Below are 71,107 nucleotides of genomic sequence, written 5' to 3'. Positions count from 1 at the left end.
CATTCTGGTTCACGGTTTCTCTCTGTTTTAGGCGCCGAGCTCTCCTTGAACATGCGACTGACCAGTCAGCAAGTCACAGAACAGCCAGTCACCCTTGGGTCTACGCTGACTCCCTCTCCCTCCCCCTCTCCCTCTCCCCCTCCAGCCCCATCCCTGTCCCCCACTGGACCCCTCTCCCAGGGCGTATTCCAATGCCTTGTCTGCTCCTGCTTTTCGTCTGACAGCTTAGAGTCTGTGGAGCAGCACCTGAATGCTCCTCGCTCCTTGCCCCAGTCTGAGTGGTGCTCCTTAGTCGCTGGTGGTTGCCACTGCAGACTGTGCGGCTACACCACCCCGCTGAGGGCTAACTTCTCCCTGCACTGCCAGACTGATAGACACCGCACCCGGTACCAGCTTGCTGCTCACCTCCAGGAGGGCGGAGACAGGGGTCAAGAGGGGGCTGCCCTCATTGCTAAGGGCAACCCGGTTCAGCTGAGGTGCAACCTGTGTGATTACGTGACCAGCAGTTTGGAGAAGCTACGCGGGCATTCCCTCAGTTCACACCATGAGGCGAGCGTCCGAGTTTACAGAGTAAGTAAATAAAAGCCCATTTTCTCACACTCTACACCAAAAGTCTTGTGTTTTACGACTTGCAAGAAGCACCAAAATGTACTTGTTTCTTTGTAAGCAGACTATTTGCATAAACTGGTGTAATATTTTCCTTCTACGTCACTATTTTCAGTTCCTGCAGCAGTATGATGGTGAGGTTGATGGAGGTTCGTGGCTGTTCCACTGTCTTCTATGCAACCACTCCTCCTCTTCTAAACTTCAAGTACTGAAACACAGTCAAACCCCAACCCATCAGCAGAGGGAAGGGCTACTACAGCTGCAGCCAATGGGTGGAGAGGAGCTGGCAGCCATTTTTACCATCAGGAAAAGCCCTGATGGTGTCACAGGTGAGAATATGAACTGCGTGGGTGTATTTGATTTCATGTTGCATTGGCTTGCTGACATCAGAGAGCAGACAGGGGATTAAGATGAAAAGAGGGAGAAAATGAGTAATGGCTGTTGCTGGGATATTGATCAAGCAAAGCGATTAGTCGATACACATTCTTGTTATATCCCCAATCACCCCTGACAGCAGCTAACTAGCACCTGCTAATCAATGGACCAATACAAATCCCTTGGATGAGGACTGTGGGAGGCGGAGGCTTGTCACAATTCTACAGTCTGTGCACGACACTATAAAACGCTAAACTTATGTTGTCTGTAGTATGCGGACTGCTAAACATCTAAAATGAACCATTTAGCAGTTAATTTCTAAATTAAATCTATCCTGTGATTTGGCTCAGTGCAGATTAAGACTTATTGAGGTGAACTGATGTGTTGTAAGTTCATATTACCTCTACTCCACCTCTGAGGAGAATCTAATGTGGAATCAATACTTGATCAATAGTGTGTGGAGGCAAGCAAGAAGAATGAAGTGTGGTCCAAAGACATTGGTCTTTTTGAAGGATAGTTTGTGAGAACATATTGTATGAAGCACTGTGTTTGCATAACATAATTACTTGTCTTGCCATCTCCCAGGAGAGCTCAGTGAGGATATGGAAACTTCCAGTGAGACCAGCACTGGTCCTTTGGACACAACCAAAGACACATGTAACTTGGGGGTAAAGAAGATTTCAGAGGAGACAGGTACGGCAGCTTGTGAAAATTTTTACAACAAATTAATAGTTTACTGAAATTATGGTTTGATGCTACATTACATAGTAAATATAAATCAATGTATGTGCTCATATGTATTTGTACTTTAAGAAGAAACAAGAGGAGAGGAAATAGAAAAGAGGGATTTGATGCCCTCAGTCAAACGTCCATCCTCTGGATGTGGGGAAATGGAAAACTCCATCTCAACCAAGCGCCCCAGAACACACCAGCAAAATGAGAACCAGCAGGTAAGCGGTTGACACGCATTTTAATAATTTAAGCATGTCCATTTGAATATAAAATGTTCCAGAGGACGCAGTTAATGCAGGTTTAGATTAGAAGATGTGTAATTTCCGTGCGTAATCTCACAAACCCCTGCACACCTACGCTGCCTCGCTGCCGACAAATTCAATACTTTAATAACAATTTCTCTCATTTCTCTCTCTTCCCTCTTTTAGACTGTCCAGTGCCCTCTGTGCCAGGTTAAACTCCCATACGTACACCTTCGACAGCATCTCACTCATGTGCACAGTGTGGCACAGGACTGTGTAGACAAGCTCATCAGCACAGTAAGTGTTTGCAACTGCGTATTTGTTGTGTTTGCGTTCGTCAGGAAGCAAAAGAAAATGAGAAGGCGAAGCGATGGGGGATGGGGGAGAGTGAAATGTAGGGAGACAATTCCATTAAGAAGGCACCAGAGAGAAAGGCAGCGCTTTTTTTAATGCATGTTTAAGTAGCTCCCCGCTATCATCTTTGATGCAGCCGTGCATTCTGTGTGCATGTGCATGCGCATCTTTTAGAGTGGAAGGGAGAGGGTTTGACTGAGTGAGTGAGGGAAAAGCCAGTCTTTCTATAATGCATGTTTAAGTAGCCCTCTATTACCAGAAGTGCAGTCAAGCTAAAAAGGGGCCCCCATGCTTTTTACTGTGTCTCTCCAACTAACAATGACCGGTCATCTATCCACATCACCATCCTCCATCTCCCTGGCCTGTATGCTAAGTGGCCTTTGTCTCTTGCTCTCTTCCCTCCACTTCACTGACTGCTTTTCACCCTTTCTCCCCTCTGCCGTCCCTCCCTCCCCCCCTCTAGCTACTCCTATCATTCCTATTCTGCAATTTCTGTCCCTGCCCCTCCCATTCTGTCTCTCCCAAGCTCTCTCTCAATTTCTTATGCGTTACCCCTCCCTTACTCACTGTCTTTCTCCAAAGCAGTTTTTTTTGTTCATTGCCCCATACTTCCTCCCTCCCTCTCCCTGCTCTCTCTCTCTTTTTCATATTCTACACCCCTTAGCCCCCATCCTCCCTTCTTCCCCTCCTACCCCTCCCTCACTCTCTCTGATAGTAATTGAGGTTCATTAATTCAGACTGAGGTGATGATGGCCATTATGTACCTTGCTTTCCAATTACGCTCTCTAGATTAAGCCTGACCTTCAGTTTTCTCTGCAGTGTGTGTGTGTGTGTGTGTGTGTGTGTGTGTGTGCGCGTGTCTATGTATGTGTGTGGTTGTTCTTCTCTTTCGCTCTTATGAAGCTGTTACGCAGAGAAAACTCTTGTCATGTAAATCTCATCTTTGGCTGTCTGTCCTTTCCTTAGGGTGGCTAGCTGTTCACATAGATATAGTATTTGCTCTCATTGCTTCAAGCTGTGGGGTTGGAGGATTTCTATATGAAGAATGATTTTAAATAAATTCATTATTCAGCTCAGTAAAGTTTTATTAAACCCTTGGGGCATGTTGGAGGGTGTCGCAGGAACTGAAGGGCAGACGCACATATCTCAACCATGTATACTTATTAACAAATTGATGTGCCTTGCTGCTTATACTGCTGTGTAGGCAGGTGCAAGATGTAACGATACACTTTAATGTTTTATGATATCAGTACGGGGCGTGCAGGCACTCTGTGTTTATACATATTGATATATTTGCTTGCTATGATACTGTACAATTAAATATGTTTTATTCATAATGTTGGATTAAAAAAACATGGCTATATCCCATATTTATTTTATTTTGAATTGGTAAAACAACACGGAGTGGCAACCAAAACTGACAGAACATACATTTTCTTTCTTCCAGGTCAAACCACCCATGGAACAACCGCAGTCTCAGCTGGAGACAGAACTACAGACAGACTCGCACACAGATGATATTCCGAAAAATAAAACAACCAAGAACAACAATGCAAACTGTTCCCATACTGCAGATCCCACTGCCTCAACCGATTTGCAGAAAAACAAAGGTTGGTGTAAAGTGCACAATAAAACAATTTAGACACTAACCGAAGGAGCAGTGATACCAAACCGTGTTCATTTGGACAAAAGACTGTCCTGTTTTTCTGACTTGGGTTATTGTAAAATGATTTAAAAAAAAAATCACACTCACTATTTTTGGGCATTTTACAGGCATTTCAGTGGAAAACACTGAGGGAGATGTAGCCGCACCCAAAGATGTCACAGCTCTTCTCACCCCACCCCTAGAAGACAACACCACTCACCCTTCCAATGGCAGACTGGCTCCTCAGTCCCCGACTCAGATCCCCCCCTCATCTCCGCCCACCTCCCCCCCCAGCGACCCCCCTCCCCTTACTGATCGCCATGGTTACCGGTTCCGTTGCAGCAGGTGCAGCTTGGCGTTCCCCACTCAGGAGAAGCTCCAGCTACACTGGCAGTACCATGCCATGAGGGCGGCGACAGAGTGCCCCCTCTGTTCTAGACAATGCCGCAGTCAGGAGGCCCTGCAGAGACACATGCAGAACACACACTCACAGCTGGACAACACACAGGGACAGAATACGCTCCTGACGCCTCATACTGTGCAATACATGGAGCATAATAAGAATTCAGTTCAACAAGATTTTAGTTTGTCACCTCAAGTAGGTCAAGAAGCAGGAGAGGGTGAAGATGAAGAGATAGATGAAGAACCACTAGGCATGGAGGAAAAGGAAGAACCAAAAGACGAGCTTAAAATAAAAGAGAAGGATGTGGTTTCTGAAGTTGATGGATGTGAGGAGGATTTTGCTGAGCCAGAGAAAGGGCCACAAGAGGAGATCGCATCTGAACCTAGTTCCAGCTCTCTTGTCAAGAAGAGCTCTAACCCCACAATGGACCGTTATCTGGATCCATCTAGGCCCTATAAATGCACCATATGTTCTGAATCTTTTACTCAGAAAACAATTCTTCTGGTCCACTATAACTCTGTGTCCCATCTCCACCGGGCTAGGCGAGCCCTGCAGGACTCTGGCACAAGTGTTGCTGCCCCAGAAGCTCCTCGTGGCCCAGATCCAAGACCATACCGCTGCCGATTGTGTGGAGTGGGCTATAGCCAAAGCTCCACGCTGGACATACATCTTCGCTCTGTCCTTCATCAGACTAGAGCTCGTGCTGCCCAGAACCCTGCTCCACAGACCTCAGCATCTACTGTTCCGGTCACCACTACTGCTGCTCAGGCCTCTTCCACCAGAGAAGAAACATCCAAGAGTTTGCCTTTCACCAAGAGGCCAGACGGAGGAAGCTCTTCAACCTCTTCACTAGTTGGCTCAAGCTTAGCAGCTGAGGCCCAGCCAACCCTCTCTAACCCAACAGATAGTCAGCAGACTAAAAAGAGAGTGGCAGAGCTTCTAGCATCAAGAAACCAGCTGATGCTAATACAACAGCAGCAGATAGCTCAGGCCCAGGTCCAAGCTCAATTACAACAGCACACAGCTCTGCTTCAGTCCCAAGTAATGCAGCACCTTCCCTTAGGGCCGGAGAATCTCCTTAAACAACACTTCTCCCTGGCGTCAGACAACTTGCTTGCTCTACAACAGCAACTTCTCCTGCCATTTTACCTGTCTGGAGACATGACACTCAATCCAGAGTTTACTGTTAAGAGCCCAGAAATTAGTCATTCAGTATCTGCCAGTCCCCTCCCAAAGGAAATGGTAAAGACAGAGGCTAAAAAGGAGTCTGAAACTGATGAGAAACAAGCCCAGAAACAATGTTCAAACTCAGCTAACCAAACGAGCCATCCAAAGCATCAATTGCAGTGTGAGGCCAAGGTTGATGCATTCTGCAGTGGACCCTCCATGAGCCAGATAGAAAAAGAACACAGCAAATTTAGTCTTGAGGAGGAAAAAGAAGAAGTGCATGTTCCTACTGTTAAAAATGGGAGTAAGAAGGAGGAAGGAGTTTCTCCCTCATTTAATCTTCTTGGATTACAGTGTCCTCCACCCAGAGTGCCCTATGCTGCTGTAAATGGGGAGCCTCTTCGAGCCCTGCTGCAGGGTTATGGCTATGAGTTGGCACTGCAGTATATACAAAGTAGACACAGGCACCAGCAGCAGATAGCAATTCAAATGATACCAGATAAGCAAGAGTGCTCTGATATGAACAAGGTGGAAGTGGGCTCAGAGGAGAAAAGAGATGAGCTTAGTAAACTGCAGAATGGAAAGATGGAAGGCTGCAACAAGGACAACGAAGGAGGAGAACACAATGGAGAGACCGAAAGCTTGCCACAAGAGAGAAAACAGATTAAAGACGAGGATTTGGCAAAAAATGAGAAAAAATGCTGTGAAAAAGGCGAAAAATGTAGAGACTGTGGCAAGTTTTTTTCCGATGCCTTGATTTTAAAAAGCCACCAGGAGTACATTCACAGGGTGCTGTTCCCCACTGCTGCACTAGAGAGGTTTTCCAGAGAATACAGGCTGCAGTATGATCAGATGTACCCACTCACACAGTCTAAATCTGGGGAGAATTCAACTCAAGCTGCAGCTCCAGCCACATCCTCATGCTCAGAATCAGAACCAGTACCGGAACCAGTTAAGCCTCAAGTTAAAACCTTTGAACCCTCACCTGTTTCGTCAGTTTCAGATCCCACAACCAAAACAGGTGGCACAGCTACAGACACAACACTAACTGCCCCTGCACCTTCTTCTCCACCTTCTCCTTCTCAACCTCAAGACTTTCCACAACAGGAGGCATCCATCCCAAGCACATCCTCTACAGTTACTTCTCAGACCACATCCCCCATTCCTCTTTCCTTACCTAAAATACCTATGCTCCCTCTATCCTTACCCCAGCTTTCTATACCCCCACTACCTTTACCAAAGCTTCCACTACCACCAATTCCCTTTCCCATGGAGCTACCGCTCCTCCCTCCAGTTGTGATGCAGTCTGTGGCTCTTCAGACCCAGCCTTGGTTAGAGGCAAGTGTGAACCCTGAGTTAGCAAAACTCTATCAGTCTCAACTTAACCCAGCACTGCTAGGGCAACAGCCACAGCTTAGTCCAGCATTGTTAGCTCAGCAACCACAGCTCAGCCCAGCTTTGTTAGGTCAGCCTCCACAGCTTAATCCTGCACTGTTGAGTCAACCATCTCAGCCTAGCCCTGTCCCAACAGGACAGCCAAGTCAAGTTAGCCCAACAATACTTGAACAACAGCAGGGTAAGAGAACTCGAACACGAATCTCTGAAGAACAACTAACTGTTCTGAGGAAACACTTTGATATTAATAGCCTTCCCAGTGATGAAGAAATCAACAAGATGTCTGCTTTATCTGGTCTGCCTCACAAAGTCATTAAACACTGGTTCCGCAACACCCTATTTAAAGAGCGCCAGCGAGATAAGGATTCCCCGTACAATTTCAATAACCCCCCAACCACAGCCCTGGAGGACTCCAGAGAGGATATAGCACAACACCCGCCTCTGACACTTTCCCCATGCTCACTGTCCCCAGGCCTCCCAGCCAACACGTCCCCACAACCTCAGACAACGGACCTGCATAGAGGAGAGCTCCATAGGGGTAGGCGCTCGTCCCGAACCCGCTTCACAGAGCAACAACTGGAGACCCTGCAGGGGGTGTTTGAGGCCACTCCCTACCCCAGAGAGGAAGAATATGACAGATTGTCAGCTTTGTTGTCTCTCCCTAACAGAGTGATTGTTGTATGGTTCCAAAATGCTAGACAGAGAGCCCGCAAAAGCCAAGATCGGGGGACAGATGATGGATTAGATGATAGGAACCAACTTGACAACATATACAGACAGAGAAATGGTTGCTACAAGAATGATGATGATCTTCAAGATAACAGTTGTGAGGATGAAGGACAAGGTGACTCCCAGAATGAAAACTCCATGGATCTGACTTATGAGTATTACACCCATCCTGACTCACCTGGCCTTGATAATTCCACTCCATACAGAGACAGTGACCATCTAAAAGCCAAAGGTGAACAAACACCACCTACAATGAAACAGGAAGATAAAGTAATCTCTCCTCACGCTACCACAAGCCCAGCTCCTGTTCATACTCAAAATGGAACTTTAGATGCAGACATCCAGCACAAGGAAATGGCTCAGGACATAAAAACAGGATCTTATCCACAACCGGAGCCCAAGCTGCTGTCAGAAAGTACTCCTGAAAGACCCAAGCCTCTGGCTGCCTTCTCTACACAAAAAACAGCACCAACCAACTCATCTATGTCTCATTCAGACCAGGGCCATACACGCTGTCCTCCTTCTGATCAAGTTCCTGAAAAGGCTGCTGATACCTCATCCAGCCTCCCTTCTGCTCCAGAGTCTGAAAGAAGCCACAGTCAGCTGCCTGATGCCACAGCTTGCCTGTCAACTGAAACCCAGCCACAAACCCAGCTCCAACCCCAGCCTCAGTTCCAGTGCAGTGTCTGCCCAGTGTCCTTGCCATCTTTCCAGTTGTGGCAGGAACATCAAACCAGGCACCTCCTGGCAGCTCAGTCACAAGTACAACTTCTTCACTCTGGCTTCACAGACCGAACCATGCCTTACATGATGCTTCACCCCAACCACACCTTAATGGCCAGCCAAATGCTTTCAGGTGCTATGTCGCAGCTACACCCTAATCCCACGCATTCCATGATTTCGCACTTAAACAGCATACAAATTAAAAACACACTCTCTGATCATTCAAGTGGCACCCTAACCAGTTCCCTGACACCCATAAAGCAGACTACAAAGCATATATCAGAGACCAGTTTTGAGGGCCAAAGGGGCAGTAGAGAGGCTGAGGAGGAGCACAGAAGAGATAAACGTCAGAGAACCACCATCACCCCAGAACAGCTTGAAGTGTTGTATCAGCGCTACAGTTTGGACTCTAACCCCACCAGAGGAGTCCTCGAAAGCATTGCACGAGATGTGGGCCTCACAAGACGTGTTGTTCAGGTAATGTGTAGATGAGAAAATAGAGAAAACAATTTAACGCTCTTTGTTATATCGAATTTTAAAACAAACATCTTTCGTTCACAGGTTTGGTTCCAGAATACACGAGCAAGAGAGAGAAAAGGACAGTTTCGGTCAATGGGGCCAGGTTCCAGTTTCCAGCTGGGTTTGAACCACCTGCGTTGCCCATTCTGCAGGGCTCTCTTCAAGGTAAAGAGCGCTCTGGATGCCCATATGAGGTCACGTCACTGGGCAGAGGCAGAAAGAGCCGGCTTCAACTTATCATTAAGTAATGGATCCAATGGGCAGACTGGGATGGCTATGTCATCTGTCATGGACAGACCAGGTCCATCTATCTCGTCCAACACTACACCAAACCCTGGCTATGTCATCAGCAACAAAGAGTTAACTTTGAAGCCACCTGTGACTTCTTTTTCTACAACCACGCATCTAAGCAACCCAGAGGAGGATGACGACTATGAGGAAGATGATGAGGAGTACCAATGTGAAGAGGGTTCCAGTATGGCTGACCAAGGGTCTCCTAGTCCTGAAGGACCTGGGGGTCCCAGCTCAGACTGGGGTGAGACACAAACTCTGCAGCAGCACCACCATCAGCAGCAGCGCCAAAGGACACAGATGAGCCACTTCCAGGTACTCCAGCTCAAAGATTTCTACAGGAGCCACCGCACACCCAACCGACATGAGTGTGAGACGCTGGGCCAGGAGTTGGGACTACCTCACCGTGTGGTGCAGGTAACTGTTTTAAATGTATTAAATTCTTCATTATAGATTAAAAATGATCAAACCAGAAGAACTGAGTCATTCACGCCAAATAAATAATACTTATCCATGTACACATTTTTTTTTTCTTCTCAGGTGTGGTTCCAGAATGCCAGAGCGAAGGAGAAGAGGGCCAGGAGCCTGAGCTCTGACTCTGCAGAGAGGGACCAGGCTGAGCTGTCAGCAGGGGCAGGGGAGAGAGACAGAGCTTAGAGAGGCAGACTGCTTCCTTCAACTATGTTCTCACCAAAATCCCTCTTGCTGTTGACCTCTAAACATACACCCTGTCCACTTGCTGCCAACCCTGTAACCTGAACACCCCAAAGATGCAGAGCCGCAGTGGCCCAAAGAGAAACTCTCTTCACTGAAAGTAGGAGAGAGCCCAAACCAAGTCCTCTTTACCACAGCTTTCCTCTTTTCATATTGTTCTTAAACTCTTTCCTGGTCTGTCCTTTCTTGTTGAAAAGAGCTCCTCTCCCTATTCTGTCAGACACCTTACTACAACCAAACACCACCTTGATAAAAAACCCAACCAGATGCCACAGAGGCCAAAGAGCATTCTCCAAGTATGTGACCTCACTGCCCAGCTAGACCTGCAGTCTACCTCTCAGTCTGCATGACAGACTCATAGTGGGCCCTCCACCAGACAGTGCTAGATGACTAGCTGTGTAGCATGTAGTGCCAGTCTGTATGAGGCTGGAAAAGAAATTGTCAAAGAGATTTTAGTGTAAATAGAGAGCTCCAAAAAATAAACTTGAAGAAAAACAAAGCAGTTAACAGTGGAAGAAGAAGAAGAAGAAGAAGAAGAAAAAAAACAAAAAAACAACGAATAATATCCTTGAAACACACAGGGGTGTTTGCATAGAGCTTTTGTAAAGACTGACTCAGATTCCAAAGCTCATAACCAAAATTTTACATGTCTGTGGATTTAGTTTGAACATGTTTGTTTTCAATAACAAACTGCAGAGCTGACGTCTGTACGGTGAAGGGGTGAGATCTGCAGCTGGCATAGGTAAGCAGAGTACCAATAGACTGATATGGTGCTAGAATGCAGCTTCACCCTCCAAAAGCCAATGATGAGTCTTCTGTTGTACATGTACTCCTTCTATGTTCCTTTAGTGGATAACAGCCCAAATAGCACAGAACGTAAAGGCCAGTTTGTCCTGAAAGGGGCAAACTATTTTTTATAGCACTCAACCATTAAACTGTATATGAAAACTTTAACCAAACTCAAATTTACATTGTGTGTGTTTAGTAATAGTTTCTTAATATAAATCTTATGGATTGAGATAAACTGTCTTGCTTCGATATAATAGTGTCATGATTATGAAAAGATTATGACAGCTTTGATATGTTCAGGCAAGGTGACTTACTGCCTTTCCGTTCTATTTGAATATACCAATGGCTTACCAATGTTATGTGATTAATGTAAAGCTTTCTATGCTCAGGTCAACAGCTCAACATGGCTCTGCTTCAAATGTGATCTTAATACTGTACTTTACTGTTTTTAAAACAGAAGAGGTCTGGTTTAACCTTGGACTAAGTATTACAAGATATCTACAAAAACATCTCTGTATTTCAAAGATCTGAGCTTTTCACCTCTGAGTAATAGATTGTTACAAAAAAAACCTTATTGAAACTAAAGTGTTTAATAGTGTGAGGGGTAAATGTACAGTATTTAGCTTTTGTATGGTTGACTCGAGACTTCATTGGATGTTTGAGACATAGCTCTCTTTTCCACTTACAGATAGGGAGCTACTGCGCAAAGTTGAGAAAAACTTCGGATGTTATTGATGTTATTTTTGTACACTTAATTTATTTTCCCTCCTTCTCCCTCCCTGCCTACTTTCCACTTTTTCTCTCTACCTTTCTTCCTGTGTTCATTTGCAACCAGTCCTTATTCTATCTGTAATAATGATAATATAACAATAATAGCTAAACAATAATTAATGCTTTAAGACAAAAATCCAAAGATGTGATAATACTTTAACCATATGACCTACAAAAATAAGCGCTACTGTTTACTTGACGATGTATTGCTGTTTTTAAAGAAGGAAGGAGTCCCTGTATCTAAGCTACTGTTTTCTGCCTCTCATAAGCACACTGGAGACTGTAACCAAAACCCCAAACTAGAGCCATGGCAGTCTGTAATATAGCGGTTGAAGAGTTTTACTTCTCTTGAGAAATGTTGCAGTTTATTTTTCTTTTATACCATAGTGTTGAACTTCAGCCCTTAAGGATGTCCAGTTTGCTGCTAATGTACTGTAGTTTCTAACGATACTGTAGAAAGATGCATGCTCTGATCGCTTTACCACTAGGCTTTAATGACTACAAACTGTAATGATACCTGTGATGCTGTTGATAAACTGCTCCTCTGTTATTCTGTCAAAAACAAATGGATATGTGGGGCTCAATTCCATCAAGTTTGTTTTTCAGTATCCTATTAATTACCCTCACTCAGAAGACAGTAATGGCTTTCGTAATACCAGAAATATTTTTTCAAGCTTCCAGTTTCAGAGAAACCCTCTTGGTGCATTAACTTCTCCATCCTTGCGGAGATACTGCATAGTTATTTGAAGGAGGTATTTGAAGGAGTTCAGCCCCAAACCTTCCACTGGTATGGTGTCTTTCTGTGTTGCATTGTCAATTTCCCCAGCTAAAACAGCTTTGCTGAGCTCAGATTGACATCACAGCCAACTTTCCAAAGGATGTGGACTGACTAACTCTGTCATGTTTTGTTCTTAAACTAACCAATGTTTACGACAATACCAATGAGCTTTCTTCTGTACAGAGATGTGCATTCCAAATACCACACAGGCAGTTTTTTGTATACTGATGATTTCAAATTTAATTTCTCTCGTATTCTCTTGAACTTAGTGACTGTAAGATGTACATATTGGAGTCCTCTATGGTGAAGAGACTCTGTTATCCTTACTGTAGGTAAAACGATTCTTTTCATTTTTTTCTGGATATGTTGTTGCCATAGTGATGACCAAAAAGATACCTGTGATGTGCACCTGTCCTTATGTCCTGCTCCAGTGGTTTAGTGTGTCTCTATACTCTCCTTACCCCAGTTCTCCCCTGCTGGTGTGTTTCTCTTCCTTTCCCTCCCCATACTCCACTGAGCTAAATAAAGTCTGCTTTGGTGCACGCTCTGGTCTCATCCCTTTGGTCTTGCCGAGAGAAGCCATTTTGTGAATGTTGTGGTATGCGAGGGTGTCTGCCTGTTATATATGTGTTTCATATTCCAGGTTGTATGCTTGGTGGCGGTGTGTGTGTGTCTGGCTGCAAGGCTTTTGATGTGCAACCGTGTGTGTGTAACATGGCGGTGTGTGTAAGGCGTTTGGTGAATGGAGCCATGACCTCTGGGGTCACTTCATTAATTACATCTGTGACATTCAGCCAGATGAGTTTCCTTTGTGACTAAATGATATGATGAATATTAACGACCTCGGATGAATTACATTGCTGCTCCTGCTGCTGCTGATGATGATAATGTGTTTTACGACTCTGGGAGAGAGGGGAGGAAAATTGCACACTACAGCACATTTAGGACACACAGATTTTCATATGCAACATTTCAAAGACCACAGCTTAGGTTGGTAGAGAAGATTTTATTATTTTGTTCTTTCTTATGTAAATCTTTCCTGCGGTTGATGAGACAACTTGCCAACGAGAAAAAACTTAAATGAACACGGGAATGTGTTGTTCCATCAGAGTCACACACACAAGTCAAGCACAAACTGGTATCTGCTCCTTTTTTTTCTTCTCTAGCAGCAAGCCATTTATTTAACCATTACACAGAAATGCGACAACGGAAAATGTAACCGTGAAACTGTTGTGTTCTGATTGGGGCTGCAGGGAGGAGACAAACAGATACACGGGGAGAACAACAGCAAAGTATACACACAAGAGGGCTTGAGATAGCTTCGTAGCTGATGATAGCCATCTTAGAAAGTCATCCTGATAAAGTGATCCCCCACCATTTCTCCTTCTCCCTGTCCTCCCCCTCTTAATCAAATGAGTACTGTGCAGCTGGTGGGGTTGCGGCAAAAAGGGGTACGAGTGTGTGTGTGGAGAGTAGGTAGAGGGGGGGCTTTGAGGGATGGCGTGAAATTATTGCCTGCTGGTGTATATGTGTCGCTGGGGGTAGTAGGGTAGAGAAGGGGGTTGGGCTGGGGCTGGGGAGGGGGTGTAATGTCATTGCCTGCTGGTGTATCTGTAGTGGGGGCTCATTTAGATTTAGATTGGTTATGTGAGGAGAGAGCTGAAAGGCCAGCTCATGTTTATGCATGAATCCCAAAGCATGCTGCTGTGGTGGAGCCCCGAGTTAAAGAGACAGAGCTGAAATACATTCGCACATTTAGATACACCTCTGCTTCTTCGGATAAGGTTTCGGCTGAAGCGACGCTGTGCTATCAGATACATTTCAATCAGTGTGTGTGTGCGTCGGCCTGTTTGTGGCGTTTACTTCTGTCTGCGCCTCCATGTACACAGATAGATTTAACCCCTGTCCAAATTAATGTCAGTGCTGCTTTTTTCACAAAATCTAAATGATCAAATTTTAGTTTTAAAAATGCAAGCTGCATCACCCGACTGACTGACTGTGCAGACGGTTGCTTTGGAGTCCTCTACAGCTGATGCAGAGGTACACGCAGTTCATGGGTACTTCCCACATTACACTCAGTCATACCCCGAGAGTAATCAGTAAATGTCTTTGAAGGAGAGTTTGTTCAGCACTTCATCAGGTATAAAGTGGTTTTTATTTGGAAATGTGGTCCCTATCCATCTTTTAAATGACTTTTTAATGGTCGTCACACCATCCTAATCAATCATGTGGCAGAGCTAGCCTGCAAGCGCAAATACAGTCTATTTATAATTCCTACATTCTTCTGCAAAAACGGACTCTCTGTGGCTTTTTAGTACTGTAAACAAACTGAATAATCAGTGTAATTGTCTTTCTGAATTTGTAGAGACATTAGACGGACTTCCTTTACCAATCTCCAGCATCCTGGTTATGAGGAATGCTGTGTAATGTGTCTGTATATTATATCGACACCTCGCTTTCTAGGCAGAGTAACTTCAGAAAAATACTGCTGTTTATTATTTTTCTTGGGTGTCTGTTCATTCAGGCCCACACTTTGTGACCCCTCACCATCCCCCCATGCACACGCGCCCCCCCACCGCCCCTCCCTATCTACTGGCGGCCACAGTACTTTACATCTATAATGAGATACAAATACGCATCAGCAGGACAGTGTCTTTGCCACGCGTCACTGTGTGAATATTACTCACACTTATTAGCTGGATTATGTTAATCTTTACACTCTCTGCCCACAGACAACAGACTCCCCATGATATGGGGGTGGTCACGGCGGTAAGCGTGTGTTGTGGTGTGTATAAGTGTGTGTACGGCTGTATGTGTGTTAGAGTGATTGCCATGTTGTCAAACTGATCTGCATGTGAAAGGGTGGTCTAATTACATCACTTATGCAAATGAGAAATGTACACGGGCATGCACATACATACACACCATGGACAGCTTATTACTAAGGTCAAAAAGACAGTGTGGGCTACTATCTTATTGACTAGCACAGGGTGGCATCACCACCTGTCAGATAGATATGTCTTGACACAATTCACAGAAGTTAAACTGCATGCTTTGATACACTGCTTCAGATAAATCAGAAAATAAGAGTCGATTGGTCAAGCTCAGAGTAGACTAGAGCACTCAGACTGTTATTGGAAAATGTCCGACCGCATATCCACTGATTAGTCTTTTTCAGACTGAAACATTGATAGTATCCCTGTTGGAATGATTGATTGAGTCTGACACATTTTAATTACGCCCAAATTAAATGAATCGGCTGGCGGACTATAAAACATTGCTGTTTAATAACGAGCTCCTCCATTTTCCTTTTTTTTCTCCTTCCTTCATCCAATCCCATTTTGGCTGCCCGCACCAAATAACCTCTCTCTATTTAATGATATGCAAATGAATTTTCATGAACCCCATGATCCCATGCGATGATTAAACTGAGATGACATTAGCTGCCATGCTGCTGCCACTGTCAGTGTTTCTGTCTGCCTCTTTTCTCTCTCTCCATATCTACCATCTTTCTTCATATCCACGACAACAGCCAACTGGTGATATTAAGGGGCTCATTGTCACCATTCCCTTATGAATTTTCTTTGTGAGAGACGACACTCTGCATATCCAGTGTTATTTCAGAGAAGTTTTCCCAGTGGCAGCAGAGATGGAGCATCAGAGTGCGAAATGTTGGTTCTCACACCACATGTAGCAGTAGCAAACTGACGACGTGCATGTTACAACAATATGCAATTATTGTAACGCAGTAACATCATATAGACGATTTTGGTAACCTTCCACATCTCTTCATTTTCCACTTCCAGTGCTCCCCTCCCACCGTTCCGTTTTAGTCTGTATCCAGCTCCACCTCTGCTGTCGTTTATTGTACTCCATTTGCATAATGAAGCCCAGGCTTAATTAAGATCCCACTGGAGTCTGGAGCCAAGGATGAAGGAAAGAAGGACGAGGAGGAGGGGAGGGGGATCCGGCGTTCCTTAGCTTATCCGCACGTGTCCAAATAGGAGGCACAATTTAGGGGGGGAGAAAAGCGTTGACGAGCGATTAAATCGCTAATTATGATCGGCTGTTAGAATTAGTGTGTGGCTGTTAATTAGCTGCAGATGAGATGCCCAGACAGTTGCCCGCCCCTGACGACTGCAGCACCCTCCTTGACTGGCAATAGAGAAACACAGCTTGACACCCTGGAGATGATGCCAACACATCCCTCCCTTTAACACACACAGCAGTCTGAGGGGATATCCCTTTAAGAACATCCCAGGTGTGCAAGTGCAGGAAAGAGGCTCTTCATCATCCTTGTCCACCCACTCCCACTGTTCTTCGTTAAGCACAAAATTCCTCATATTTTCTTCTTCCATATCCTTTATTCATTTTGCTCATTATTCCTCTTCTTCTGCATACTCTTCCTCTCCATAGTGGAATGGTACGATCCCTCGCCTTAGTTCTTTGCAATGGGCAGCAGCTTCCTTTCAGTGCAGCAGTTGGCACTGAGCAGAGTTGGCATCGAGGAAATGGTTTTTGTCCCATACTCCCGCCACAGCTGCGTTTGTGTTTCTATTTCTAACCTTTTTCTACTATTTTGTTTCTGCGTTTGCCGCGTTTTTGTACAGCTTTTGATGGCGGCTGTGAATGCCTCACAGTTTGCGTTTGGCATGGTGCCATCTCTGTTTCTAGTCTCTCCCTTGAGGGGATGCCATCGCCGAAAACATTCAAGGCATCCGAAATGTTCTGCTCACCGTATGGAGGTTTCTGTTTACAAATGTGTGTCTTATGTCGCCTTGGCAGCATGCCATCTTTCTCCCCGTGCCCTTGCCGCCCCGAAAAGATGCCATCACAGAATCGCTGGCAACCGTTGCCCGGGCACCTCTTCTTGGCTTTGTCCAAGCAAACAAACGGTGATTAGTAGCAAATCCACAGAGGTGAGTCCCTTGTCTTTGCCTATGACAGTTCTTCGCCATCCGCTTTGATCCCGCCGGGTATGCCATGACTGTATACTGGCACGCTGCCCGCTGGCTGGCACGCCGCGGCTGGCACAGAGAGACAGAAAAGTCGGTAAACGGATAAAATGTAGGATTTTCCGGCGCCGTTTCTCTTCATGTAACCGATGCTCATCATGGAGTTAAACCTTACAGTTTTATAGTATCATCCATTTTTCTCTCTTCCACTTCCGTCTATGCCTTCTTCAGCCATCTACATCTGAGTCATCCTCTGTCTGCTGGCATCTTACTTACTTCTACGCTTTGCTATTCCTTTCCTCTGCCCAGTCTCCCGTTCGTTACGACCCATTATGCCTGTGCCAAGGTGGCACCATGGTAGCAGTATGGAGGTCTGTTTCTCTTCCTCTTTCATTCTTATTCTCCTCGCCCCTTCGCCCATGCCCATGCCCGCCCCCGCTCAAGTCCTGACTGGATGGCACTGTGCCAACCTGCCACCGCCATCGCTCTCATTTGTAGCTCATCCCTCCGTTGCCCTTCCCCCTGTCTCTACATTTCCATCCCTCGCTCTTTCCCTTATTTCTTTCAATCACTTTCTAAATCATTTACCCCCTCAGTTTGTGCGAAATGCTGCACGTGTCTATGTACTCAACATTACTTCATTGACGCACATGCAACTTTTCATTTCTTAAAGGTACGCCGCAAATCGCCGGTCTTTGTTGTCGTTTGGTACACTTTTTTCGGCACCTGAAGGAATGCTCTCAGTGACTGCCCTGTAGGTAATTACAGCAGCAGTTACTTATTCCGCCGGGACAAGACGAGAAGGACGAAGAAAGCCCTGAGTTTGGAGAAAGCTTGTGTTGTTTTAATTAACTTTTACCAACCCCCATCATGTGTGCTTCATTTCATATCTCTAAGAGCCTTGAGCATGTTGTACTTGTTCTCACACGCACAATACAGAAATATGATTGATACGATAATCGTAAAATTGATTGTGTACCATTGACCTCACCCACTTTACTGAGATGACCCTTGCGCCTTTATTTTTCTTTTTTCCCCCCCTTCTCTTTAAATTCTCTCGTGTCAAACAAAAGCTGCCAGTGGTGGTGAAGCTATTAAGCAAATACTCTCATTAGAACACAAAACATAATGAATATGTAAATGATGTGTGTAATTTATGCATGGACTGAGAGACTTGTTCTCTATTCAGCCCTCCATTGTATTCACTCTATTTATATCCCCTTTTTCCTTAAAACTTCACACTCTTACGCCAATTTTCCTCTTTACTGAGACCACATCCTGTGAATGAAACCAGGGGGGACTTCTTGAGGTCTCACTATTGTCTCTTTTATTTTGTGTTCCTTTTTTTTTTCCCCTTTCTTTTTTCTAACATATTTCTCCTTGCCTTTAACCACGGTTTGTAGTTTCTAATCGTCTCTCAGAGTCTCTCCTCTTTTTCTCTGTTTGCTTCTTTCGGCTCACAGCCTGTCCTCTCCAAAAACAAACCCTGCAGTGACGCATTAAACCAACAACTGAGTGTTTGAACAAGGTCTTTCTTCCAGGAATATGAATACTGAATAATCTTTCCTCTAAATCACATCAACACTTGACTGTGTTATATTCTCAGCTTTCCCTTTGTCCCTCTGTAGCTGCGTTGATCTTTATGTGTGGTCCAAACCGTGTGGTAAATTGAAGCATGTCCTGATAGACAGAGAGTAGCCTTGCTCCTGTCTAGGATAAACACCTATAATACTCTGGCTCCCTTGGCAATCACCATAGCAACAAACCATGGTACCCACGTGAGTTGCATAATAAGATGTTCCCCAAGACCACGGACCATAAAGCGGCGACAAACTAGACACCCGCAGCAATGGATGTGAATCAGAAAATAACTATTCAAATGTCAAACTTGACCTGTGACTCATTCAAAACCAATCTTTCTATTCATCGATAGGCTCGCATCAAAAGACACGCACTCTAAGAAGCACATGCACCTTTTCTGTCTCTCCAGACCTTAACAGGTGCTGATGAGCCGCAGTCAATGATTGTAATGAGCTATCGATCACCGTGGGAAAACAGAGGGACAGAGAGGGGTGAGGGAGGCAGGGGGAACCAGAGGACACACACAAACAGGAGGACTGCTGGAAAGAAGAAAAAAAAAAAAAACTTCAGATGAACTAAATGGAGACAAGCTACCAAAGACGTAGTATCAATACTTGCTTTAATCAAGTCCTCATCTCCTGTTGTTGGGCTTACGATTGAATTTATGGGTTAGCGCTTTCTGTGAGCACAGGTTGAAGCGAGGTGGTCAACTCAGAACAGCTTGGTCGATTTGCTAAAGATGACCGTGCAGACATGCTTGTCATGACCGAGTCCAGATGCCAATGAATGGCACTGACGCAGTATCTCTATTTTCCTCTCTTTTTGTGCTGTGTGCATGGAGTGGAGGCAGACAGCTTTAGGGAAGGGGGAGGTGCGTTGTGTTTATGTGTGTGTGTGTGTCGTGTGTGTTGGCTGGCGTTTCAGATAATGAAATGCAGCAGGGAACAAAGAGCTGGGGGCCCCTATTCTCTGTGCTGCAGCTTCATTTTCACTCCCGTCAGTCTATGATTCTTCCATACCCTCTTTCTTGTGTACATGTATGTGTGTGTTTATGTTTGTACGCGCCGGTTGTTGTGTGTACGAGTGTCCCCTCCTCCTCCTGTTAGCATTCTGCATGGCAGATCCCCCTAATGTAATAACTGTGTCTGCATGTCTAATTTACAGCAGGAGAGAGTAAATAGCCTGTGGTTAATTACAGTACGTGTGTGTGTATGTGTGTGTGTGTCTATGCGTGTGTCTACATGCGCGTGGGTGTGTCAGAATGATTTATGAGTTGCAAATAGCTACACCAGTGGCCCGTTTCTCCTCACTTAGTTTTTAATCTGTCTTTCCATTAATTTTCCTGGAGACGTTATTATGGTTTTATAACAGTGTGCACGAGGATGCACATGTGAGTGCACGAATGTGTTAATGAGGCTGAAGTGTGGACATTTTGTGAGTATCAAGGCTACACGGGCACCTGGGCTGCACCTTGCTTTACCGGGTCTCTACTTCTTCAGTTCCCTTCCTTCCTTTCCCTTTTTCTCTCTTATGGTGCTTCATTCACTCTCTTCATTGAGAGCCACAATGAACACAGATCTTTATTGACAGTACACGGTAGAACATGGAAACAGCAGGTCAATCCGTTTAGCCCAAGGGCCGATACACCAATTCACCAATTTGTCAGTGTTAGTTTGAGAGAGAAAAGCAGCTAATCTCTCCTCTCTGCTCTCTATTGATCACACACTTAGACTCCACTTCTCTGTCTAAACACTATTGATTCTCTCTCTCTCTCAATCTCTTTCTCTCTCTCTCCCTCTCTCTTTCTGTCTTGCTCTCTTCACATACCACAGCTCTCAACACATCTTCCCCTCATACACTCCGACTACTTTTCACATAATAGTCTGAATAACCGAGATTGTGCGTCCTTGTATTTGAAACCTTGAGTCACATTTTGGATGACTACTTGAGATAATTCTTGCATGAGAAAAATAAGTAATTCCAGGAATATGGTGTTACAAGCGGAGCTTATCAACTATACAAAGCATTTTATAGTTTGGTCCACAAGTGCCACAAATCATTGTCCCCTGCTGTGTGCATTCAAAAGCTTATTCATGGTCTCATTAAAAAAATCAATTACTTAGCAACCCTTCAACAGCATGAATACAGACCATGATTAAAAATTCACTGCTGGGTACACTGTCTCCTGGCTTTGTTTTTCAGTCTCACATCACAGAGTGCACTTGAAAAGGAACACATTCCTGTCAAGATGAAGGCTATGTAAAAAAAAAAAAATTAGAGAATGACTGTCTTGAGGTAGATGCTTCCCCAGGTTCATATATTTATTTATTTTACATCAGTTCTAATTGAACCAAGGATCTTTATTTGATTGGATTTAGCTTTTGGGAATCCTGAAACATTTGTGTTGACAGGTGTGATTTGGTAGAGAAGCGACTTTATAATAGACACAAAGAGGGACTCAAATCTATGGCAAAAATAGACCTTCCCATAGCATTTATGAAGTTTATATCTCTCTACCATAATGTCAAATTATTGAAATGTAAACAAGGAATCCAATCTGTTAATCACATGTTGTGGAAAAGCAGTCAAGCACCTTTGGGCTTCACCAGCCTCACTGCTCAGGCACGATTTATTAGATTTGTACACCCTCTACTGGGGAAATTTAACTATTACATATAGTTAGTTTTGCAGGTTACAAAACACAGACACATGGCTTGTGTAACTGAGAATCAGCTGGTCTTTGGTAACCGGCGCTGGGGAGGAACGTGGAGCAGTTTGATGCCTTAAACTTGAAGCTTGGAAGCATTTCACAGTCACAGTCATCGTTACCTTTCACTGGGAAGATGCCTCCTCCAGCGGCTGATGCCCAAACCGTGGTGAGAAAGATGCTGAGGGACGTGCTGGCGGGTCGAGAGGATCCAGAGGGCTTCTTTGCGATGTGTGTGTCCGTCCTGGGGCACCAAGAGACCCGCACACAGTTCCCGTCCCTCATCCAGCCTTTGTCCACGGCCAACAGAGCCCTGCACTCCATCCTCACCTCCATCTACCAGGAATATTTCTCCAAGGTCAGTGCCCTCATAGCCGATAAGAAAAAGACAGACAAGAATGCATTTCAATATAGGTACTTTTTCATTTAGAGAAAAGCAAGAGTGTTTAAAAATCACACGAAAATTAATAAGTGAAAGACATTAGATATTTTTAATACAAGTTAGTCTGTTGTGTTTTACTTACCCCTGAAAGCTAAATTTAACTGTCCACCACTACCAGAGGCTAAATTTACCTTGGGGGTGAAGTTGTTGTGGCTAACGTGTTAGCAAACAACTAACTTTAGCTAGCTAGTTACGTTGAAGTTAGCAAAAACACGGAAACAACTTCGTTTAGTTCTTGTTTTAACAACATGGTATCTGCTTTTTTTGCTGTGCTTACTCATGAGAAGAATATTTCACTACTGGCTTGCTACATATCTAAAAATAATTGTTATATAATAATGCTTACAAACATTAACCAAGGACCCTCTTGCTTGGATAGTAGCCAAAATGGCGACGCCTCCATGTATGTTAATTAACTCATAGCTAATCGCACCTGCGCACGCAACTTGGTCAGGTTTAGCAAAGCTCAGCTTTTAGGTATTTCATCAAGAATTTTAAAAACGCACTATGTTCTAACAGTATTCATCGTTACTACTCACTTAGTATTTATACATGTTTTTATGTAAGTTCTCCATCTACAGGTGGAGCTACGCACACTCTCCAGGCACTTTGGAACACCTGTGCTGCACACCTGTGATACAATTATCCAAGTAACCAATCACATGACACCATTGCCTAGCATAAAATCATGCAGATGCATATCAGTTAATATTCATATCAACGATCAGAATGGAGAAAAAAATTCATATCAGGGGTTTGATTGTTGGTGCCACATGGGTTGGTTTAAGTATTTAGAAAACTGCTGATCCACTGGGATTTTGACGACAACAATCTCAAGAGTTTAGTTAGAATGGCGTAAAAGCAAGAAGCAACCAGTGTGGCCGAGCTGTGTGGCAAGTCTTGAGTATTATTGTTGACCATGTGCGTCTTTAATGGCCATAATTTACCCATATTTTAACTAATACTTCCGGCATAATGGATGAAGCCATAGTGCTGGATGCAGGTTTCTGCATAAGCCACTGCAAAATGGTTTCATGAACATGACAGTGTATTGAGAGAACACCTTAGGGACGTGGTAGAATGAAAGATCGACAGCATGACTGAAAATGTGCAAAAGTTTTGTTATGCAATCATATAAAGCAGAATCTGACAGGAATGTTTCCAACAACTTGTGGAATCCAAGTCATGAAGAACGGAGGCTGTTTTGAGAACAAAGAGAGGCCCTGCCCAATATCGGCGTGGCGTTTCTAATAAAGTGCTTTGTGAGTGGAAATTAAGCCCTGCTGTCTGTACGCACCCGGTCGTTCCTTAGTAGAGATCTAATCTGCTCAAATCAGTGAAAACATCTGTGGGTCTTTGCAAAGGGCATATGGCCTTATAAACTTATTGTTGAAGAACTTTACAGCTCATCCTTTCTTCCATTTGCAACCTTGATTGTCCATAAGGCAAATCAGTCAAAACATTTTTTTGCTAGTGTTTCCTAAAGACCAACCTGACATATTGAGATACAACTTAAAAAAATAAAGTCAGTTTTGTTTTGTTTTTTTACTGTAATAATAATGGATTGTCCTAATTAAATTGTAGACTGAAGATGATGAACTGGAACTTGCGTTGGCTCTCTCTCTACTGGAAATGAAAGATCACCAGCTGTCAACCCCCAGCCAAGAGTTACAACTTCTGCAGCCTGAAGACAGACCCAATCAGAGCAGCTCTGTTCAGCTCAACTCAGTCTCCAAATCTCAGGGAAGCAACTACACCCAGCCAGCAGATGTACCTGACGTAAGAAAAAACACAGACTCAGCACAAACTGGACCCTGGAGGAATGGGAGTCCACCGCAAACAACCAGAGAGACTGAGCTTCAGAAAAGCACACACCTTGACAAACATAAAAAGCAGACACCTGGGCCAGGTCAGACTGTGTCGTTTTCCAAGCAAGATGCAGTGAGAGAAGGTGATCAAAGGATGGGGACAGAAGATTTGATTCAATCAGAGAAACCAAAGCACTCCAAGAACAGGCGGCAGCGAAGAAAAGGTGCTGGTCAGCAGCTTGTGGGCTTGCCCTGTTCTCCATCAGCACCACCACCGGTACTACTGTGGTTCAGGAGGGATTTGCGACTGTGTGACAACCCTGCTCTCATGGGATCGCTGGAGGTGGGTGCACCTGTAATCCCAGTCTTCATCTGGAGCCCTGAAGAGGAGGAGGGACCAGGGGTTACAGTGGCTATGGGGGGAGCCTGTAAGTTGCTCAAGGAATCATGAATAAAGTCTTTGTTAAAGCACAATGGAATCAAACCTTTCATAAAGCTAAAGTTTGGTTATTTCCCTACTGTTGTCTAATCATGTCGTCCTGTTTTTATCAGGTAAATACTGGCTTCATCAGGCTCTGTCTTGTTTTTCTTCATCTCTGGAGCGCATCGGCAGCCATCTCGTCTTCCTCAAGGCAAATGGAGAGGGGAATGAGGTGGGATCTTCCCTGCTGACACTTAAGGAGCTGGTAAAGGAGACCGGGGCAAGGACAGTGCTGGCTAATGCCCTGTATGAGCCCTGGCTGAAGGACAGGGATGATGTGGTGGTGTCAGCTCTGAAGAAAGACGGTGTTGAATGCAGGATGTTCCACTCTTACTGCCTCAGGGACCCTTATTCTGTCAGCACAGAGGGCGTGGGACTCCGAGGTTAGTCACAACAAAATGGATTTGTCGTGCTAAGCTTGCGTGAATATTTGTATTTTATAGTTGACGTATAACCTGAATTTCTACTTGTCTTCTTCTGCGATGTAGGAATTGGTTCAGTGTCTCACTTCATGAGTTGCTGTAAACAGAACCCAGCGTCTACACTAGGGGTTCCCCTGGACCCTCCAGTATCTCTCCCCACACCTTCCCGTTGGCCACAGGGTGCGCCTTTGGATACACTAGGCCTCGCACGCATGCCCCGCAGGAAGGATGGCACCACGGTTAGTCATCACAGCAAAGCAGCGCTGTAACATAAAGCACCAAACCTAAGTCATAATAGAACAGTAGATCTTGCGGTTCTCAATATTTTCCTGTGTTCATTTTGGTATCCAGATTGACTGGGCAGCAAACATCCGAAAGTCCTGGGATTTTAGCGAAGAAGGAGCACATGCCCGGCTAGACGCTTTTCTTCATGATGGTGAGACGTCTTCTGTGTACTTTGTAAACTGTATTTGCAGGACTGTTAAGCAGTGTGACATTATGATTATTTCCATGTTTTCTAGGTGTGTATAGATATGAAAAAGAGTCTGGCAGGGCTGATGCTCCGAACACCAGCTGCCTGTCACCCTACCTTCACTTCGGTCAGCTCAGTCCACGCTGGCTATTATGGGACGCCAAAGGAGCACGTTGTCGACCCCCAAAGTTCCAACGGAAACTCGCGTGGAGGGATTTAGCTTACTGGCAGCTAACCCTGTTTCCCGACCTCCCCTGGGAATCCCTCAGACCTCCATACAAGGTAGAAATGGGCTTTAGACGACATGCTGACTGCACATTAGTGATATCATAAAACTTTTGATTTTTCAGTTAGCCACCACACTTTATTCATCTGTAATTAAAAGCCCATCACACACGATGAAGTATGATGTTCATTAACAAAGCATTATTCATCCTCTGGTGTTGGCAGGCTCTGCGGTGGAGCAGCGATCGCGGCCACCTCAAGGCATGGCAGCGAGGTAAAACGGGCTACCCGCTGGTGGATGCAGCCATGAGGCAGCTGTGGCTGACAGGCTGGATGAACAACTACATGAGACACGTGGTGGCATCTTTTCTCATCGCGTACCTCCATCTGCCGTGGCAAGAGGGCTACCGCTGGTTCCAGGTGAGATGTTTATGCATGAAGGCACGAATGCACTGACATACATATAAATAATAAAACAGGTACTGTATCACAAAATTTGCACGTGTTTAGGACACCCTGGTAGATGCAGACGTTGCCATCGACGCTATGATGTGGCAGAATGGGGGCATGTGTGGCCTGGATCACTGGAACTTTGTTATGCACCCCATTGATGCAGCAATGACCTGTGACCCCTACGGCAGCTACGTGAGGAAATGGTGTCCAGAACTTGCAGATCTGCCCGATGAGCTCATTCACAAACCCTGGAAATGTCCTGCGTCCATGCTGCGCCGAGCAGGTGAGGAGTTTATCAAAAGGCTGTAGATTCTCCTCTTTATAAATCATAATAGCACAAAGAACACCTGTTTTGAATCACACTATATACAGCATACAATTGTGCACCTCAACATACAAATCCTGTTTTTTAGGTGTGGCGTTTGGACAGACATATCCCGAGCGAATCATTACAGACCTAGAGGGGCGGAGGAATCAGTCTCTGCAAGATGTGGCTTTGGTGCGTAAAGAGTTTGGACAGTATGTGGACAAGCGATCCGGCTGTGACTTGGTGCCTTTGCCCCCACGGCTGGTGTCCGAGGCTCTGGGCTTATCTCATGGGGCTGTGAGGACAGAGGGGAAGCAGTTCCTGTTGCCCGTCATCACCCGCATGGAATTCAAACACCAGCTAGAAGATCCGGATGCAGATGCCGCAGCGAACCCCTACAATGCCGTTCTAAAGGGCTACGTGAGCCGCAAGAGGGATGAGACCATTGCCTTCCTTAATGAGAGAGACTTTACTGCCAGCGTGATGTATGAGGGAACACAGAGAAAGGAGAGGCTGGAGAGTGATTATCGCAGAATGGAGGGGCTCCCTCTGCTTCCTTCACCTCGGGGCAGAGCCAGACGGACTCCAACAGCCAAAGACAGGTTCTCTGTAGTGCCAGGTGGAGCGGTCACTTCACTTAGGTGACCCAGAGATCAAGGCTAAAGGTTTACAGATTCAAACAGGTGTTATATGCAAATGTACAAAATGCTAAAGAGCAACAGTCAGCAGGTGGGTGCAAAGATGAGCTGTGGACATCGAATCTACAGTGGAGCCAAGAATTTGCAAAGAGAGAACATTTGTGTGAATAAAGCAAAGTTTACAGGAGGGTTGGAAATCTCCTAATGTTTTGTAAAGTGAGTTTTCAGCATAATCTCAGGTAAAATTTTTATTATATCAGTGTTGGTGAAAAGCACTGGATCAGGGTGGTCTGTGTACATAGTTATGGTGCACCTTTCATTTGTTATTTTTGGTTTCTGGGCAACCTTTGTTGTATTTGTGTAATGTGTTCTCATGTGAAACTTGAAAGGAAGCATATCACCTCTTCACTACTGTGTAATACCAAAGAACTGACCGAAATTATGTCACACAAGATGTCATTTTCAAATATACTTCACACGTTTATAATAAAAACTCTAAATGCTGTGAAATAAACGAGAAAGTAACCAGAATGTGTAAGGAAATGTTTATTTTCTATAATACAGGTCCCATGTCCACAGTTTAGCCGTCACACATGCAATGCAGACCAACATAATTAATAATAAGATACAAACCAAAGTGCTTTTTAAGTCTAACAGTGTCCTACAACAGAATTTCAAGTTTTCAAGCTTTGACTGAAATGCTTGGAAATTATTCTATTGACTGTGAGTCTCAGTCTCTTCTGTTTTTGGGGGGATTTGAGGCTGCAAGAACTCAACAATGAATGTTTAGTCAGTGCAGACTGGCAGGTCCCCTAAAGTCAGTCTGTAACAGTAGATAAAAGGATTCCTAACGTTCACAGCTCTACAGCACTGGCAGGTCAGCAATCTGGAGCTATAAATGCTCCAGTGATGGATGCTAAGCATTGCGTTGTATTGACAGGCACATCCAGTGCATCTCCCTGCCAGCGGTGTTTGAAAAGGGAGAGGGAGCACAGCACTTATTAAGAGGTGTTAGGTTAGTCCTCGATGGAGCGAATGTATCTCTCATATGCTGCTTCATCCATTAGAGCGTCAAGCTCAGCAGGGTTAGCAATGGTCATCTTCATCAGCCAACCTACAATGAACGGATTAAAATCAGGTTTAGCTGTGAATCAAGGACAAACATACTTCAGCCAGTTTTTAATTTAAAAGACATAGATTGGGCTCAAATATGCAAAATCTCTGCTATGGATCAGGTGTAGAGTAAAGATTGTTGGCATTAGCAGGATACAAAATATGTCATATAATCATTTTCAAAAATGAGAAAAGAAGAGAAGAACGATCCGCACACCAAAAACAGACTGCAGTCTGAGGAAGAGCATTTTTCTCGAAACGTCACGCCAATAAATTGTATAAGGGAGCCTGTTTTTGGTGTGCGGATCGTTCTTCTCTTCTTTTCTCATTTTTGACATTTTGTGATCCAGCACCCAACCCAGTGGGCCTCGGGGATGTGCGTGCCTTTCCTTCTTTAGACTTATATAATCATTTTCACACACAAAATTAGTAAATACTGTACATGGTGTGAAGCATAGTTCAATGTAATAACACAACAGCTTCAGCTTTATGTCCTTGACACAGTGCCAGCCTTCTGCCGTGTTACATTACTGCCATCTACTGTCCAAAAACTAGACCTCATAGTCCAACACTGGAAGTTATTACAGTTGCTAAAATTTCTAAAAGAAAAATGTAAATATGAATTCATTTTTCATTTAAGACACAGTACTAGTTCAAGAACAAGTACAAACACACCTTTTAAATTTATTTGTAAAAGTACAAAACGTCTTTGTTTCACAGCAAAAGCTCAAATGTTTACCGACTGCAAGAACTGAACAGATTCATTTTACAATAAATCAGTGAAAGGGAACGGCAACATTTTTAGAAGAAACAAAAAAAAAAAAGAGTGGCATCAATATGTAAAGTGTACAAATGGCCTTTCGGCATAATTCTTTAACTATAAGTTGCTGCTACTTAAATCCTCACATTAGCCTCAAGTTGTTCCACATACCAAAGGTGTCAATGTTCAAACCGTGCTCTGACACACAGACTGGATTAACGTATAACTTAGGTGCACTTACCATCTTTGTAGCAAGACTTGTTGACCAGACCAGGGTTGTCTGCCAGTAATGTATTGACCTCTACAACCTCTCCAGTCAAAGGGGAATAAAGCTCACTGGCTGCCTTTACACTTTCCAGAGCTCCAAACTCATCTGTGACAGTAAATGTTAGAAACAAATGCACTTACAGCGTTTGTTGAAACATCAGAGCACACTATGGATTTATTTCTGATAAAATACAGGAAATCTTTGACAGACTGTAAATCATTTAAAGTTCATTCAACTTAGAAATGTGAGTTCTCCCACTGCATATAAATATGAATTAACTGCATTTAGGGTTAATAATTAGATCAAAGTCAACTGGAGAAAACTAGTTAAATAAACTTGATAGTAACATGAATCAACTAGAAATCGGAAACAGACCTGCTTTCTTTTTACATGTTCTAAAGCTGAAACAGTTTTTTCTTCATTTAACATGAAGAGCTTATAGTCTCAGCTGCTGAAGCCATTTTTGACCAGAGTCAGGATAAAGACAATGCATGAAAACACATTGAGGTAAATTAGAAATCTACAGTTGCACGGAGCAAATTCAAAACTTACCATTATCATAGTTTTTATTACTATGAAAAAGAAAGCACACCTTAATTTAACATGTATTAACCCTCCTATTATCTTTTAATGTTTAACATCTCTAAATAACTCATTAACATATTTTTTTTTCAGTTTTATTTAACGGGCTACTTACACATAAACAATTTTAATTATGATATTTTCTGGAGGTATAAATTGCTGGGGTCAAATTGAACCCAAGGATAAAAGATAAATTGAAGGTAACAGGAGGGTTAAATGACTCACACATGGTTTCCACAATGTTCATTTTCTCAAATTACAAAAACAAAGAGTCTCTGGGGAGTCTCAACTCTCCAACAATGCATCTGGGAAAAGTCTGCTTGAATGCCAGTTCTGTTTCTTATAAGCTTATTATTACAACTATATAACTTATTTTATTTTGTGTTCATATTAATACTTTAGATTTTATTATATATTTGTACTTCCTACTTCTTTAAGACTTCTGATTGGGAGCATCTGCAACAGGAGGGGATCAAAAAAGTAATGTGAGCTCTCAGCTGTTCATTCATTCAGCTCCTTGTTTTAAGTCAAAATGTCTGAAGTTAAAATATGTTAGGTTCTGAAGTAATCCAAAAAGAAATATTTGACTTTTAGGTTTAATTAACTAGAAATAAACAAAACTCAAATATTTACATGAAGTAAGCTAAAAAAAAAAAAAAAAAAAAGGAGTTAAACGGACAAAGGCCTTTTGTGTTTTTTTGTTTTCTACCTGCCTGCAGAACCATTTTCCCTCAGGAGACAATAAAGTTTATGAGGTTTTACAGAGCTGTAACTGGTGTCATGTACAAAGTAATAACACTGACACAATCATCATTATGTCGATCAAGCAAGTAGAGGCATTACTGATACTTCTTGCCAGAAAATTCTATTATAGCCAGAAAAACCATGTCAGAAACACATAACCTTAACACTACAAAAATCTCTAACAGGTGCAACGCTCTTCACATTCCTTCATAATAACACTGGATTAGCATTTACCTTGCTGAGCCAGCTGTGTGCCCACCTCTGGCAGGCCACAGTAAACTACATCTCCCAGAGCCTCCTGCAACAGACAGAAAACAACATCAAACGTAGCAGCAAAATGATCGACTTCAGTGTGTTTGTGCCCCAAAGACAACCGGTTTAAACTTACTTGTGCGAAGCTGCTGATACCGACAGTCCCAACTCCTCCGTCCTCTACTCGAATCCATTCGTGCTTGTCTGTGAATTTAAGTGCTGCAAAACAACAACACAAAGAAGATTGTGTAGTTTTGTTGTTGATGACTGTGACAGCCAGGAGGAGAGCAGAGGAAGACAAACATGCAGCAGCATCAGCATCGTCAGCTATCGTGTCCTTCTCCTTAGCTAATGTTACCTAAAGTGTTAGCTAACATGCAGCTCAGAAACACATTCACGGTAAAGTACCTGCTGATAACCGGCTAGAAGAGGATATTGTTCTTCCGAAATAAGGCTTAGATGCCAGCTGCAGAGGGGAAAGCGGCGCCGAGCGAGCAAGTAAAGGCAAAACTGTGGAAAAGTTGGAAGACAGGGAGCGGAGCAGCCCACAGGCGGCCATCTTTGTCGCTTGCTGATGAGAGTGTGGGTCAACTTTTCTTCGTTGTTATGAGACACGTCAGTGGCGCCTTACTGCCCCCTGCTGGTCACAAGTATACATGACCCAAAAAAAGAAGCTTAAATTAGGATTTCAGCACGAGTAAAGAGGATTTTAATTGGTGAGGTGTAATTCTGACATACTAGGATGCTCCACATGGGTACTATTTGTTTGATTAAAGATATATTCCATCCATTATCTATACACCGCTTATCCTCAGTAGGGTCGCGGTGGGGCTGGAGTCTGAGGACGAAGGCAGGGGACACCCTGGATCACAGGGCTACACTTAGAGACAGACAACCAAGCACGCTCACATTCACACCGATGGACAATTTAGAATCACCAATTAACCTCAACATGTTTTTGGACCTTGTGGGAGGAAGCCAGAGAGAACCCACGCTGCACGGGGAGAACATGTAAACTACCCGCAGAAAGATACTGGGTGTCCTCACCAGGACGTGAACCGCCGACCTTCTTGCTGCGAGGCAATGATGCTAACCACCGAGCCACCTTGCAACCCTAAAGGTATAATGAAGAGATCCATTACAATTCCCAAATCCCTCAACAGCTCTGGAATATCACAGTTATGGTTTTGAATTGATGTGTCTGTTCACATCTAGGTCATGACAATCCTCAGACCTTTTGTAAAAAGGCAACTGGATTTCTCTTTTTGGTTCTTAAACATGTGTCACAACTATTCTAGGAGATTTTTTCTGTCCTGACGATGATGGGCAGTCCCGGATACATATGTCGTCATATGACAGATTGGTGATGAAGACTTCCATGCCTCTAGGTGTAACTGACGGTGAAAACTGTCAGGTCAGGGTCAGTGCAGAATGGACTTGCTAAGGCAGAATTAGTGTTAATGGTGGTGAAACTCTCAGGAGAAACCCCCTCATCTCCTTAGAGATGGCTGTTCCATCCATCCATTATCTATGCACCGCTTAACTCTTATTAGGGTCACGGGGGAACTTAGAACACTTAGAGACAGACAACCGAGCACACTCACATTCACACCTACGGACAATTTAGAATCACCAGTTAACCCTTAGTATATTTGTGGACTGTGGGAGGAACCCGAAGAGAACCCACGCTGCACAGGGAGAACATGCAAACTCCACTGACTAGGACGCAAACCGGGGATCTTTTAGCTGTGAGGCGACAGCGCGAACCCCAAGCCACCTTGCAAAACCTGATCCGTTTTATTCCTCTCTCAAATCATTTATCTTCTTTGCTCAGAATGTGGACATTGGTGTCCTATAAGGAGAGTTCACATGCAGGTAGACGGCTGAGTCTTGTGCTCAGAGGTTGCCTATTATGTATTATGCCATGCATTTGTGGGGTGCTTGTTCAGTCTCCTATGTATAGATCTATGCAGTTCTCGCTGCATTGGACTGCATATACAATATTGCTCTGCTTTTGTTGTACCAAGCACATCTCCATCCTGAGCTTATTTTGAATTCAAGATCACTATGTTGTTCCATTTTACCCATCAAAACCTCAAATTCTGTTATCTGTTTGAAAAAAAAAGTTTAACTTGTATTTTTTTTCAGAGAAACCAATATTACTTATGCAACTTAATAGCCGATTGAACATGCTCTAATTTGTGAGAAAGTGCAAGCTATTAGTGAGCTACCAAACAGTTTGGCTGCTATCTTAAGTTGCTTCACCCACCATAAAGCTCAAATTCCTGCCAAAAATGCCAAACGGACATTGTTAAATATATCAAAATACAATAAAATATAAAATGAAAATATGCAAAATACGAAAAATAAGAACTACTAGATACGAGTCATAACTCTATGGTGAGTCACATTTCTGTGCTAGATCGAACAATCTCTTGATATTCACCTTCCAGATCTGTGAATCCGTCACTGAAAACCAGCTATGCACATCTAGATGTCTGACATCCGTTGCAGTGTGGGTAAAATCAACATCAGCTCCAGACTAAATAGGCCAAACTTACCACAGTGAGGGCTCGATAGGCATTCTGCCATGCTTAGATTTTTGCTTCGCATTCCATTTATGAAAAAAACAACAACCCACAGCTATTAGTTGAATAACAAATCCACAGAACTCCAGCGGGACACCATTAAAGTCAAAGAAAATAAATGGAAGGGTTTAAAATTAAAATTATATTTATTTAAAAGAAGATTCTGGAGAGAAACACAAGGTTAGGTTGTTATAAATCTGCTTCTTTCCCATGAGAATAAACAATCACCTCTTAGAGATCCACAAACCAGAATTTTTAGACCCATACTAGTATTATGTGTGATATTTAAATAACCACTGAATGTGAACTTTAACATCCAAAGTTATCAGAGTCTCTCACATTGACCGTTTTTGGATTTTCTTTTAAAGGTGAAAACTACACACGCAGTTAACACCCGCTTAAGATGAACTGATTTAAATTATTAGAATCTATGGCTTCATTAAAAATATAAGGACAAAATACTGAAGTGATAAAGTTCAATGAGGCCTGTCAATAAAATCATGTATAAACAGGCGGCCTTCGTGTGTACGCTTTTAATTTCACCTCGTGGCCTCCAAAGCCTTTGTTCACAAAAAGCACGCAAAGACCGATCACACAGTTCAGGGCTTATTGAACCAACCTAACAAAAACTTAAATTATTTATTAAGTAACACTTTTATTCATACAAAACAACGGAATATATAAAGAAAAGTCACTCTCATGCCTGGGAGTTCTACTATTGCTCAAAAAATTGCATTAGCTGAGGAAATGGCATGTTCAGAATTTAAAAAAAAATAAAATAAAATAAAGCATACTTGAGTGTTTCACACAACCGCACACTCCCTTTGTCCCGTTCTGGCTTCGTATACTATGCTGGAAAACAAACGAAAAAAATACAGAAGTAGTAAAAGTGTCCTCCCCTATACCTGGGCTAAAAGCTACAAACATAAATAACAAAAGCACATTTGTTTGGCTTTTATATTACACAGCTTCAAGAGTTCATCCAGTGTCCACTTTTTCTGATTCTGAAAGATGAGAACAAAAAAAACCAACAAAAAAACAACAATGACAACACCGATAACAGTAAATAGAAACAACAGCTTGCTGTGGAGAAAGGAGTGAAAACAGAGGGGATGAAAACTCCTGTGTGAGTGTGTGTGTGAGTGTGTGTGTGTGGTTGTTTCTCCATCAGAGCTCCTTGGAAGCTCGCTCGCTCGCCCCCCGTGTTGAAAAAGCGTGTCTGTGTTCCATCCCTCCTGCGGGGGTGCTGTGTTCTGCTTGGATGGGTGCGAGTACTGGCGGTCCGTTGCAGGCAGACAGAGGGGGGGTCTTTAGTCTGTAAAAGTCTCTCTCCTCACTGCAGGAAGGAACAGCTAGGTCGGGAAAGCCAGGAAGTTCATCTTTAGGGCCACGGTCAGGTCACCACCGCGCGCCACAGACACAACACATTCTCTCTTTTTTGTACACACATCTCCTGACACCGCTGCGCTCACCAAACGTGCGCACAGTCAGTCAGACCCAGACGCCCCCGTGGGTTTTTTTTTTTTTTTTTAGGTGGTTCGTTCCTCCCCGTCGGTCTCCTGCTTGGTCCGGCGCAGGTTGCTCTTCATCTTCACAAACTCGGGGGTGTTCTCCTGCTCCTCGTCAATTTTCTGCTGCTCCAGTTCCAGCTGCAGTAATAAATAATTGATAAAAAATTTACATTAAGCAAACATTAAAGTCTAGTGACGTCCAAATAAAACGCTGAGCGGTTCAGGCAGCTGTGCGACATTTGCATCCGTCTCTGTCGACATGCGTAAAGCGCTTCATTGACACCTCCATCAATCATTTACCTGCTCTAGTTTCTGTTGTCTTTTCATGAGCTCTATCTCCAGGTCGCTCCTCTTCTTGTGAGCCTCCTGCTCTTCCTTCTGGGCCTTGAGGACTTGCTCCCTCTTTCTCTTCTCTAGAACCTTCTGGAGTTCGGGTTTGTTCTGAGGAGCCAGACCCCTGCGCAGAGACAATCAGCAAAAACAGCATGTTACTCGAATCAAGCTTAATGAGCAACCTCAGATAACACACGCTAATGACACCGCAGAGTCCCATTCAGAGGGAGATTGGCATGACAGTTCATGCATAACAGATGATTACCACGACCTCATTGTAGTTTGACATGCAGATCTGTATTAGGATTAAAAAGGTCAATCGGGTTTCAGGAAGCCGATCACAGCTTGTTCCACATTTATGGATCTCTGTACATGATTGTTGCCAGCACTGGATCTGACTCTGGAAAAGTAGGGTGGTAACCATTTGTTCTTTTTTTCTTCTTCTTCTCTTTTCTTTCTCTTAAGTTTCGAAAACAATCCCAAAATATCAGCTCATATCTTAAACACTCTGCACATGCATTCCTCACTGGGAGAGCAGCGGGATTGTTACGCAACTACCTAGCTTTGGGTCACAAAATGTAAAAAAAAAAAAAAAAGAGGATTGAGAATGTCTTAGTAAAGTGTGAGACTGTCTTGCAAAGAGGAGCAAAAAATAGCGAACGTTACGTAATCCTCCAAACCCTTCCAAATTACGAGAGAAAAGGGCGGGGGCTGAGGATGAGACAGGGGTATAGGAGTGTTTAAGACAAGGGAGCAGAGATGGGCTGCTTGAGACCGCTATGAAAAGGCAAAAAACCAATAAACCCACAAAGGATTAGGGGCACAATAAAGAGCTACGCATGAAGGGAAAAAACTAGAAATTGAGTAGTAAACAAATGTGCTTGGTTAAAAAAGTCCAATCTCTGTGCCCTTCATTACTTCAATTTAAAACCCCTATGATCCAGATCACTTAACTCTCCTTGTAGTTCCTGACTTCTTTTTTTTTTTCATTTACCGTGACAGCCACAAAAAAAAAACAACCCACAGTGGTGCCCACCTGACTGCATTTCAGCCTCAACAACGCCTTAATTAAATACATTATTAAATCCTGGGGATTGCATAACCGGGCTCGCAATGTTCCAAGAAGCAGTGGGAGTTAATGTGCAACAAGACAGTACTTTATCTCGAGCCACTGCTGCAGTTAAACGGCGCGCTTTCATGTCTGCGAGGGTCTTATGAAAGCACTTAGCGAGCCGAGCAGAGGGGGGGGAAGAAGATGATGTGACCGGGTCGGGGCTGTTGTGAGCACCTCACACGTGGAAAAAAAAAAAAAAAGGGAGGAGGTCAAGGTCACGGAAGGCAATAAGACAGACTGTAAAGATGCTTACTTCAGTCTTCTCTCGCAGTGGGCAGCGTTTACATAATCGCTGACCCCTCCTGCTCCCCACCACCACCACCACCACTACTCACAAATGCACACTCTCCGGCAGACTGGGAGGAATGTATGTTCAAGATTCCACACATCAGTACCTCCGTCTAATAAAATGCTCCACCAGTCTTGTTGGCTGAGTTTCTGAAATTCCTCTGTATGTGTGTGTGTGTGTGTGTGTGTGTGTGTGTGTGTGTGTGTAGGAGGGTCACTGCAGCTAAGGTAGCAAAAGGCAGAGAAAAGGCCCTCAGCCAGAGACTGTTTTGTAATCTTGATTACATAACGTGTTTTTTTTTTTTTCGCTTCATACAGCCATCCATCCATGCATCCATCCATCCACCCACCTACCCCACCCCTCCCCACTATCATCACTGTGACTAATCCACTATGCAGCCCAGTCTTTGTATACTTTCAGCACATAATAAAAAAAAAACCCCAAGTCCAATCAAAACAAGTTTCTGCCCCCAAAAGCCTGCCAGGTTTGCCTTACAGACTAATACTTCAGGACATCCTCCGTCTAGACGACTAGAAACAATATTTTGCAGCAATTTGGAACCGAAAACTTCTATTTTTTTCCCCCCCTCCCGATTTCTGCCATTATTACTTCTTCCCAGGCCTGTTTCCCATCATTCTTTATTGCTCTGTTTTCATCATTACAAAAGCGCAACACTCCTCGGCCTGCAACAGAGCATTGCTGCTGTGATGTAACAGCTGTCAACAGCATGTGTGTTTACATGGCTATTTATAGGTCAGGCACAAAGCTGCCCGCGCTGTATGGTGAGAGAAAATACAAACATTTACTGTCAAATGGGCGATCGCGGCATGCATGCGCATTAACACGCCCTGAAGGATGCTCACGCAGACTTAAGGCTGCGTTAAACCCTCTGTTGTACGATCCGGGGTTAATATCAGCATCCAGGTCAGGGTTATCCTGTGCGGCATATGTGTGTGACCTTTACATAACCGATTTTTGACAAACTAATGCACTCAGGGTTTTATATAATAGCTCCTATTAAAGATTTATATCATGAGCTTTACATAATACCACCGCTGGAGGTTAGTGGGACCAGTGAAGTGACACACCCCAGAAGCATCAGAGCGGTCTGCATGGATACAAGAGCAGCTAGAAGAAAGTAGGAGGGTTACTGCATCCTCCATTAGTAGAGATGAAACTAAATTACGCTGGATCTGAACACTGTCAGCACTGTTTTCCTCTCTAACTTGTTTTTTTTTTTTATAATGGGGGAGAAATGTGGTGCTATTGACATAAACAGAGGATGATTCTGACTGAGGAGCGGTTGGACGGCAATACAGTTTTACCACTCAGTAAATGATAAACCTTATCATTCTAGGTGTGTGCTGCACGTGAGGAAATATTAGTGCTTTATTGTTTTCCCAATGTTTTACAGCTGTGTTTAACACTGTTCTGGTTTGTTTATGTGCCATAAAACGTGATCACTGTAAACTAAAAATAATCCCCTCCACCTGTACGCTACTCAGGAAAAAAGATAAGAGGGGCACGAGGACGAATTATCAAGAAAGACTGTGTTTTCCTCTCCTAACCTCTTTTGGTTCATGAGCAGCTCTCGGTGCAGGTCCTGGTGGTTCCGGGAGTTCTTGACTGGGTTGATCAGCTTCTTGGGTTTGATGAGCTCATCGCAGTCTCCCTCCAGATAGTCTGGTTCCGCCATGACACTCCTCCCTGGTGACAGTGATAGACCAGGATCACACGGATCTGAAGGGACAGAGAGAGAAAACAAACACTTTTATTTAAAACACTACTGGGACATGGGTTCAGATGCAGAAAACAAAGATGTGCATTTAGCCGCGAGGTGACAGAAATCCCAGCGTGTGAGGCGAACGTTTTATTTCTCAGAAATGACAATCCTCTCAAACCCCGATATGAGCATCTGCCTGATCCTCTGGCATCAGCACAGAGTTTCTGAATGGTCTCTCTAGTGATGAAGAGACTCAGCACTGGAATTACATAATTGTTCCACAGCGAGTGAAGAGGAGCATTTCAACCTTCTGTCGGATGGTGGGGAAAAAATAATACATACGCATGATAGCGAAGAGAAGAAGAGCAGAGACACCTTTCAGTCACATAGTTAAATATTCCAGAAGCTGCTAAAACACCGTTAACTGAGGGTTTATTTCACTGTCGTCTGACCTCAAAGTCACAGTGTCATGATCGCCAGATGTGGGAACCTTAGGTCAAGCATTCTGCCTTTTATGTATGAACTAGAAACAGCTAAATTACAAAAGTTGTAAATACATTTAGCCTATCTACATAATCAATATGTGGAAAAACCCTTGTCTGTTTACCTGCTGTAACAAGCATGATAAAACTAATAAATGGCTAATCAATACCCTTTATTATCATTTGCAGAGTGCATTCAACACACAGTGAATCACGTTTTTGGCTGCTAACCAGCCTGATTACCTCAATAAAAACACTCAGATAGGAATTGATGACTCACGTGTGCTTTTTCTGAAGAATAACAGGAACTTTTAAATGATGAACAGATAAATCAGAAGAATAAACCACACGATAGAGAAATAACACTTTCAGCAAAATATGTTCCCTTTAAAACATTGTAAGCTGTAAAACAGTTCAGTACTCGACTTTTTTCTAGTGTTAAAAACTGCATCTTGGTGTAACTCACCCTGCAGATGAGGAAAGACGGGGTATCTGAACATCGTCGCCATCTCTGCTATTTATTTTTTTTCTCCCCCCTGGAAAAGCTATTAAAGCACGCTTGTCCTGTTTATCAGTGTGTCGCAGATCCTCGCGTAGGAGACTCGCTTTGTCCTGCACAGCTGTCTGCTACTGAGCTGGTTGGAGTTCAAAGTCTGTTTTATAGCCACGCTCACAAACACTCCCTCCATCTCTCTCCTCCTCTTTCTCTCTCTCTCCTCCCTCCCTCACCTGATCTGTCCCACTCACTTTTACATCTCTCACAGTTCCTCTCTTGATAAAGAAACCGATGCCTCACACAGTTATACCTTCATGGAACTTTATAGTACATTCATCTTGCTGCTGGCACAACAATGTTGTCAATTAATGTTTTAAGTGGCATCACAGTCTATTACCAAATTAGCTGAATCTGTTTGCTTGGGTATTAGCTGACAAACTCATGCACCCACAGTCTGAGCAGTGAGTCACGCTCGTCAAGAGTCGTGCCTGTGATTTGGAGGTGTTGCTTGGTTACGGGGCTCTCCTGCCTGTGACTGATAAGGACGAGCTGATGAAGACTGAAAACAAAAGCGTGATGTTTTGGATCTTGAGCGGGCCAATCACCATCAGCTGCGCCAAAGATGCATTATTACACCGCACGTGCTCGAACACAAGAGCTGAGGAGGATGGGTGGGTGGGGGGACGGGGAGAGCGTGTCCTTAAAATCAAAACATGCACCCGAAGGATGGGTGTAATGACTCGAAGGCGACGCTAGAGGTCGATATTCTTGCATCCCTGGAAGCAAACCGTGTCAGTTACATAACAAAGGAGCCTAAGATAAACACAGTGTGCTGCTGCTGCATGGGGTGCAGAACAAAGAGAGAGAAATGCCACATAATAAATATCCTTGACGAGCATAATAGGATATGTTGACATAAGGAAAATACCGCGTTCCCTTCCAATGTCGGATTAGTGAACTCTTAGAACGTTTGTTTACCAATTCATGTCCCGTTACAAATCTTTAAATCTGTGCTTACGATAAATTCAGACAATCGTCGTGTCGAGCGCTTCGATTTTAAGAGTCAAGTTTGGAGAAAATATTCACAAATCTGTCCCCCAAAGTGCTGGTTTAGTTTACACGTTGGCAGTGTTTAGAAATGTGAGATGGCAGAGATGGGCAGAGCAGCTTGCGGCTGTAATCAGTAGCTGTGTGCGAGCCCACACGTGCTGCGTACATCAAAGGTGGTTTCTGTTAATGCAGAGTAGCAGGGGCAGAGGAACCTACAGACTGGCAGTGTTGTCAAAGTGTCCGTTAGTTTAACACATCTGCTCCTACTTCCTCTGTGGCCCCGGGGGGGAGGAGAGAGAGGGGAAGTAACGTAGGGAGTTCAAAAGGGACCTGCAACCTCAAATTGGAGCATCGCTTGAAGCCAGCCTTATCACTGCTAGTTTTAAATGTTTTTATTTTACGTCCCGTCTGGTTTCACTTAACAGCTATATAGATAGCATGTCTGAGTATCGGTTAAAGTCGGACACCTTAAGAGCGATAGAGATAGTCGAGCTTATGTAGTCCAGTGTTGGGCAGATAAGGACGAGCATTCTGTGCTTCAGGGACTACTGCAGGAGTGTCGCTATCTGTTAGGTTCAGGACTATAAACTTATATAAAAGCCACTTTAAATAGATAGAATAGATTGTATGCATTAATATCTGCACATTCATGTTCACGACATCTCTAAATGAACGCGTAGGAGGTCACCCGTGTTTTTAGGACTTACTGCTGTTCCAGGAATCCAATTAAAACAGTTTGCTTATTGTGTTTTGGAGACACACCCTCACAGCAGAGACACACACACACACGCAGATAATGAGCCTCCAAAAGACCATTTTCCAAGACTGCAGACGATTTAAGCGCTCAAGGATAAAATGCGAAGAAAGTTGGTGGAAAACAAAAGGAAGGAAATTGGAAAAAAAAACTGCAAGAAAGGAGAAAAAGGAAACGAACCAAACACAGCTTCTGTTTTTGTCACTCTCTCCCCGTCGTCCTCATGACCTGCATTTGGCTGCGATCTCGCTTACTGTGAAATGTCACATTTTTCAAGGCGTAACAACAGGAAATATCTAATCAAGCACGTGAGGCAAAACGCAAACAGAGCGATAAAAGGGAGAGCAGAAAGTTAAATCCATTGAGAAACTGGACGCACAGAGTTTTAATAATCCAGCCCTGATACCACGCTCACACACAATTTCGTTTTTATTGTATTAAAGTGAAATGAAAACATGTATGGTGTTTTTCTACAGTTCAAAAGCAGGAGGTAATTCGATTAATGTGTTTGCACTAGTGTGTGAAAGTGCACCCCAGGGTGGCAGGTTGCATTAGAGCTGATAGAATGGCTGAGTGGCTGCACGGTGCCAAGTGATTGCGTCTTTGCGGCCGGCCCTGCTGTATGTGGTAACACGTATACAAACTTGCAAATATAAAACGCACTCATTGCTCAATTTTCTCCAAGTAGCCATGGTGATGTCGCCCGCACGTCATCCAGTGACGCAGCGCTTAATGACAGGACAAAAAGGACAACAGCCTAACGCCTCAAGTGCCCCAGTGGACTTTCAACAACCAAAAAAAAGCCTTCAAAAACAACATTAACGTGGCTATAATCAATATTTTTATAGCAACTCAGGGTCAAATAGTTAAATATAATGTGAGGAATGGTGCTTGCAGTCACAAACACTTGCAAAATGATTACCATCTCTGCGCTTCCTCTAAGTTTTACACAGCTTACTGGCTTCTTCCAGCCTTCACATTTACTCCATGTGTAGCACAAATGTATATGATGTCCATATGTGTTTTCAAAATCTGTGCATGAAGAGCACTCCCCTCTTGTCTAATAACCCAAAGAGCATCCATGGAATAGCGATGAGGGATGAAGAGGAGAACATAAATTGGACAGACAAACAACAGTGGGTGCTCCAGGAGAGACAAACAATTACAAAATTGTAACTGACATGAACAAGAAGAAAGAGGAAAATAATAGGAAGATATATATATGTTGGGATCAGGGCCAAGATGGACAGGACTGGGTAAAAAAAAAAAAGAAACATGGAGAATCAAATAATGACATGGTATAGCCTTTCATCTTGCTGCTGCAGCCTTGGAGGAAGAGAAAATGAAGGCAAGGAGAGCAGCTGGTGGTCTGTTCTGCCATCTGACCCCACAGTTCTCCTTCTAGGTTACAGGCGCAACCAGAACGGAACAGACCGTCCAGAGGAGCTGCGCAGGGTGGAGTTGGCCCGTCAGCCGTCATTGGTTGCGAACACATGGCTGACCACACCCACTCCATCATCTGTGAGCCTGTTTTCCACAGTATCCAGCACAAAAGGTACACGGGGGTCAGGTTTACAAAAAGGGGATTGATCCACATTCTAGCATCCGGCTGTGACATAAGCTGATAATGGATGCATTTAACGTGAAGAAAGGATGCTGAGTTTTGAACGGGCAGTCAGAGTGTGGTCATGGTTACACTTTCTGGTTCATTTAAGTACTTTTACTATGTAACAGAAGAGCGTAACCTGATTTGAAATGAGCTGGCTTTATATCATAGAGATAAATACACGCTCATGGGCAGACAATTCCTTAAACTTAATTTAACATATTAATCTCTGCTCTGACATCCTCTTCCTTGTCCCAAATAGTCCCTCTCGTTCTCTTGTTTTTGGCCAGATCCTGTCTATTCCGCTCACAGATGGGAGGTCCACCCCTCAGGGGAAATTGCGTCATCAATACCCCTTAAGCAACCCCCACACCCCATTCTTTCTCTCTCTCACACACACACACACATGCACTTTCCTCCCCCTTGCTATGTGTTACAAGCTGGACAGATCCGGGTGTGCATCTCCGAGCCTTTCTGTTAATGAAGCGGCCATTCAGCCATAAATAGGGGAGGCCCTAATTAAAACACAGAGATAGATGGGCTTTTAAGTGACAGCCGAGAGGGGAGTGGGGTGGGGGAGGGAATGGGGGAGAGAAAGGGGGTGTGTGACAGAAAAAGTAGAAGAGAATCAGAGAGTTTGAGGGTCTTGCCTTGACAATGAGATCATTTCCCTGAAAAAGGGACCCATGTGCGTACATGCTCATTTACAAGCCTACCCCATGGCAACACATAAATCATGATGGGAAGCACATTCACTCACTTGCACTGACTAGCACATTCAGGTCAGATCCTACTGAACAACAGCCCGCATACCCGCCCTGTTTGTGCTCAGTCCTGTACTCTACGTGCGTTTGTAGGCAAAATAGTGGAGTAGAAATGACACCCGGATCTTCTTAACGAAAACCTGACTGAGCGGTGAAAGGCCAGCAAGATGAAAATAGGTTGTTGTCTGTACACAATGCAAACACACAGTTCCACCCTGCTCTCATTAGCTTCACTTTACATGTCAAGTATTTTAAATTTATAGCTAATAAATAAAGACGTGATGTCATCTTCGTTCAAGTATATTCCGACCACTTACACATCAAACATTCATAGCAGCTGACCGAAGAGGACTAAGATGATCCAAAAGGGGCAAACAAAAGAAAGAGAGAGCGAGAAAGAAAACGTTTTCCTCAAAAGTATGCTGGGGAGTTTGGGGGGTTGAGATCTGTTTTGTATTTCCTGCCTTAGGGGTGGGGGTCTGGAAGCGAAAGGGGAAGAGGAGCTGGGGAATTCTGGGGGCCTCATCATGTACTGACCTTCGAAAGCACCCGCCCTGCTCCCACAGTGTACGACACAATGATGTCACCAGGGAGAGGCAGACGTACGGGAATTTACAATCGAGTTTTTGTTGCAAGTTTTTAGGGTTCATAAAGTGCAGATGCGCAAACATGCAGGGGAAAAAAAACAAAAAAAGCCACACATGGAAATTAACAATATGAATCTTGTGACAGAGGCGTGTGAGGCTCTAGCTGTGAAGTATGTGTCTGTCATTGAGAGAGGCTGTTAAAATGACACTCAGACTCACTGGTCCGCCTGCTAGTTCAAGTTTGATCAAGACATCTAAGTTACTCTGGCAACCCAGTGCTTACTGTAAAAACATTGGTTTTCTTTGTCTTCACATCCTGTTTGAAAAAGTAGCTCTTTTCTACACTGTAAGAAAAAAATACATTCAAAATCGCAAAATCCTGAAAGCAATTTTTTAGTAAAATACGGATAATTTTAGTGATTTTTTAGGACAACATGTACAATAATACTTTTTTACTAACTATTATCTGTAATTTAACAAAACAGGGAAAGTCTGTAAAATGATAGTTATGAATACAAGTGACTACCAATTGCAAAACATGCATTTTTAAAAGTGTACAATATCTGGATTGGCAAATCTTCCAGTCAGTATATCCACTGATACTGGCCTGCTGCTGATAAACTGGTGGTTCTGTATGTCAAGCAAAAATATTCTTATCTTTTCAAGAATTTAGAAACCGTGTCAACATTTTAGTTTGTCCACCAGAAAGACACAAAAAGTTTCTCCTCAACTACAAAATGTTCCCTTTTCAAATTCTAGTTCTTACAAAAACGAATGCTATTAATTTCTTCATCAATATTATGTGTTTATGAAAATGACTGCCAGTCAATATATCTCAAACATGCCTGAAAGAAATATGTGGATGTATGTATTTCGCTACCACAATCACATCTCAGGGAACTAAGCTCTTCAGAAATCAGGACATTAGACACCAACTGAAGCAGAGAAAGCAATAAATGGAAGTCTAAACTCACCACCTCACACTGAGGCCTTTGCTGTGCATCAGATGATAAGGCAAAACAGAGGAACCTTCACAACTCCACCCCTCATGTCTGTGTTCTAAAAAGTGGAATTCCCAAAACTTTCATTACTGGCTATGACTGTATGCACAGTGTTAATGTAATTTTAGGGCGTCTTTCAGCCCTTAGGTAACCACAGTACTTGCTTTTGGTCAATGACTGATTACAATGGTGGCTTCACTGCCTCCATATCTATCTTTTAGGACTTGATTGCAGCATGAGCAAGTAGCAATTGCTATATCCTGATGCGCTCAGATAAAGCGGCTGTTGAAAGGAGTGAAGCAACCGACGCCTTCTACGGAGATGATATTACTCAGATAAGTACAATTTAATCACATTTCGCCGTGATCGCTCCCTTTGAACTGAAACACGTCTAGTTTGACTGTTTGCACTGAAGTCATTCACGCTCACGCGCTGTCCGGTTGCCACACGGTTCGAGCCCCGGGGTGAGGCAGATTACAGAAAGAATGGGGTGGATTGAAAAGGCACAGACACCACTTTGAGTCACGCTGGGGGAATGTGATGAAGCGGCACTGTGATTATTGCTTTGGGCGCACAACAGAACACGTATACGGACACACAGACGGCACTCACAGGCCCAGACGTATATTCCAACACTGACATCTTTGAGTGAGATACATATGCTTGCACTCTCGGTGCACTTTTCTTTCAAAAGGTTGAAATCAAAGTGCTGACTCGAGTCACAGCACATGTCCTGAATAATTGGTGTGGGGGGTACAGTTTAGGGTCACACCTGCCAGTCAAACACAAAAGGCCGGTCTATACTCTTTCACAGCTGGCCTCCGACACATGGTCCTGTATGTATATGTGCAGACCTGACGAGAACAGGTGGACTGAGACGCATGAAGAGGGCGACACATGCACAGGATCCAGACATTTATGCTACACAGACGCACCCACAAACGACTAATTCCTTACAAGGCACATCACACATGGCTTCTCATACCGGGATGTAAACATGCAGCACATTTCTCACGCACATCAGTTAAATGCAGCCCAAACATCTCTTTTTAGTGGTGTGAAAGCCATATAGTAAAAATGCCATCGCTGTTTTGTCTGGCTAAGCTGTGTGAAGTGCCGTTTAGCCATAAAGGAAGACTCTTTGTTATGGCTCTGCTGTCTGTTCCAGTTCCAGATTCAAAGCTTTGTGCTTTACTGCTGTTTTTCCCCTCATGGAGCAGAGTCCCGCCCCTCCTCGCCGTCTACTGGCTGAGCCCAGCTGGGATCTCTAATCTCATTGGCTGGAGGGCACACCAGGGAGCATTTGGGAGGTTCTCCTTTGTTTACATGCCAGTAGAGAAAACCCCAATAACAACTGTTACCTTGAGCAACCAGACAATCTTCAGTTATCCAGACAGACACACAGGGGTGCAAGCTGACTGTGCACACACACACACACACAGATAGTAACCAGGTGTCCAGAAACAGGCCAGATGAAGAGGCTTTGTTCTCACAGATTCTATGCGTTATGCTCGACATGACACAAAATATATACGTGCATATTTTTAGTTGGGACAGAAGGCAATCATGTGGTTTCATTGTCTGATGAAACTTTCCAAAGCGAGTATACATTCTGAAAGCCCAGTTGGCTTCAGGCTGTAATAGAAAGAAGTGGGTCTGTTCTTCTCTGTGTGTGTGTGTGTGTTCATGTTTGTGTTCGCAATAAGACAGCATCATATATCTTGATACCGGCTTACAAAGAACTTAATCCAATACATGCAGCTCAGACTCCCAATTTCTCCTTACTTTAGCCTAACAAGCCGCAAGGAGGAAAGCATTTAGAGTCTGTGTTTGTGCACGTGTGCCATCCATTCTCCAAGACTATGCAAAGTGGTCAGCACAGTAATGGTGTTTTATTGTGATTGAAGCTCTGGCTTAACAGCAGGAAAATCAATGGGATTCTCTGAGAAGCTGAGTCTCTGAAGGTGCATGTGTGTGTGTGTGTGTGCACATGTCTCTGCTTTAGTCTTTGCTATGCATACCTTATCTTTCATGAGTAAATCAACATCAGGTCCTGAGACTGCTAAAACAAGCCTCTGCATGTCTGACTTTCATATGAATTGATCCACCCCCAACCCCCAATATAAGCTCACACACAACCACGAACTCTGCCCCATCATGTATCCCATGGCAGCTCTATATCAGTACTACTTCTCAAACACAACCCCATAGCAACCAAACCATCACACAGTGTAAACAGATCCTTTGTCCTGTTATAAGATTCAGTGATTGCATCACTAGTGTTCATATTGCATCATAATATTTCATTCAGGCTGCGTGGACAGGGAAGGAGGGGGGGGCAGTAATACGCCAAGAGTCTGAGCAACTGGCAAAACAGATCAAAATGCCCAGCAGCTGTCAAATACATTTTATAGAAAACACATTTCAAGACACACATGTTTCTTCAAAGTGTGCTCATTCCTTTTGATGTCAGGGCATGCACAGCTAAAAACGGTGATATTATACTAAATGACACAAAGGAAGGGTGGGCATTTTCACTTTAAACTCAATTTGCTTGTAAAGTTTGGGGAAAAAGCAACTAAAACGAGTAACGCTATAACAGTTTTATCGGGTCTTCACCGGAAACCGCATAGCAGAGGTTGAATTTAATTTCGTCAATTTAGTCAGCAGATGATGGCTTAAAAAAACCCCACAAAATACATCACAACTGCTGTGTACATTCCTGATTAGATGATTAGATATTTCCTGATTTAAGTCATAACTCTGCCAGCGTTCTACCCAAGTGCTTGCCAACACTGATCACACTTTTTGCTAAAGTGTTCAGAAGAAAACATCGTGTTCCTCATTGAGAAAAGTTATTCCAACATCAAAACACAAGCGTTACGCTGACACATATGTAAAATTTAAAACAATACCCAAGCCTGAGGTCACAGTTTCTAGCAGTGGAAAAAGGAAGAAAAACATATAAAAGTGTCCCAGCAGGCTGGAGCTGGACCGAGTGGAGATGTGTTTGGTAAAAGCATGAGGACTCTCAGTACAAGAGACCCTCTGAAACCTCTCTTTGTTTACATGGCTCATTACCAGGGAAAAGACTTAAAAACCATCTTACAAGGTAGTCTTTCACCACCAGCGTGAAGAACCAGCAAGAGCCTTGATAGCGAAACACACAGTAACAGTGTCTCTCGTGCGATGTGGGTCTTAAGGATCAGTGCACTCTGCTGAGTAATGAAGATTCTGTGCCCACATACAGACCAGCAGGGCTGTGGGAGACAACAATGTCAACACACAGGCAGCTGCCAGTTATAACCCTCCTGAACACACACACACACACACACACAGCTATTCTGACCCAAATACCTTGATTTTCTTGAGGTCAGTTTGTCTCCTTGACATGGATTCTATATGTAAAAAAAAAAGAACCACTAATGGACACTTGCCACTCTGGGATGGAAACTCAGACATTTCATTCACAGATTTAAATTCCTCTGACAGCATTTCAGTCCTTACACCCACCTCGCTCGCATACACACAGTGACAGCATCAGCTCTTACGGGAAACAGAAGTAAGAGAGAGAGAGAGAGAGAAGAGGGAAGGAGGGGGTTCAAAGATCAGAAAACAGATGTAAATCGTTTAGCTAACTCCCCTCCAAATGACTAACACATGTGCGAGAACTTTCCCCTCCCAACGCACCCACACTCTCCAAAACGAGTGCACCTAAGACGGCTTGGTGCGTTTCAAACACCTGCTTTTGTCACTTCTTTTCTACCCTCAAACACATCAGATCAGTCGGACTTGGAGTGCTTCACCTTTCTCTGCTTCCATTCTGCCAGGTTTCTATTGCTGCCTCCACCCAGCAAAGGCACACAAACACTCAGCCCTGCTGGCTCCAGCTTTGGGGCTTTTTTGTTTTTTTTACCATGTATGTTTAACATCTTGTTAAAGTTTGACAGGAAAAAGAAACACCTAGAAGTTTGTGGACTTGCAAACCTGTTGCCACTTTAAAAGAAAAAAGACAAACATGCAGCAGTGTACATGACAGTGAGCCTGATGACAGCAGCAGGCCAGTTTGTCAGCTCTGACTTGAAGCCATGTGCTCTGACACAGAAGGCAGTGGTCGTCTGACTCACAGGACACATTCGGATACAGATCATCCACAAAATATGCTGTGTTGTCGGGATGTTTCTCACACGAATAGGTCTGATTTCAAAATTGTGGTGACACTTAAGAAAAAACAGCAAATTTGGTGATATAGATTTTAAACTCACAAACATATGAGACATGATTTTGAGGATTAAAAATAAAACCATATGTTGGAAGCCCTGCAGACAGATGTTGCCAAATCTAACATCATCACCTCTAACATCACATGCAGCAAATATAATAAACATCCACTATTTTTTTCCCCACTATAAAGTCTAAACGAGTACAATGTGTACTAAAGAAAATCTAACTGCTTGAACAACAACCTCAACGTGTTTGCTCTCCACTGTCCCGTCGGTTACAGTCATGCGCTGCAACAAAAGGGGAGACAATGAACCAAGAGTTTGTATTTTGCAATCTCATTCTCTCTCTCCTCGGTTCAATCTTTTTTTTTCTTCTTTCCTCCTTTTTTTTTTTTTTAAACCCAAACCTGCTGCTTCTGTCGCTCCCATCAGGCAAGACAATCAAAACGTGCCGCTTTTGTTAGTGAAACAACCCCACGGAAAACACACAAACACGCGAGACGCACACAAACCCCACAGACAGACACCTACCTCAAAAGTCGAACCCGACCCGACTTCTCCAACTCAACTTGTTTAATATTTAAAAATGACAAAGTGGTTCGGGCCACATCGGTGCGTCTCCGGATCACTTCTTGTGGAGCTTGAGGTGTGTCTCCGTGTGGAAACTGTTCAATGGCTGTACACTCACACTCACTCACTCCCGCACACACACACTCACACTCACACACACACGTACGCTCAGTCAGGACCCATAGAAAATGTAAATTTAAACCGGGTGGGAGGGGCCGACAGACGTCACCGCCAGGCTCCTCCCCCCCTCCTCTTTCTTCACGCTGCAGGAGATGAGAGGGGACTCCTCGCGCTCAGGGCGGGGCCTCGGGTGGAGCGCGCACGCACACACACAGACGCCCTCACACGCGCGCACACTCGAAGCGGTGCATCTCCCAATCTGTTGTGATAGGGTTCTCCCTGGAAAGCTGTTCAAAAGTCACTTCATAAGCAGTATTGTGTGTGTTTGCTCCACTGAAAACACGTTGAGTCTGTTTTTATATAAAAATATAATAATAATCTTCATTCTCAGAGTACTTTAAAAAAAAGCAAAGTTACAAAATTATATAATAGAATCAAGAATAAACTAGAAATGCTTTGTTTTACCAAGAGTAAAGTCACCACCAGCAATAGAAAAATATAAAATCTAATACAAATGTAGAAAAATATACAAATATACAAAATGAAGTGGGAAATATACTGTGAATAAAAATGTACTACATTAAGAAGTGCACCACAAAGTGTGTAACGCTAACAATGAAAATACACAGTGAATGAAGAAATCCTGCAAACAGCAGTGCAACGTGTCCAAGTAATGCAACGAGTGCAGCAGAAAAGTGCAAAAAGTCACAGAGCAGAGAGTGCAGAGAGCTCTCTGTTAGCCAGAGGTGAGGCGTTAAACAGAATTAAATTATATCTATATGCTATCATAAAGCTACCAAAGTAAAACAAAGAAGTCAAAATCATTACAGTTTAAAAGAGACATTTAAAACACAGTTCTGTCTATTAAAACAAACAAAAAACAGTGTTGAAAAAAGTAATTAAAGACAGTTCAAAACTTAAGTAAAATCAGGAAAGGCTGTCTGATAGAAGTATGGGACTCAAAAGGGATCCTCAAGCTAAGTGTTCCAGCCTCAAGGCCAGGACTGTGAACCCTCTGGCCTCTTTAGTCTTCAGCCACATCCCTGGAAAAACCAAAAGACCTCTGCCCGAGAATGTCAAAGTGCATACTGATGCATATGATGCTATTTTTGCAAAAACACTGTGTCAAAGTTGTCCGCCTCTGATTCTTATTCTGGAGAGGTCAACGATACAGTGACTGTGACAAGTGTTCACCCTCTTAGGGGAACACTGAATCATGATCAGTTTTGTTTGGCTTTTTATTTTGAGACAAGAATTTACAAAAAAAAAAAAGACCGTTTCATGACAAAGTGACAACAGATTTCTACAAAGCCATGTTAATTAATCAAACAAATACAATGTAAGTGAAGTGACTGCACAAGTGTTTACCTCCTTCAAAATGACTGATTCAACACAGGTGCAGCCAAATGGAGCTTAAAGTCACGCACTTAGTGAAATAGAGATTATGTAAGTGCAGTGAATGTGTCTCAAGTGATTGTAGTATAAAGCATCTGGAAGGTCCAGTCTCATGTGAATCAGTACTCCTGGCTAAAACCGTACCATGAAGACAGAAGAACACCCTCAGTAGCTCTGTATAGTTGGGAAAAAGGCCATAAAGGGTCTTAAAGTTGAATCTAAAAATCCATCCTCAAACATACTGGGAGCCAGTGTAAACAAGCTAGCACAGAAGTGATGTAATTGTGGCTCTTGGTTTGGGTTAAAAGCCCGGCAGTTGAGTTCTGTACAGTCTGGTGTTGATCAACTATTTTTTGGTTCAGGCAGGTAAATGTTCTTGCAGTAACCCAGGTGTGATGAAATAAGTAAAATGGTCTGTGTCTATAAAAGCTAAGATGAAAAATATTTCCTACATTATAAAAATCCGATCTAACAGGTTTCGTGGTGTGCTGCTCGAAACTTAGATGACTATCAAACCAGATCCCAACATTCTTTATAACATTTGGGTGGCCAGATAGCTCAACAGGTTGGGCAGGCGACCTATGTACAGGGGCTATAGTGCCCGATGCAGTGGCAGCGGTTCAATTCCAGCCAGTGGCTCATTTGCTGCATGTCCTTTCCCCACTCTTCTCCTCATGTTTCTCTTTCACTGTCCTATAAATTAAAGGCAGAAAAGCCCCAAAAATTATCTTTAAAAAAAAACATTCTTTACAACAGACTTGACATAGTTCAAAAGGGAACAGACTCAGCATGCTAGAAACTAATATGCAGGTACATCTGTGTGTCATCAGCATAACTGCAACTGTACCACAACAATAAATTCTCTCTCCCTTAAAGCTGCATAATTGTATATTTTTAAAAATATATATGTTAACTATAGTGTAATCTGGGAAATCTGGGCTGTTAGTAAGATTTACTACCTTTTAGCTATTAGCATTTTAGCATCTTTCAACTCATTGTTTTGGTTTTACGGCCCTCGACTGCTGCGGTTCTCTCTTTTTGGCCTAATCAGTGTCGTTTTCAGTCACAGCAGGTTGCTGTTTTCAGCGACAAATCTGCAAAAATCCCATTAGACACCACCTGCACAGCACTAAATGGCAGACTGACAGTCTACTAGCTGGAAAATATAACTGAGTATTTAGCCAATAATGATATAGGAGCAGGTGGAGACTAAAGCAAAGCTAAGACGGTGAACACTGAACTTACAGGTGACCGCTACATGTAAGTGTTTGTGGTTTGTTGCTCTGACCACAAGTGAAAAAACACGACTGACGCAGCTCTAAGTAACTCTGAGTAATTTGTAAAGACTTTCCCCAAAGTCTGCCTGATGTATTGGGTATTTTTGGAAATGTAAAGCTTTCTAGTAAAGTTAAATCTGTGGCTTTCAACACATGGCTTTCATAACATGATTTTGTAATGCGATGTTAGTTCTCTATTAAAAGCAACTCATTTTCCTTTTAAAAAGTAATGGTGAAACTCCCTCGGACGGATCAGCTGATCACGCTTCACTTTGATTACAACAGATGAGCCAGCGGCCTGTTGTTGTCGCAGACTGAATATCCTCAGCATTCTTTGTGATAAAGAATAATCTGCTTACTGATGAAGGGTCGGTGGATCTGCTTATCCACCATCCTTCTGTTAAATCGGCTCACTGAAACCCCTAGTTTCGCGGTGATCTGGCGCTTTTATGCCGCCTTGCTTATGTCGAGGGCATCCTGTGTATCCGGCGTCTTGACCGTCTCTCCTTGACTTCAAACTTTGTTGGATAAAGATCTGAAGCAGCTACCAGAGCAGGCTTACTGGAAATTACTGAAAGAACACAAAACGGCCCAAGGGTCTGGTTTGAAATCTAAACATGTGGGAGGAGGGGGTGTCAGGGAAGTAAAACATTCCTACGAACCTTCTCATAATTTAAGAGAGGGGTGACTAAGAGTGTTGTGCTGAACAATGGGATGAGTCATGAGAAGGGTCGCCGATGACGGAGTGGACACTCCCTGAAGAGACCACCACCCTCAGAGCTCCAAGCATGCAGGAAACAGATGTGTGTGAAGTGTATGTGTGTGTGTGTTCGCTTGTAGTTGTGAGTAAGAGAGTAAAAGTCAGCGCAACAACTGTCACTAGTTTTACAAGCCACCACCAGCATGCTGTTCCACATGTATTTCTGTTTTTTAAAAGGGAAATATGCTCATTGAAAGAGGAGGTCATCTCTAAAATATGATGATATGAAAGGTGGGTGTTTTTGGAAGGGACAGTTCTACATTTTGGGAAATAAACTTCGATCAAGAGTTAAATCAAGATTACTCTTGTGTTCGGGCAACCAATACAGTATATAGTTGCAGTCAGTGCGCTTTTAAATAAAAATGTAAATAAACAACGAAATGGAGGCAGCAAGTGTTCCAGAAAAAAATGGAATCATGGTATCGTTCAAAAACTGTGAAAATGGTGACAGTAATGGCAAATATCTGTAAAATAATCATGTGTTTTAGCTGATTTCAATACAGTAAACTGTGTAATGTTATGATCACACATTATATATATATATATATATATATAAAAAGACATTACTATTTGGGAATTTCCCTGGTGAGGAATCAGAAAAGGTTTTTTAATAACGACATTTCTTGTACTTTCTTTCTATATTTTTGGATGCTGCTGTGGTGTGTAAATTTCCCCCAATGGGGGATCAATAAAATGATTCTATTCTATTCTATTCTATTCTATTCTATTCTATTCTATTCTATTCTATTCTATTCTATTCTATTCTATTCATTATGTTCCATGTCGGTCTTTATTTTTTTACAGTGAACATGTAGATCAATACATTTTTCCTGTGATTTAATTAGATATTATCTGCAATTTACCAAAACAGGGAAATAATGTATTACTCAAAAACTGTAAAAAGAAAAAAAAAGAAGAAGAAAACAGTGTAAAAAAAATCTATAAAATAACGTTTTTGTTCTGTTTTAGTACATTGAGTAGGTCAGTTTTTGTAAAAAAAAAAAAGAAAATAAAAAAATATATAAAAAAAATTAAAAAATTAAATAAAATCAGACCTTTCATGTGGACATGTTGCACAGTTTTGGCATGTTTTTTTGAATGCAACATGTAAATTAGTTTTTTTCTGTGATATTATTTGACATTATTTGTAATTTAACAAAGCAAGGAAAAACTTCTTGCTGATTTAAATACTGTAAAAATGTACCATTTATAAAAGATACAGACTTTTGATATGTACATTATTACAGTGCTGGCTTGTTTTTAGGTTAACGTGTAAATTAATATTTTTTTTCCCTCGATTTTACTAGTTATTTAGTTATTATCTGTAATTTAGTAAAATATGAAAAATCTCTAAAAATAAAAAACATTGTTCAAAAACAATACATATATTAGTGTGGCACATCTTAGCATAAGGAATGGGAAAAAAAACAACAGGAATTTGCTGTTTTAGGAGGCATTATATGTTGACTATTTAACTGTTGGAAACACTTACAAGGCATCTTCAGGAAGTTGCACTTCATAATCATGAAACAGTTTGACATATAACCCACCCACAACTGTGCAAACACAACAGTGATACAAATCTTCTCATCTAACTCTTGGCATCGAAGTGAAAAAGCGTTTTATATACTATACCCGAAACTTAAACTTTTAACTTAGCCTTAGCTTCAGATAATATGATAGAAATCTCTCCATCTATTTCTCATGTGGTTCATCTAAACAGAACACTGTCACTTTTGCAGTTCGTAGCAGAGTTGTTACTACAATCGGAAGAACGCTCTTCCACACTGTTGTCATGACAAACCTGTGTAGGTGAAACAACTTAATCAACAGAGACATTGCATCTGTCAGAAGTTTCCGGTTTCAGGTGGTTTTGGGGAAGTTTCCGTAAAGTTTTAGTGAAGCGTCATACGTCTTCCTCTAAACCACAACTGAGATGAAGATGTTCAACGGGACGGTTTTGCTGAAACACATCCGAAGAGCGGTTTGAGTGAGTAAAAAAAAAACAACCTTTTACTGTTTCAAATGGTTAACGTTTACACAGTGGTTTTCTACCTCAGTGATACTCAAGGTGGTTAACACTGGTTCTCATTCACCCACTGACACACAGACACTTACACCAACAGCAGCATGCAAGGCGCTCACCTGCCTTTGGGAACAACTTTAAACAAACTGCTCCTACCAGAGTCATGGCGTTTCGATATCAAAATTTCGGCAAAACAGATAGAATGATTACTGCTAAACGATACATACTGACAAAGATGTGAAAACCAGAATTACACAGATTACCATGAACCTTGCCTTAAATAAATGACACCAATTAGGAATACAATGTAGTTACATGAACTGCTGAGCATTTCTACCCAACAGGTTTTGTTGTGCATCAACACAACCTGATGTCAGCTGAAAACATCAATATCACACGTCCCTGGACTGACCTGTGTGGACACAGGACACAATCCATGATTCTCAGTACATCCTTCAACTGCAAATAAAAGGCGGTTGTGTGACGTTGACAGGTTTGGACCCTTAAGGTCAGTTTTTCTCTATAGGGGGCTTATTTAGCGGATGTCACCGCCTGGAAGTGGACGACTTTAACGCCCCCTGCTAACTATCTCACACTGCTGCTATCTAATTTCTGGGACAGATGTTTCTGTTATCTTTTCAGGTTTTCCCATAGTTCATGTGTGTATTCACATGTCTGTGTAGGTTTCTACAAGAGGCCCCTTGCTCTCTATTTGTCAGGCCTCTAAGGGCCTGCTCTTTAAACAGGATGTGGCAGTTATCTGAAAACCATGGTGACAGAGAGGCCTTCCTGTTAATGTGGGCCAGTATTAACACTGATCTCTTTTGTGCCTTAATTTTATGCACTATAATCCAGTAAGACAAGATAAAATGAGTAACAAACAGGAAATGTGCAAGGAGAAAATGCTTTCTTCATTGTTTTGTTGATAGTATGAAGCCATATTGAGCATCACACGAGTGTAGGGAAGGAACTGAGGTAAATAATTGCGTGTAATTGTAGTGTACATAAACACCACCCCCCCGCCTGCTTGACCTACTTCTGAATGACTGGGGGTTTATACTAGCAGTACACCCACCATATGCTGAAGCAGTGTATGTTCAAGAGGCCTTGGGTGAATTTGAGATACTTGTTGAAACAAAAAAATCAACCATGTTCTTCTTTCTTTCGCTCATCCCAAACAGGCCTAATGCATTCTTTCCACTCTTTTCTCTCTCATGTCTGACCTAACAGCAGCTAGAGAATGTAACCTCAATGCACTGGAGGAGAAACCACAAGATAAAACTTCATCCTCAACTAATATTTCACATTTCTACAAGTTTTGTGGAACAAATGTCCAATTAGTCCACTGTAAGAAACTTTGTTTTTCTGCGCTTACATGCATGTGTGTGAGTGTGTGTGTGCACTACAAAGAGGATGTACTCAGCCCTTTTGTGTAGCTTTAATAAAGCTGGGTGATTTTTTAATAAAATCTGGGCGACACTCCTACTGTCAAGCCTGTCTGTGTCTGGGATGTGTTCTCCAGTTCTTGGGGTAACGTAATGCATCCAGCTTTCCCTGCCTTTCCCTCTTTTTTGCCTGCGAGTGTTCAGCCAAAGTTCAGCTAATTCAATCACTGCTGGATGACTCACACCACAGTGTCCCTTTCTGCACAGATACACAGACACACTGGGGCGCGGTAGAGCACGCACACACACACACATACACACATATACACACATATACAAGCACACACACATGCACAACGGTGTCTGGCCGAATAAGGTTTGTGAGGTCAGTGCTGTGTCAGCCTCTCCGTACACTTGTGAAATGATCTCTTCTTCTCCGGCTTCATTAGCCACGCAAACCCCCCTCCGTCCTTTATCAGCTGACGTGCCACCATGCTTTGTCATTCTCTCTGACTTTTCTGCATTCCTTATTTCATGCTGTCTGTCCTGACGCCAACCCAGATATGTCACTTGTCATGGATATAAAACAGAGACACTATATAAAATGGAGTCAAGAGCAACAACTCCTGTACAAATAAATCTCGTTTTCAGCATTTTTCTTTTAGTAGGGCGGCCTCTCTGCGGCCTTAATCATAGATGGCTTTTTAAAAAGGTTTCACCGCAGGTTTTTTACTCTTGTTTATCATGCATTCAAATTTATTTCCTATGAGATAAATGCGGCCACAAATTAATTCAAAGGAAACGCTATTCAGTCAAGCAGAGCTAACGAGCGGATCACGGACGGCGTGCCATTTCCTGCGTTTGCATGCCTGAACGTGTGTCAGTGTTTGCATGTGTTTGAATGTCATGCAATTGAGCACATGCAAAGATCAAGATACGGTAATGTAACTGCAGTCCTTGGATGCTGTCACAGAGAGCTGTTATTACTGGTCAAGCCACCCAGATTTATTGAGCTTTACTGTACAGTCTTTCCACTTAGCCTAATGACTGCCAACAGGACTGGGAACAGATGGCTCTGTTACAGTATAGTTAGGATGAAATATCCAGAGTTGTATCCTCTACTTACCATGTCTATTTTATTGCACACACTGCTACATTTATGTGTGTTTGGGGTGTAAGTCAAACTGCTGGCAAAGCTTACATTTTGCATGTGTGTACAAATCAAACAATAATTCACATCTTACAGTTCCAGTCATAATAGGCTGTTTCTTATACTTGGACTTGTGCACACAAACCATGCAAACAAACTTCTTTCACAGCGCTGAACAAAAGCCAGCGGGTTCTGTAAATGGCATTATTAGCCCACGAGTTAATCATAAACAGCATACGAACAAAAGAGACACAAAGAATTCAGGTCAGGTGTGGGAGGTTGAGCAGACAAACCCTTACAGGAGACCTCATAACAGGGAAGAATGTATTAGTCCCACCCTGATGTCCGTCCGCTCATCTGCGTGTGTTGGTGTGAATAAGCTGAATAAGCAGGATTTCCAACACAGAGAGCAGGAAGGCCCTTCCAACAACACGCACACGCAGGAAATCAAGGTCAGTGTGACAATTGTGTGCATGTGTGTGTGTGTGTGTCAGAGAGAAAGAGACAGAAGAGGTTCTGTACTTACATTACCCCCTGGTGCATCATAATCTCTCCCATTTTATCCTCGGTGGGGTGGAGTGGGGTGACGATGAGGAGGGGACAAAAGTGTGCTTGTATTGTTTAAATTTCTCCCACTAGAATAAAGAGATCTCAGTTGCTGGTGTTACAGGGTTCATTGTGTTAATGTAACAACTCTTAGAGAGCAGCATGTAACAGATGTTCTCTTGTTTTGGTCTGTATGTGTGCTCGTGGCACAGAGGCATAAAGATGTTAATCCTTTAAAAGCATCTAAAACACAATGCCGGGTAAGTACAGCACTAATGACAGTTGTGAAGTTTGATTAACATAATCTGACTGTTTTCCAGGACAACTCAGGCTATTACCTTATATGACTGCACATATACACAGAAGGTAAATAACATAGCATCAACATCTAACAATAACATGTAATCAAATGCAATAAAGTCCGTTTTTGTAAAACTTTTAGAATTTTTGTAGTGTTGGATGCACTTGTCGTGTCATTTCTAAAGCTGCTTTTTTTTCACTTTACTACATTATTTTGTGAGATGCTTACATCCCCTCAACCCCCTCCCCAAAATCTGTTCATTGCAATGTTGTCAAAAAGGTTAGCAAAACAAAAGACTGAGAGACCGACTGCAGATGGGGCAGCCTTGGTTTGTGCGTGTCAAGGCTTTGCTGCAACACCGTAGGTCCACCGGCACTCGCTCGAATTCACACCAACATTCGTAAATGCACAATGTACACACTCAATCACATTATTAATCAACCACTCAACTCCATCCTTTTACCCATTTGTAGACCTCCACCCCTCCCACTGCTTTGCCCCTAGACTCATCGCCAAGGTAACCGCCAGCACTCAGCTCCTCCTAGACATCCTGGCAAGGTGAAGTAACACACAAACGTGCAGTGAAACACACGCAAAGTCTTACACAGGGCAGAATCCTTTCTCTGGATAGGTACAGCGAGTTCTTCGGCGAACCCCTTCTCAGAGAGACAACTCGTGGAACTAAAATTCTTCCATAATGACACAGCGGGGACACGACTGTGTGAACCCAATCATTTCCTCACATGCGGAGCAATTCTTTTTCTCAAATATGTTTTTTTCCACATAAAAATCAAAGTTGTTTTTCCATCAGCAGACCATAACTCAAACCACAACTTTTTTTTCTTTTCCATTTTCAAATCTGTGCCCAACATGGAAGATCTGGAGATGGAGAGGGGAGCGGAAAGTGAAGTGGAGGAAGCTTGTGTTGTTTTTCGTACCTGATAACCCTCCATCCTCTGTCTCTCTGTAGTCCGACCTGTCAGACGCTGTTTCCTGGAATTCTGATTCCTGAGGGGAGTATGTGGGAAGGGAACACAAAGGGCCACTGTCAGTCATTGTAAGGTCATCGCTGAATAACAAGCACATTAATCTAATGGGCACGACCACCACACGTCAATAGGTGCACGCGTGTAAGAGGCTGAATAAAGAAAGGTGGAGTTCTGTGGCGATATTAGCTCAACAGCTAATTTTACACACACACACAAAAGCAATGTAAAATGGGAGCAGCAGCCATGTGATACCCGCTCAGCTCTGTGAAACACTGAAACCTACTTTTAAAACCAACAGAAAACAAAAAACATTATTGCAATGACTAATGCAATGACTTAAAAAAGAGCCTTGATATTTCCATACATGGTCAAAGACATGCGACTAGAAACTAGGGCATGTCCTTTTATGATTTCAAATGCCTAAGCCAATAAAACAATAAATACCTATTTGATAGTTTACAGTTCAGAGGACACTTTGTCTCCACTGTTGTAGGACAGACAGTGATTGTCACGGGGGAGATTTTCATATTCTTTCGTCTTCCTGTTCAAACCAACCCCTCCATTTGTCTAATAAGTGCTCATTTACTACTGAGTGTGGCTCTGTGTGTGTGTGTGAGGGAGTGATACTGAAGAATTTGCATGATAGTGAACCATACAATCATTGTTCCCGTGCGTGAATGCTCAGATATGATAGCTCCGGATAAAAGAAGTGTCTCCATAAACATGTCCAGCTTCAAGGGAGGGGTTAGAGATAACCGCTACCATGGATTTATCACTCATTGATACGGACACACACATACGCAAAGATAAAGCCTTTGGGTGCGGGAGATCAAAGCTGCATCTGTTGTGCTGGAAGTCTTAACAAAAACACTAATGATTAAGTCAGAAGAATTACACTGTGTGGAATGACCGGCTCATAAGGCCTCCAAAAGTCACCCTCTGTCATTCACGCTCACACTCTCCTACTCATTTCTCTTCCTTGACGTACTCTTGCCGTTATTTTTCTCCACATCGTGCCTGTCATTAAATGCCAGCATTGTCACATTCACTCCCTCGAGCTCTACAGCAGAGAGGAGTTTAATTTGTGCTGCGAGGGTTGGAGTCAGTGAGGCTGTGAGCAGTCAGCTTATGGAGTGATGGAGCGCTATGAGGGTGGGTCAGATCTCGCCTGCTCCAGTGGATCCATCAGCCCTCGTTTAACCTGCTGTCAAGATCAGCGCCCGAAGAGGAAGCAAGGTGTTGCACATGATTAGTGTTTGTTTGTTAGTCAGCATTATGCAACCTCTTTCCTGTTTCAACAGAAAGTGAGAATCACTTTTTTGCCAGTTGTTATGAATCAGCAGAACAGTGTTGGAGGGAGTGATGGTTACATGCATTCACAGGCTTATCACCTTACCATGTATTGTACTAATATGCATTTATGCTACAGTTTTATTTCAAGGCTGGTGCAAGGTAGTAAAAGGCCGATCGTATATAAAGCGCTGAGTAATGTTGGCTCAGCGTTTCAGTCAGCCAAAGAATGCAAAATTCTCATACCAAGCTTTTATACGACTGTCACAATAAATCACCCATGTGTTTAATAATTCCACAATTCTTTTCTTAGACTGTCTGAAAATAACAATCCCTCGGCCTAAAACGATCGAGCCAACAGCTGTCTAAACATCTGCTGATGAGATGTATCCCCCTTGGATGAAGTAATGAACGATTTACATTCCAGGATTCTGATTAAACCGTGCCCCTCCTCCTTCCCATTCTTCTGGAGTTTTCGCTGCTGATCAGCATTATTGATCAGAGCCTGAGGACACAGTTTGCATAATGTGTCATCCTCTTCTTGGAAAATCTTTAGCAGAAGGACTAAATGTTGACTAAATGCAAATGCACACGCACCGACACACACACACAGACAAAGGCGCAAACGGATCAGTTTAGAGAGAGATCAGGAAACACAGATCATGTTGAACAGGAGCTCAGGACACGTTTCACTGACACCTTATCTGTCACTGAGCGCTCTGACTGCAGAATGTGTGTGAGCAGAGTTTAACGCCTCATTGATGAAAAAGATTTAGCTTCATTCTATTGACAAATTAGTGACTTTAATGCAGTCAGATGGAGATGAACCTTTACTCACTGTAAACCTTTGCAGAATGGATAAAACACTTTATTTGTGTTATGTAGCCCCCTTGTGGCTATATGATGCTTTACATCAAAGTGGTACATCACTGAGAAAGAAACTGGATCTGAAAAAATCCATCTCAAATCAAACAAATAAGCTTTAACTTCAAAATGTACTTGCTTCATAATTATTATTGTATTCATCATTACTGATTTAAACAATTGAAAACAGACCTTAGTGGCCACAACATTCTTACCTTAGGTTGTCTGATAATAATGGATGGTCTGGGGATGTGAGGATATTTCAGCTCCAGCTCTGGACTACAATCCAACTCCAGCTCATCCTCATCTGAGCTCTCAGCGAGGCTATGGCAAGATGGAGGTGACTCAAAGTGTGTGTCATCATCTTTATTCTGCCTGTGGCAGATAGAGTTTGAGCTGGTACCATTTAGTTTTCTGGTGGAGCGAGTGGAGATACAGCTGACAGTCCTCTGGGGCTGTCTATGCTCCTGTTCCTGTGGGCTGAATGCTAGGGTTTCCGGCTGTGATATTACTGGATCTGCTGCTGGAGGGCCATGGCTATTTCTGCTTTGCCTGGAGTTGTTTGGCTCCACAGAGGGTGCTGGATCAGTGTTAACTTCAGCTGGATTACCAAAACAGTGACCCAGAGATGAGCAAGGTAGTCCGTGCATGATGGCAGATTTAGAAATGACCAAAAGAGACAATAAAATAGATCCTAGTTGTACTGACATGAGGTGGATATGGGGTTTTCTAGCGTATGAAGCACATTAGATAGTTAGCTGTCATAGCTTTTTGTAGATCATCAAGCTCTAGAGCAGAGTCTGGACATTTTTCTTGTTAGTTATGCACATAATTTCCTTCGAGTGAGATAAAAACACAATTAAAGGCACCACACATGGACAAGCCAACCTTTTACAAACTTGTGAGGCAATGCATGATATAAAAACATCTCTACATCCAGGGACAACATGAAGTTCCATCCAAGAAAAAAAACATCCTCAGTAGTAGTTGCCATCTTGTCCAGAAGCAGACACATTAATGCTTCACAGGTGTATTCCAGAGTCCAAATAGAAGACTGTGTCAGCCGCCTCGGTCAGTGGGTCGATGTGTCATCACACCATTCTCTTGTTATCTCACAGGTAAAAAAAGATTCCAGGCCATGTTGCCTTCAAGTGCCACTCTTCCTGTCTGTTATCTGCCCCCCTGACAACCTGCATGTGTATGAGAGTCTCAGGGTTTTTTTCTTTTTTTTTTTGCGGGCATGTGTGAGCTGCTGGGTGTCTCATTACTTGGCCAGGTAGTCCCTGGTCTGTTGTGAGTTTGGAGGCCGGGGTTGGGCCACAATGTCCCTGCTGTACTCTGGTTACCATCTGACTCAGGGTCAGTTACTAATACACTTGCCCTACACCTTACCACTATTAATTGATGAACTCATCTGATCACAGAGCAGTGGCCCGGGGTGTAAAGGTTATTGGTGTGTTACAGATGGTTGAATATGAGAGTTCAAGTTACAGGCAAACACCGTAAGCGATAGGCCTCAGATGAGAAAGAGAAAGGAGGGAAAATAGAGAGCCAAAGAGAGATAGATGGATAGAGAGAGAGAGAGAGGCAGAGAGGGAGAGAAAGATAGAGAGGGAGGACTGGCATCACTCCTCACAGAAAGAGTGAGAAAGGAGAAACCCAGGTGCCTTCGGGTGACGGCTACTTAAATATTCATACAATCACATAAAGCATACTTGAATAACTTCTACCTGGCCTGTTGGTAGATATGCATTTTAAAAAGACAACATCACGTTATTGCAAAATCCAGAAGATCTTACTATTGTTTTGTGTATGCAAATTTAGATTATTTATCTGGATTTGAATTGTTTACTGTGCAGCAAATACAGTTTTAACACAGCCTCAACCTCTACAGGCTTGAAAACACAATTATATATGCCGCTGAAAGTCCAGCTGGAAGGTTACGTGGTGTAAGGTGGAGTAAAATAAGCTGTCAGGGAAAAAAAAGAGTCTCCGCTTCAAACACACAATCACCCATTTCATTATTTAATCAATGGTTAATGGTTAAATACACAGCACAGTACAGCACTAGTCTATGTGTTTGCCATGCACGTGTAACACTTGTACCCTGTCTTTTAATTATTTACCCATAAGACAATGAAATACCATGCACAGCTCCACTAAAAGGTGTATTGCCTTTACATTTAGAGATAGCACACAGACAAGTGAGATAAAACCAAAGTACTGCTGGTGCCCAAAAAGTAGAATAATTAACAACAAGAAAGCAGAATTCACTGCCAAGTTTCCGACAATAAAATGTCTAAAAGGGTAAATTCTGTCAGGTCAGATAAAATTTCAACCCACCATTTTTTTAAAAAACTGCAGGAATCCTGCCTGTTGGCGAATGAACAAGGGGAAGTCCAAGCATCCTGGATAACGCTTGTGACGCACTTTAATGCAGCATGTCATAAATTATCTACATGAGCTCTACAGGACAGCGGCATTTAAAGCGGTATTTCAACAAACCCGCAGGTAAACAAACTCACAATTTGTTCTCCTGCGTTCTCTCTTCATGTGAGACATGAAATCAAATAAGATGAATAAACACAGAACTTCTCTTTCAGTCTTTTTCTCCAGCGTGGTTGAGCAGGTTGGAGCTCTGGGTGTCCTGACAAATTGAACTAGGGTGTTCTTATGAAACATGCATGAGCTTTTTTGTCTCTGGACGTAAACAGAGATACAGTTCTCACTCACTATTAAGCGGCTTAGAGGGACTCTACAGCTGCAAGGATAAAAACATGTGACATATTTTATAATGCCATGTTACATGTAATTTTTATTACTTACAGTATACGGATTGCACTTCTTTGGAAAGAGAAAGATGGGTAAGATCTTACATAATATTTTTTACCCTATTCAGGACTTTTGGGGTCTTTTGGACCCCAGGCCATTTGGTTTAGGTGACAAGTATTGTTTTTTATTTTTGAAGATTTTTTTAAAATATAAAAAGAGGGACATTTGTCATGCATTTGGAACCAAAAATACGTCAACTTATCAGAAAATTTATTTAACCTTAACCCTATAAAAGTCTACAATGAATACCAACAAATATTTTGCACATATTTTTTCTTGGGGTCCAATGCAAACCAACAGATCTTCTACGTATAGCAACAGGACAGTCCTGAATAGAGTTAAAGGAATAACCAGCAGCTAGTGGTAGTGTTCTTGGGGAATTGTGGATCTTTTAGAGACAGTAAGTGACATAAATCCTTTTTAGAAATTCAACAAGCGTAGTTCAACTCAACTACAGAAGAATCAGTCCTTTACACTTAACACCATGTTAGATGTTGGAATAATACCTATTTGAAACCAATAACTGGCATAACATAATATAACCACATCAAATTATAATCACTGTGGATGCTCAGCCTAAAGCATTCAGCCCTAATAAGTCTTACTCTTACATCTCTACATATTACAAAAAAGTGTTTAAAGTGGTTATGTTTGTTTAAATTAATGGATATCCTTTCATAGGACTCTCATGTGAGGAGTAAATAATTAACTACACAGAGAGAGGTCATGAAGACACTTCTGACTACTCTGAAGAATGTACAAGATTCAGCAGCTGAGATAGAAGAAACTGCACATTCAACAACATTGCCTGGGGTCTTTACCAGTCAAGGCTTACTGGGAAATCGGCTAAGAGAAAAAAGCTGATATTAAATTTCAACTAGAGTTCACCAGAAGTCATGCGGGACAATCTGAAGTCAACTGGAAGAAGTTCTTTGTCCCAATGACACATAAATTTAGCTTTTTGCCCATCAGATTAGACACTATGTTCGACTGACACCAAACACTGCACATCGTCATGAACACACATGTGAAGCATGGTGGTGGCAGCATCATGATGTGGGGATGCTTCCCAGCAGCAGGCCCTGGAAAGCTTGTAAAGTTAGAGGGTAAAATGAATGCAGCAAAGTTTTGGGAAAACCTGGAGCTTAAGTTTATGCATTCTATAAGAGAAATGTGATATGGGTCAAGATTTGTTTTCCAGCAAAACGATGACCCAAAGCAACACAGAAATGGTTTAAAGAGTGAATGTTGTGTAGCGGCCGAGTGAGGTCTGTTTTTACTTTGACACGAAAGAGTCTTTTTCTTGTAACTTCTTGTCAAAAAAGTCAAATTACATTGACCATGATTCAGTGTTGAAATGAAGACTTTTTAAAGGCACTGTACAAAATAGTCTCAACACAAGCTTTACTGGCAATTTCATAATAATGCTGGACGGTTGCAGAGCTTTGTGTCCCTCTGGCGGTCGTTGACATGGACTACAATCGTTAGAATTAATATCCTGCATCTGACCAAAGCTGTCGTGAAGATGCAGCTCCTTTACAAAATGTCCAATCTCACAGCGACACACGTAAACAAATCTTCATCAGCAGACCGTCCGCGTACCTATATTTGTATATTTGACAGCTTTCAACATAGATTTGTCATCGTTCTTATTGTTTTTTTGTCACGACAGCTGGAGGACAATAAAAACATTTCCAGCGAAAATGACAGAAGCCACAGAGCCGGTGGTGAAACCTAAATCTATGAAGGAGCGTCAAGTTAGCGGACGTAGTCAGAAGAATACAATTTTCCGTCTTCAAATTAAAGTTACAACATTTTTAATTTTATTAAAAATGACAGGATGATTTCCAAAAACAAAACGCTCTCTGCATTAACACGTCTATATGATATCTATTTAAAGAAAAAAATGTGTGGCAAAGATGAGCAGTTATCGAATTGCCGTGCCCTCTGTGTTTATTTTGAAAACCTATACCGGAAGCGCTGCGTTATCGAGTCAAACTTGACTGCGCTGAAGCAGCCCGGAGGCGCACACAGTCAGAGGATAATCGCAGGTGGAGAGGCCGGGTAGCAATCTGCCAACAAGAGGCTACACAAGCAGGTGCCTGTCTGAGCGTTTATCTTGCCTCGAATTTATGATACACAGACATATTTTTTTCCCCGCTTCCTGCATCGAGGTTTGCTGTTTTTTTTTTTTCGTTGTTGCTGTTTGGCTTTTTCGATGATCCACAATGCGGTCCTCGGCTTGGTTCGTCGCCCGTTGCGCTCTCATCATCCTCTGCACGCTCCGGCTGATTGACGGGGCCAAAGGACAGCGGCAGTGTGGTGAGGTGAGGCATGCAGTCGATCATCTTATTTCCCAGCCTTCACATTTATTTATTTATTTTTACATATTAAAATGCGAGGTTAAGGAAAAACGCAGCTGGAGTGAGCACAAGTGACCGTGGATACAAAACTGATGACACATTCATGGGGTGATGTTTAAAGTCAGCAGGTGAGGGGGAGCACACACACACACCTTTAAACCTGCTGCTTTAAGGAGAAGTTTGAAGGAGGATGAGGAGCATGAATCTGAGCTGAGTGTGCTGAACTTCACCACTAAATGTTGTTGGGGCTGTTATCAGTTTCCTGCATGGACTGGCCTTTCCTTCCCTCTGGTCTGGATCAGCTCAACACCTCCTCAGACCAGCCTGGCAGCACAATCACACACAGACAATCTCTAGATAGAGGGGGCAACATTTATTTTTTAATCTCTGTTCTCACTGCAGCCCCCCCCAGTTCAGGCCTAGCTCAATCACTGCCACCTTCAGCTCTTGTACAGGACACCAGAACTGATGTTTTGTTCTGAATCAGATGCATTTAATAGAAGCCCTGCCTCTGAATTATGCTGTGGGATGAATATTGAACAGCTGCCATATCAGTGATTGACCACAGCTCTCGTGGGAGTCACAGGAGATAACGAGGGTTTGGTGTCACACAGTTCACGAAAACACTCCGTCTAACTATTTGCTCAATTTGCCGTCATTCCTACTTGTTTGTCTTCTTTTTATTGCCAGTGAGCTCTACCACCAGGCCCACAGACATCAGGGGGAAACTGTTCCACACACAACAGCCTGCATGCGCTGTGGTGTCAAAATCTGGTTTGGCTCAAGGAGTAACATTATGTAAACTGTCAGAAAATTAGGCCACACTTCTCTGTTGACAGAAAGATGGAGAGGACTTGTGTGGAGTCGAGAACATTAAGCTAATGGTTTCCATTCCAGGCCGCAGATTAAAACTATTACATGCAATAATCAAATGTCTTAAGTGTTCCTGCTCGAAATGTTAAAAGCTGCTGGTAATGATAGGACTGTTTCCCCCCCAGCAGCAGCCCACTGCTCCCATCGCCGTGGAGATGGTATGCAGTGTATCCAGGGCAGAAGAGTGGTCGGAGCTCGAGAGATAACGCACGTAATGAGCTCTGGTGTTTTCTAAGGCCCGAGCAGGATATGGATGTGTGGGTTAATTTGGGTTGCTGGTTTGCTAATGCAGCAGCACCGTCCGCCCAGTCTGCTCTAATTTGCAACACAATTCTTACCCAGAAAGAGATGACTCAGCGCTCTCCTTTGGGTGGAGACCCCTCGTAGTGTGATGTTTACTGACCTGGCTCTGGTGTGCTCATTGTTTGGGCCCGAGCCTGCTGTGGCGTCTGATTTCTTATGCACCATGTTTTTTCTGTGTGTCTTCGGCAGGGGGACTACTACTATGAGTACACAGAGTGCGACAGCAGAGGATCTCGGTGGAGAGTGGCCATTCCGCAGGAGCCCGGGGCCTGCACCGGACTGCCGGAGCCAGTACGCGGCACAGAGTGCAGTAAGTTGGAAATAACTGTGTCTGTGCGCGAGTGGAAAAATAATGACAGCTGATGCGTGTATGTCACCTTCTTATCAGTAGCTGGAATTTCCGCCACTTTCACCAACCAAAGAGCAAGTAACCTCGGAGCAAAACACTGTCACATAATTTCTCTCTGGCAATTTACTGCACGAGCCTCATCGTTAGCGGTTCATGCTGTGGTCTGAAATTATTGTATCTGTCCAATATGATATCCAGGAAGTGGCAGATGTTGCTGTAGCTCAAATGATGTTGTTCATTGACAAACATAAACACGCGTCATTATGAGGAAGTCTATTCAAGAAGAGTTTCTTAGATATAGAATAGAATAGAATAAATAAGAATAGAATAGAATAGAATAGAATGTTTTTATTGTCATCATACACAAAGCACATATAAACAAAAAAACAAATAAAAACATATAAATATATTTACAAAAGGAGCCAGTAGGAAGTATATACAGTTATGATAACAGCCAATTGGTAGAATGAATATATTACACTGTTGAAGTAAGAACACTGTGAATATATGATAAATATAAAAAAAAAAATCATTAGAAATAATATAGAATTTAATATAATATAATATGATGGGATATAATATATACACTTTCAAAAAGAAAGAAAGTTTTGAATGATCTATAGAAATGATCTTTGCAGTAGTTGTGAGTACTAATATTGTTTTTGTTGGTAACATCTGCCAAGTGGAGGATGCGTCATCGGGGGTTTCACCTTTTGTTTCTTGTTGTGAGCTCGTGACTTCACTTGTCAGATGCAGGCAGGAAGATAAACTTTAACTCTGCTGTTTAGTAAGGTGATCCTACAGGCTTGTTGGATTTATCTACAACCAGTTTGCCAAGTGCAGTGACAACACGACTTCACCTCAGTTGAGATTATCGCTGTTGAAATCTGTGTAAATATGTGACTTTAAGTTCCTCCAAAGAATAGGGTGCACGTGTTTTTTTTTTTGTGAACTTTTAGATATTTTTGAACCATTGTAATTATAGTAGGGAATCACTATGAGATGAGGTGCATTTTATTGAGGATTATTCATTTACCTTCACTTAAACATCAAAATAGTCTCGTCAACATTACGTGCAGCCGTTTCATGCTGCATACCAGTGCAAAGGTAAAATGTTTCCACAGGGACAAAGAGCTCTTTTCACTCTTTGTCATCTTTGTTTTTCTCTTCCGTCTTAAACAAAAGTCACAGGGAAACCACCAGACACTTATTTCCTCATAGCTATTTTAACAAACTATCTCACATAGTTCCAATTAATTATATCAACACAAAAGTGTCTGCTACGCTTCCATATCAGATCACACCTACGAGCACTTATCAACGAATGGTGCACAAATTGCATTTTACCTCACCTTCTTTTTTTGCATTGCTTGCTCTGAAGCATGGAGAGGCGTCACAATGCCATTAGACTATATCAGGTATGAGGAAAATGCGGTGCTGTCAAAACGCTGGCAAAACGCGGTGGCTCAGTGGCAAAAAGTGCAGAGACAGACACAGTGTGTAACAGGATGTAGGGATTAAGTTCCTCGATCACTGGGGGTACATTACGCTGAATGCAGCAGTGATTTGCGTGACCATTTGTCTGTCATCTTTAGTCTGTTTTATTTGATGTGAAGGCTTTTTGCAGCAGCATGGAAAGAAGGTTGGGAAATGACTTACCCAGTGTGCTGTTCTTCCTCTTTCTGTTGCGACTCAGTCTGCCTGCCATGGGCCGGTGTTGATCAGGCAGACTGACAAACATGTAGTCGAAAAATCACTTCTTGTTTAAGTATTTTGAATCTTCAAAAAAAAAAAAAAAAGATTTTCAAACAGACCATGTGTATTATTTTAGTACAACACTATTTTGCTATACTGGGTTTTTGCTCAAAGTTACACTATTATTCCCATGACTGTTATCATTATGACTGATTTCACTTAATTTTCTCACTATTCTTATTGGTATCTCTCTTTTATTTTTCTTTTTTGTTACTGATTTTCTTACTGTGTATCCTGCGTGTGTTTGCGAATATATTATGCACATGTGGTTATGTATGTGTGTATATGCATATGGTGTACATAATGCTATTCCTACTGTTTATTTTGTGAAACTATTATTACTATAATCTTTTTTTTGTTTTTGTTTTGTTGTCTTGTATGCTTCTGTTATGGATATGTCTCAGGGAAACAACATAAAACTATAATTGGAAAAAAAAAAGGTTTTCAAGGAAAACGTCTTCAAACAGTCTTCAGAGTCTGATGTGAATAATGCTTATTCAATACAGAGGCTGTAAGAACAAACATGAGCAAAATCTTGAGATTTTAACTAATGAACAATGCGATACATTTCCTTATGTGCCTATACAACTTCTCCCAACTCTCCTCCTACCCATGAGAATCCAACCCATTATCTTTGATGCCAGCCAAAAACCTTAGTCAGCATTAATGTATACTTGACAGTGTAATCTGATACTCACTACTGGGGTGCTCTCCTTCTCCCTCCCAGCAACTGGGAAGTTACACCCACCCCAGAAACCCCCTCTGTGCAAGGCCCTGGTGACCTCGATGTCACCTCACCCAGAGAGCTCGGGCTTGTGGCCTACTGCTGTATTCCATAGAGTTTTTACACAGGATTGCTCAGTGTATTCAGTTTTCACATCATGTTTTCTAGATTTATTAAATCACATTTAAACATCCTAATCATATCCCCAGTTTTGTAATTTGTGTAATTTTAAAAATCCTGCATTTCCTTCTTGTGTGTCTCTGTCGTGTCC

The 71,107-nt window shown here is 42.8% G+C and overlaps 5 protein-coding genes across 6 annotated transcripts in view; 3 read left to right on the top strand and 2 right to left on the bottom strand.

Moving 5' to 3' along the window:
* Positions 1 to 10,883, top strand: part of LOC103375945 (zinc finger homeobox protein 3-like) — a 15,178-nt gene extending 4,295 nt beyond the window's left edge. Inside the window, exons 3-11 of the mRNA XM_008306253.1 lie at positions 32 to 570; positions 722 to 935; positions 1,567 to 1,674; positions 1,795 to 1,931; positions 2,142 to 2,252; positions 3,757 to 3,919; positions 4,083 to 8,848; positions 8,933 to 9,598; positions 9,722 to 10,883. Of these exons, the coding sequence (XP_008304475.1) occupies positions 32 to 570; positions 722 to 935; positions 1,567 to 1,674; positions 1,795 to 1,931; positions 2,142 to 2,252; positions 3,757 to 3,919; positions 4,083 to 8,848; positions 8,933 to 9,598; positions 9,722 to 9,838 (6,821 nt within the window). The 3' untranslated portion in view covers positions 9,839 to 10,883. The remainder of the gene's footprint in view (positions 1 to 31; positions 571 to 721; positions 936 to 1,566; positions 1,675 to 1,794; positions 1,932 to 2,141; positions 2,253 to 3,756; positions 3,920 to 4,082; positions 8,849 to 8,932; positions 9,599 to 9,721) is intronic.
* Positions 10,884 to 21,514: 10,631 nt separating this feature from the next.
* On the top strand, positions 21,515 to 27,255 carry LOC103375950 (cryptochrome-1). Its single transcript, XM_008306261.1, has 9 exons — positions 21,515 to 21,834; positions 23,503 to 24,154; positions 24,279 to 24,590; positions 24,696 to 24,868; positions 24,981 to 25,065; positions 25,151 to 25,383; positions 25,552 to 25,746; positions 25,837 to 26,062; positions 26,193 to 27,255. The coding sequence occupies exons 1-9, from the start codon at positions 21,613 to 21,615 to the stop codon at positions 26,729 to 26,731; spliced, it is 2,637 nt and encodes an 878-aa protein (XP_008304483.1). The 5' UTR covers positions 21,515 to 21,612; the 3' UTR covers positions 26,732 to 27,255.
* Positions 27,256 to 27,257: 2 nt separating this feature from the next.
* Positions 27,258 to 31,028, bottom strand: LOC103375944 (glycine cleavage system H protein, mitochondrial-like). The gene is made up of 5 exons (XM_008306252.1): positions 30,852 to 31,028; positions 30,580 to 30,662; positions 30,426 to 30,489; positions 28,839 to 28,970; positions 27,258 to 27,838 (listed from the first exon to the last, which is right to left on the bottom strand). Exons 1-5 carry the CDS (start codon positions 31,000 to 31,002, stop codon positions 27,741 to 27,743), a joined length of 528 nt encoding a protein of 175 aa, XP_008304474.1. The 5' UTR covers positions 31,003 to 31,028; the 3' UTR covers positions 27,258 to 27,740.
* A 2,130-nt stretch (positions 31,029 to 33,158) lies between these two features.
* fam107b (family with sequence similarity 107 member B) lies at positions 33,159 to 49,699 on the bottom strand. 2 transcript variants are annotated; one of them, XM_008306251.1, is made up of 4 exons: positions 49,496 to 49,699; positions 37,847 to 38,018; positions 34,843 to 34,999; positions 33,159 to 34,680 (listed from the first exon to the last, which is right to left on the bottom strand). In XM_008306251.1, the coding sequence occupies exons 2-4, from the start codon at positions 37,972 to 37,974 to the stop codon at positions 34,561 to 34,563; spliced, it is 405 nt and encodes a 134-aa protein (XP_008304473.1). In that variant the 5' UTR covers positions 37,975 to 38,018; positions 49,496 to 49,699; the 3' UTR covers positions 33,159 to 34,560. The 2 variants fall into 2 exon arrangements, with proteins under 2 accessions (XP_008304473.1, XP_008304472.1); XM_008306250.1 differs by lacking the exon at positions 49,496 to 49,699 and adding an exon at positions 38,950 to 39,116.
* Positions 49,700 to 66,547: 16,848 nt separating this feature from the next.
* elapor2 (endosome-lysosome associated apoptosis and autophagy regulator family member 2) overlaps positions 66,548 to 71,107 on the top strand; it is a 17,619-nt gene continuing 13,059 nt past the window's right edge. The window contains exons 1-2 of the mRNA XM_008306249.1: positions 66,548 to 66,796; positions 68,198 to 68,318. Of these exons, the coding sequence (XP_008304471.1) occupies positions 66,698 to 66,796; positions 68,198 to 68,318 (220 nt within the window). The 5' untranslated portion in view covers positions 66,548 to 66,697. The remainder of the gene's footprint in view (positions 66,797 to 68,197; positions 68,319 to 71,107) is intronic.

Source organism: Stegastes partitus, unplaced genomic scaffold (assembly GCF_000690725.1).
Source record: "Stegastes partitus isolate 25-593 unplaced genomic scaffold, Stegastes_partitus-1.0.2 Scaffold3636, whole genome shotgun sequence".
NCBI lineage: Eukaryota > Metazoa > Chordata > Actinopteri > Pomacentridae > Stegastes > Stegastes partitus.
Note: the sequence above shows the minus strand (reverse complement) of the source record. Positions and strands in the feature narration are given on the sequence as shown.

Coding starts and splice junctions, on each gene's coding strand:
- LOC103375950 (XM_008306261.1), top strand. CDS start 21,613: ATGCCTCCTCCAGCGGCTGATGCCCAAACCGTGGTGAGAAAGATGCTG. Junction 21,835..23,502: donor ACCAGGAATATTTCTCCAAG/GTCAGTGCCCTC, acceptor ATTAAATTGTAG/ACTGAAGATGATGAACTGGA. Junction 24,155..24,278: donor AGTGGCTATGGGGGGAGCCT/GTAAGTTGCTCA, acceptor TGTTTTTATCAG/GTAAATACTGGCTTCATCAG.
- LOC103375944 (XM_008306252.1), bottom strand. CDS start 31,002: ATGGCCGCCTGTGGGCTGCTCCGCTCCCTGTCTTCCAACTTTTCCACA. Junction 30,490..30,579: donor GTATCAGCAGCTTCGCACAA/GTAAGTTTAAAC, acceptor TGTCTGTTGCAG/GAGGCTCTGGGAGATGTAGT. Junction 28,971..30,425: donor CACACAGCTGGCTCAGCAAG/GTAAATGCTAAT, acceptor TTACTGTCACAG/ATGAGTTTGGAGCTCTGGAA.
- fam107b (XM_008306250.1), bottom strand. CDS start 38,992: ATGGCGACGATGTTCAGATACCCCGTCTTTCCTCATCTGCAGG. Junction 38,019..38,949: donor CGTCTTTCCTCATCTGCAGG/GTGAGTTACACC, acceptor CTGTCCCTTCAG/ATCCGTGTGATCCTGGTCTA. Junction 35,000..37,846: donor CTGCTCATGAACCAAAAGAG/GTTAGGAGAGGA, acceptor GTCTCTGCGCAG/GGGTCTGGCTCCTCAGAACA.